Below are 72,089 nucleotides of genomic sequence, written 5' to 3'. Positions count from 1 at the left end.
GGGTATTTACTTATCAGGACTGTTAACTGGCACTTTAAGATTAATTTATTATTGTATTGTTAATTGTCTGATTTGGTCTATCCCTGTTTCGACCGTCGCATTTCCTTTATTTTGTAGTAGAATTACTGTAGTATACCATCATCTTATTTGGAGCACACAGTGCATTTCTGTCTTCTGTCAATATTTTATAATTACGTCGCTTTTATAAATTTGTTTAACAGAATTGTATCTTGTTAGATATCTTCTGATTGCAGTGGTGAAAATCCTTAACTGCCATTTCCACTGAGCAAATTATTCTTTCTGCGTAAAGAAAGTGGGTTCTTGTTATACTTCATATTCAATACTCGAACGATGCACAAACAATTCGTCAAATATACCACAAATTTGTCATATATAGTAGTTTAGACATCTCTACAAAATATCCACAGTTTAATTTACAATTTCATACTTTTGGAAAATATGACTGCAAAACTTATGTGTTTGACGTAGTTATATTTTCAAGAGATATGACAGTTAAACTCGTATTAATCTATAATGGCATTTTATAGTTGTAAATTATTCGTCTTTAAAGCGAAAAAGAAGTGCTTTTTATAAACAAACACCACCTAAAATTAAATTAAAGTATTATTTGAGCGAAATATTTGATCTCAAACTACATAAAAATATTGATCTGTTCATCAATATCACAATCCTCCATATTTAGATCAGTTTCTCAGTTTCAAGAAAGTTGATTCTTGTTCTACTTCATATTCAAATACTCGAACAATGCACAAACAATTCATAAAATATACCACAAATTTCATATATAGGAGTTTAGACTGTACAAAATATCCACAGTTTAATTTACGATTACATACTTTTGGAAAATTACTACAACAGGTATTGGTTTGACGTAGTTATATTTTCAAGAGATATGACAGTTAAACTATATTAATCTATAATGGCACTTTATAGTTGTAAATTATTCGTCTATAAAGCAAAGAAAGTGAGCGAAATATTTTATCTCAAACTACATTAAAATATTTATCTGTTAGAAAATATAGGAGTCTTCGATATTTCGATAATTTTCTCAATGTATATACGAATTTAATTATTGAATGGAAAAATACATAGCCACTTCTTTAATTTTTTAATAAAAATAAAGTTATTGTTCAATAAAACCAATACGTTATTTGTTGTATGCCTATTGCCTTTTACGTAGGACTATAAAAAAAAAATAATGTTGTGGTTTGAATTGTGTCTTTGTTAATACATGTATATATATATATATACATATATATATATATATATATATATATATATATATTCTTATAGTTTTATTATTAATTGTACACGTAATTTAATAGTACTATGCAATAAACTATGCACAGTTACACAAGTACGATCATCTTTAGTTTTAGTTATTAGAATCATAAAACTTTTTATTGGTGTTAAGGAAAAACTGGTTTTTTAAATATTTTAATTGAAATTCCATGTATATTGTTATATAATCAATAGGCAGGTAGTGTACACATTATGTTATATTCCCATCATACCCGTAAACTGCTTCAAGTGGAGACAGGAGCACATGAACCTAGACGTTGTCACTGCACAGAAGTCAATAGCACAAACACACGTCACACCAGCACAAGCGAAAGTGGAACACTTTGGGGTTTGATCCATTTCTTTTCATTTTATAAGTGGTAGTTAATTGCCGCAGGATGTAGGTTTTAGGTACATATGTATGTATAACTATCTTCTCGCCTGACGAAGAGGATAGATTTCAATCCTCGAAACGTAGTGTTACACAATTTGTAACATAGAACGACGACAAATGTTCTTAATCCTATTATCCTTCCAAACTGTCAATCGTTAATACAAATATTTAAACGTTAATTAGACTTCTATCGTTGCTTCTTTTTATAAAAAAATGTTACAAACTATGTGACTGAGGTAGGTTAATGTGTTCAATATTTATTTAAAATATTATTATTAAAATATTTCTGTTAATCTCAGTTCCATTTTTAATTTAATATCATCAAACAATCGATAAATATAATAACGATTGGTATGAAGGTATATTCCCAAATGTTCGATCGGTCTACATAGAATGATATTATTACATCGACATTATTCATTATCTTGCCCGACAGTCAGTGGTAGGGAATCAATACGAAGGAGTGCTTTCAACAGGAATTTGCTGCAAAGATAGATATCGCACTAGCTAAGTCTTGTCTTTCTCTCAATATATAACAAGGTACTGGCTGGGATATTTCTGGGATTTGGTATCCGGCTATATGACACGTAATTTAGTAATAATTTTATATTATATTTAAACTTTAATAACTGATAAAAACAAGTGAATTATTCCATTACAGTCATAATTGGGGACAATAGAGACTTTTTACATAATATTTATTCAGTTTCCGTATATTTTGTGTTTAGAGCCACGCGACTCATTACCAGTTTTTGTAATAGTTAAAAAATATTATTTACATTTTTCTACGATGCTTCTTCTTCATCTACTTAGAGTAAAATAACATTAGTATTTATATATTTTAGCTGTTTTATATATATATATTATTTATAGCTGATGCCGAAATTCTACTATCCTTTTACGTCATCCATCTCAAAACCAAGCTTCTAACAAAGCGTTATTACAATACATGCTCTGCTATACATATCCATTCGGTGTACAAATATTTTGCAAGTGTACGTTATTAGTATTAAAACATGGGTTTGATTAGCAATATATACGAGCGCCGGGTGTGGTTATGACCAAATATGAGTTCTCAAACAAAGTTCCATAAAAAAAAATATTTTTGCCGTTGAAAACTGTTTTACTTAATTGCCTTTATTTTGGAGAAACTTGTCGGTTAGCTTATTAATTTAGAATAATCTTTGGGGTTATTGAGTTTTGGTAAAATTTTACTTATTTGGTTCTGTTTGTTTTTTGGACCAAAATATCTTGTTTTACGACGCGGAATCACATAGATTAATACGTATCTTTCATGTTATTTAATAAAGTATTTTAGATTTATATATAATATAAAATACTATTGTTTGTTTATGTAAAATATTTGAAAAACGAAAATATTGGTAAGAGTTATATTGGCCTATTTAACTCTTTTTAGCTCTTAATTTAACTGCCTATAAGTACTGTACAAACTATCAGAAGTAACAAGTTCAACGTTTATATTACAGTATTACATTAAATACCATTGTTGTTCTTTAAATATTAAAATATATCAACATAGTATTAACCTGGAAACCTCAAAAGTGTAATTGCATTTTCTCGTTACGATTAGGGTTAACTTTTTGTAGTTTTTGGCGCTTTCTAAATAGCTATGTTACAAGCATATGAAGAAAATATTGAAGACATTCACAATAAGAGTCCCTTCAGGACAATATAATTTCCTTCCATTTTATAATGAGTAACTCGCTCCCCCCATTCAATATTATGTGAGGAGGATCCAGTTAAGAACATATCAAGGCAATCATATCACATTTTATTGTTGTGCTATTACATGTAATAGATAACAAGTCTTAGGTTTCACATTATTTTGTATAATCAATGTCCTTCGAGTAATATCGCAAACTAATTCATTGTCCTAAGTCCGTCAGTACTAATTTCGCAGTGGTAAACATGCAGTTACTGACTTTTTAATTAAAATATAAATGGTTTTAAAAATTATTGCTAAGCATTCCATAGTGAATATTTAATTGCAAGTTTATGGAAGCAACTGAGACACGTTAAAATGTCCAATTACATTGAAAGACATTTTTAACTTTACTTTTTTTACTGAATACAAAATGCTCTTTAATCTTTTGACTTGATAATAGATATGGATCTTCACTGCACCAAGAAGAACGTAAATTCCTACGTCCCTAGGAGCTTTCTATCAAAAGTCATCGTACAGACAGTTAGACAGACAGACAGTTTAACATATATACTTATTTCTTATTAGTATAGACTACTGGGGATGAAAAATGTAAAACTTACTGCACATACTATTATAAATAACTGATATTATTGATATTGACAGTGTTAATGCAATAATGTGGCATTTAGTGCGAAAAACATGTCGTTTAATTATTTGACACTCGTATACACATATGGTAACAGTTGCCCCTTGATGGTGGTGGGGGGTGTAGCATCTGCTACATAAGCAATTTAAAATTGATTTTTGAAATATTTATGGGAGAAACATGTATATACGAATATATTGTATAATTTAATTAGTCATGTAGGTAAGTTAAATTATTGTAATTTCTCAAGAAAGGGTCTGCGGATGTAGGATGATATAGTGAGATACAAGGTTTTTGTGGTGGTCTAGTTTCATAACTTGATTACAATATGGATAGTTTGAATATTACTTTGTTCTCTCTGACCTTGTGATTGGATAGTTGGAGGCCAATCAAAGGCTTGGTTTGTAGATTGCTGGTTTACTTGAAGGAGAGGTTTCGATAGCTACCACATGCGGTTATCAGCGTCTTTGTGGAATGTTATTTTGCGGTTAATTGAGTTGGTGGATTTCGTCTTTTTAGTACCTTTACCCATCTGCGAGGGATTTTGCGTATGTTGCTCCTTTATAGTCGAAATACGATTTTCAGACGGAGTTTTGCAGTTTACTAAACGTAGCTTTCTTTTTTTATTTGTTTCTTTTCTTTTGTAAAGCAAAGGTAATCTTCAAAAGGTACAGGAGTCCAAGTTACGTGGGCCGATGGTACCAGACCCTGGTCCACTGACTGAAGAAGAAGCTCTGAACCATAACTCAAAACATATCCAATTTAGGTACAGTAGTTATCTTATAAAATTACTTCCTAAAATCCTAAAATTACACTTTTAAGGGTTAAGTCAAATTACATCCCTGTTCAGGCTCGTAGGCTTACTCCGGTGGAAGTTTTTTAATTATTCCCGAAGGGAAATAAGAAGATATATTATATGAATACACTTTATAATTAATGCAAGTTTTTAAGAGAGTACATGTCGTTGCAAGTATAGTTCAGATGAAAGTTTTCCACGTTATTATTATTTAAAAGTTACTCGTAATAATCATTCTGGTCGTATTCAAAAAATCATAAAAACTGTTTTCCAGTTTTATATATATATATATATATAAAACAATACGAATATAATTATATATATATATATCATTAAAATCTTAAAAATATTTAAACATTATTCATAGTTTTCCTAGGATTCTATGGTAATAAAAATATTACTATGCTATAAAGTTTCTAGTACGCATATTTAACAAATATTAATTGAAATAATGTCAATAGGCAAAGAGTTTATAGAGCGGTCATCAAAGTTTTTGTGATGCTGAGGCGCTATTAGCCTATTAGCCAGCCCAGCCTAAACACATCGACCCTTTCCAGCTGGTGGGGGACACAGCAATAACAAAAACACTCATGTTTATCCACACCTGACTTCTGGATAGTTTAAACTAACAGTACCGCTCACATTTGTGCACACTATAACCAATGTTATCACTTTCATGCAAGATAACTCTGATCACCTTCTTTTGGAATTTGACTACGGATAGAACTATCCAATTTCTCGGATTAATGTAAAGTTTCAGTTTTACGAGCTGGCTGTACGTTTTTAACGTCCATGTTTACAATGATGACTCATCCTGCTTTTAATGTCATATGGAAACCAATTCCAGTAAGAACGAAAATTCCGTAGTATCTTTCTTGCATAAATGCCTTAAATAAATGTCAAATACTAAAAGCAATCACATTACTAAGTGATGCCACTGGAGGATAAAAACCGAAATATAACAATGACAAAGTTTGGAACTGGTTTCTCAAGGTTCATGAAGTTGAAATCATAGTTCTGTACTCGGTTCGTGGTCACTTTTTTAGTCAATGTGATCGAAAGTTTGGACTAGTTAGATATAAAATCTAACAAGTAGAAAGAATTGGCTCAGCTAAATCGTGGTTATAGAAAATGTAACTTGTCGAGAAAAACCTTCTCCCTTTGAGTTAGTGATGGACGAAAATGTAGTGAAGATTGGGAAACAGGTGAGGTGAGTGTACACCTCTCTTTTCAGCAAAGTCTACATAAAAATGGTAAAATGTACGATAAGGAAGTACGTTTAAATGAAATATACAACTACGGTATCTCTGTTGTGTTCTACATAATATACCTCGTATCTCATAACTATCCAAGATGGGAAATGAAAACCTAAACATAGATCCTCAGAAAATTCCCTTTGCAATCAGTGAAGCAAAGGAAAAGGACGTCAGATCTCTGCTTTAGTTTCTCTCTAGAGAAAATGTGGAGTGGGTAGAATTCATTTTCGAAGAATGTAGGCTTGTACTCTAAATGTTAATGTTAATGTAAATAGAATGAATAAAAATGTGTCTTATATTATTTTGAGTATTTATTATTTCCCATTTATATAATTTTTTCAAAAAAAGGGCATATGACAAATTTTTACTATCATTAAATATTAAATGAAAATAAAAATATTTTAAAATAAAAATATTAGATAATGAAGCGTAACTGTGAACAATAACAAATAATTTTCAGGTATTGTTTCAAAGAAACGATGAGTATGCAATAATATTGAAAATAGTTTAAGCCTTATGTTCTCAAAACTGCATTTTGGCCCTTTTTCCGTGCCCTTTTCCGTAATAGGTCTCAATTATGGAATGATAAGGAAAGCATAAATAATCGTAATTGTACTTAAGAATGTTTTAAAAAACATAAAATCAAGAAACACAATTTTTGCTTTAGTTGCAATTATTTAGTAATTAATTACATTCATTATATAATTTTAATATTTAATTAATTTATTAAAATAATAATTATAATTTTATAATAAGGATTATTGATATCAAGATTTAAACAAACTTCCAAAAATATTCTTTACATAATACATACATAGGAATAATTTCTCATTTTGTTTGACTGTTTAACAGTTTTTTGTAATTTTTACTTCACAATATTTTATGTTTAATTAAGTAAAATTAAGTAATAAACCTAGTTTAAATTTAAATATAGGGGTTAAGTGTACTACACTCTACAGGTAATGTACAACAACGTTCGCATTGCTAATAAACGGAACATTGGTGCGTCTAAATCTTTATTGTAACAATACAGTAGTTACAGTTGTTACACGTTATTTATTGATATGAGCACATGTTCAAACATTTTACAGGATTTGATATATAATATTCGCTTTATGACACCCTTCAATATTCTATTTGTGAAGTGAGGTTTAAAACAAAGCATTTAAAGAGCTTATATGAATATTGAATATTGAGTGTTAACCATTTGTTTGTCCCTTTGACCCATATTTGTCTAATATCTTTAACACGATTCTAATGGGAAATGTGATTGTGCTACAATAAACCCGTATGTAAGAGAAATTGTAATATTAATTTGTAAATATTGGCCTTGAAACTGACATATACAACTACTAATCTATTACGTAGAAAAAACAAACCAATAACGAATTGTTCGTTGCACTCAATTATTAAATAAAGGGTGTAAGTATCGAAATACTAATTTTTCTACATCAAATATAAATTTATTGTGAACGTAGATGTGTAGATAGATGTTTATGCTTTTTTATAGCATAAACAAAAAATAACTTTATTCAAATACAAAGCAAATATAGTACAATGATACAATGATTGCATACAATCAATAATACAGTAATAAATCTCCACGTTAAAACAATATATCAACATGTGTGTTCTCTCAAAAATATCTCTCTGCTTTTATCAAGTATGTATGGGGTTCCCACTGAAATACACGTCATAATCAGCTACAGGCAAGAGGCTGACGTATTCTCCAGCAGTGTTCTGTTAGGGCTTGACTGTGACTATACTACAAACAGGGTTACTGAGTTTTGTACTTTATGTACATTTATCAAAAAGTTTCTTAATTCGTTCAACCTCCAATACCAATCTAAATGTTTACACCTTGCACATTATGACTACAATGATGACGGCAGTTATCAGTTTCTACAGCTGTGCCAGGAACTACAAACAATTCTTGGACTTTTGCGACAATCTAGAAAGATTTGACCACAGTGTGCAACTGACACCATCAAGACGTTGGATGACAGTAAAGTTCACTGCACTCATTTGTGTTATAATAGTAACCCCTATAATATCTGGAGGAATGTCGCTATACCAGATTTTGAAGTTAGCAAAAGATAATGAAATAATAATTTCACTTATCATACTTGATGCTTGTTCGATGGGTACATACTGCTCTCAAACCTGTATATTGGTCCAGTTCCACGAAGTCACTCACTGTATTGCGACGAGGTTCAGACTAATTAACGCTAGGATCAGACAAGAAGTAATCATTCAGAGCTATTATAGGCAATCAGTGCTTCGGCAGTATCCTCGATGTATCAATCGCGGCCAAGTCAGGAACTCTAATAAAAAGATCAAGACATTTATGTGCGCTTACCAAATGCTACGCGTTGCTGTAGACCAAGCGAATGCCTTTTACTGTAACCTTTTAATGAGTTCACCATTCTATAAATTTATATGCATAACTTTGACACTTTACACGCTTTTCCTAAGTCTTGTGATCGAAAATCCACTATTGTTTATCGAAACAGTAATCTGGACACTATTTAACATCTGCTACCTGCTACAGATTGTCTCCTCGAGCTCTGATGTCACTCAAGCGGCGGACGAGACATCACCAATAATCTGCAAGCTGATCAACAAGGATTTGGATGCAGGGCTGAAGAAACAATTAGAACTGCTTTTTGCTAGAACTGGCTGCTCAAAATGTGGAGGTTTCTGCAGGACGGAGTTTCAATATCAGCAGACAAATGTTAACTACATTGGCTGCAACAGTGACTACCTATCTGGTGATCCTTATCCAATTTCAGACCCAAGCAACGAACGATGATTAATATTTTTCCCTGTTGAGGTGAAAAATGTTAATAAATTTAAGTCCAAATTTATGAGAATGATGTTTCAGAGACCTTTTGGAGCTAAATCATATTAAAAGATAAGTTAAACTACTTATATAATTAAATAAATGTGCTGAATATTAAAGTTTTAATTCTAAGAACTGAAAATGGTCGCGTTAATGAAAGTCTAAGAATAATTATGAATGTGCAGGGAAAGTAAAAGTATTGCCTTGGACACTTTGTAAACACCTGCGATATATTTGAAACAAATCTCATAGGTACTACAAGTTACTGAACTAACTTATACATTACTATTTTTTGTGACATAATACATTATAATTCCCGATGTGCTTTTTTTATCGTTTGATTGCCGTCTGACTCACCAAAAACACAATAGGAAGACTTAAGTGTTTGGGTGCATGTTAAGTATATCGGAGATATCTCCCATATTTCGTTAAACAAGAATGAGAGCGTGAGTGCTTGCTAGTTGATTATTCTAATTTGTCTAAGAACCAAGATGACTACCAGTACATGTGACATTTAAAATGGCGTTTGTTATAACAGTCATGGTCAGAAAATGAACGTGTTTATTGAACCACTGTGCTATTGAAATACAACATATATAAGACCACAATTTTTAATGTTTTAATCAAATATATCGATTTGTTAAACTTCCAGAGTAGAATGCATGTAAATGGTTTTTGTTCTTTAAAATACACCCACTAAATACTATAGCATATGTGTTCTAAAACAAATTGCAGGCATTGGAAAGAAATGGTTCCGCTCCGGATTAGGGTCTATACTTTAAGAAAGCACTTTGTTTGTCCAATCTATCAGAAGTTAGTCAGCTATTTGTTCAGCATTAAGTTATTGTGTTAGTTGTATTATTTAACTAAATTCAGATGAATATTCTTTTGAAATAACTTATAATGTTTATATACTATATCAGAACTCTTCCTTATTACAAACAATTATTCTTGGATATCGAAAAGAATTATATAGTAAATCTACACTATTTAACTATGTGTTATTGTTTGACAACAATAAGTCGATACTGGAAATATTTCAGAAATAATCTAAACTAAAGATTTTTTTAATGATCAAGAATTGATCTCGTTTTGTGTAGACCAGTTTATCCATGAAATGATTTCTATGAAATATAAATATTTTATATTTTGCTTACCTTACTTTAATAATGTGATTTACAAAATTCAGCATTCTAATTAAAAAAAGAATAGTGAGCATGAGTCACGAGTCAATACGACACGATCGCGTCTGTTGGAGCGGCATGCGACAGCCACACGACTAGGATCCTCTGCGGCTGCTGTTGCATTTGCGTGTACACCACGATATAAAACAATGCTTCTCTCCAGTCATGAGTCAATGCGACACAATCGCTTCTGTTGGAGCGGCATGCGACAGCCACACGACTAGGATCCTCTGCGGCTGCTGTTGCATTTGCGTGTACACCACGATATAAAACAATGCTTCTCTCCAGTCATGAGTCAATGCGACACAATCGCGTCTGTTGGAGCGGCATGCGACAGCCACACGACTAGGATCCTCTGCGGCTGCTGTTGCATTTGCGTGTACACCACGATATAAAACAATGCTTCTCTCCAGTCATGAGTCAATGCGACACAATCGCGTCTGTTGGAGCGGCATGCGACAGCCACACGACTAGGATCCTCTGCGGCTGCTGTTGCATTTGCGTGTACACCACGATATAAAACAATGCTTCTCTCCAGTCATGAGTCAATGCGACACAATCGCGTCTGTTGGAGCGGCATGCGACAGCCACACGACTAGGATCCTCTGCGGCTGCTGTTGCATTTGCGTGTACACCACGATATAAAACAATGCTTCTCTCCAGTCATGAGTCAATGCGACACAATCGCTTCTGTTGGAGCGGCATGCGACAGCCACACGACTAGGATCCTCTGCGACTGCTGTCGCACTACATTCTAAATGGAATATCAAGGAAGAACAAAGTTCTCAAACAGTATGATTTAATGTTTATTTGAAATTGTATATTTAGAAGTTATTTTATCTTATTGTATATTTATAATAAATATGTTATATTTACATCACTGTGTCTTAAAATTACATTTATCTAATTAAATACTAGTAGTTTATTTATGCCCCTATAAATAACTTTGTACACACAAGCAGACTCCCTCAGAAGAGCCAAAAGTCCTTGAAACGCGCAATTGAATCATTGCTATTTCAATAACACATGTAAAACATTATAGAGAGTGTAAGAATTTCCTGACGGCTTTGTGACTTTTTGAAAATGTAGGTGAAACCCTGATCATCAACTTAGGGGATAAATCATAACATAAAGCATGGGAAAGAAAAGGGCATAGCTTTATGTATGCTATATCCCTAAATGAACTGTATCTTTGCAACAAGAACAAATTTGAAGAATGTACAGTTTTCTCAGAAAACATTTATATTTACTAATTTTTAACCATATACTAAAAATTATATAATTGATTTACAAACATTTGTTGTATCATTATCTTAATTAGATACAGTGTTCTGACTTTTTACTATCTTCTAGGATTTATGGTTCACACCGCAGCAGAAAACATTTTGGAAATTTATCACCCGCTCCACGCGGAACGCATCCTATGGTGGAATCACCGAAAGTACAAGAAATCGGTGTTTTACATCCAATGTCAGTGATCCAGATATCCACCAATATTACAGACTATGTTTTGCCTTTATAGGAGTATGAGTACTGTGTACATCTTCCAGATATATAACGTACCAGTATTGGAGATATGGAGGTAGTCAGTTACCATGCGTTATAATTGAATTGAGAATATATTCTTAATGGTAATCAAGCAAACCTTAAATGCCCAGACAAGTCGTAAGTGTGGAAGCTGAAATTGTAAATGGATTTCATAAATGGACCTCTACCAATAAATACAAGTTTACAAACTTTCTTGTAGTTTGTCTATCGCGGTCCTAGACCTTTAAACTCAGAATTGATGGTAAAGAACTATACAGGAGCTTGTACTTTATATACAACTCTGAGTGTCTCATACATACCGTGGTGACTTACCTCATTGAATTTTTTGTAACGTTAGAAATCCTCAACAGTTGCAACGATTATAGGTTTATGAACTTTTTAATAGTGAATACCATTAATTCATTTGTATTTTGTAAAGATATAATGCCAGAATACGTGTTATACCCTCCAAATATCAGATCGTACTGATAGACATATCTGGATCTGAACGGTTAGTCGGAACAGTTTGATCAACTTAATGTTTTGATTTTTTTTGTTTGTTTTTTTTACTTCCAACAGTTGGGAGTTGGAGGTTTTCCATATTCCTGGGAATTACCGTGTGCACAGGCCTGTGCATGGAAGGTTCCGTGTAATACAATACAGGGCTCGAATCCTGGTACAGTTAATTAGGGATAGCGATACCATCGAAGAAAACAACACAAAACGGGGCAAAGTAGAGAGGTCTAGAAAATTAAATGTTTTCCAAATTTTGAAGGAACTCAATTCCGTACCATCATAAATAAATTACTATAATTAAATGTTGCTGATATTTGTAATTGCTCCTGAACCCTCTATACTGAAACGAACTTAACAGATATTGCTTTTTAATCAGTATTTTGTTCTTTTTATATAAGTTAAAATGGCAAGCTCATATTATTCCATATAATAATAATATTTTATAATTTAATCTTATTAAAGAAGGCTAAATATACGTTTAATACATTTTTATTTATTATCTATTATGTATAATAGCATTTTAAAATTCTAAGCCTAACAATTACTATGAGATACATTTTACAACCTAGATATACCAACCTATAAAATAAAAGAAGGGGATATATGCTAGTACGGTGTATATGTGATTGCGTGTAACTGCATAGAAACTCTGAATTAAAAGTATCATTGCTATGAATCATTCTGTTTTTACACGATTAAATGTAAAAGACTTAGTTGGTTTCACAAGGGAAAAATTGCACCTTGAGAAAACCTTCCGTTGTCTGAAGGTATGTAACAATAATTATTAAAGGACATTATTATTAAACAAATTTAAAGATACATCATTGAATACAATTATTTGAAGAGAAGATTTTTTTTATGTTCAAGATAGGTGCAGAATTCATCACCATGTCTAAATATATCGTTAACTGAGCAAAAATATTATCTTTTGTAAAAATAGTATTTCCTTAAATAAGGTAATAAAGTGCTGTTTTAGTAAATATATACGAAATTGTAGGGTCGATATTATCTTAGGTATTGATAGTCCATGAAGTGATATTAATTGTGTGATACAGTTTATCACATTTAAAATATGTTATATAATTCAAAACTAACGGCAATGTACGATTAATGGTGCCATAATAGATTATAAATGATAATAAATGATATAAATGATTATAAATGACAAATTTTATGGATTACATTTTTGCAGAAATTTATGATATTATTTTTATTGCATTCGACTATATAGATTTTATATATTGATGAAAATGCAATTCTGAACTCCACTCTGCGCATGTGCTGACGCATTAAGATCTACCAACTGCTAAACCTAACTGTTCTACCAGAGCTTAAGTGAGGGAGGTTACTTTCTCGTTAGGGAGGATTCGAATAAATTTGTTATGTCGACTATAATCACTTCGGTAATTATTATTTTTGCAATGGATTTTCCTTTTAATATCTTTTGAAAATTGTTACCTTAGACAAATTAAAATACCTCAAATCTAATTTTCTATTTACAGAATTATATTTTAATACGGGTCTTTTATCGTGAGTCCCCACCAAACCACCAAAACATTTGATAGGTTTGTGTACATTATAATATCTGATTGCTCTCAAAGGCACTATCTCTAGGAGTGTTGTTGCAATGAATGTAGATCAGCGTCACAGAATGAAGGCGCTGTCACACTTCGCACTGATGGCCAATGGCATTAGTAGATAAGATAAGATAAGAAAGTTACCCGACCCTCATCCTTGTAAAACAACATTGTACTTCCGCAGAATATAAACCTCATTAATAACAATTACATTGTGATGGTTCCCTAGGTAATACTTTACAAGGATTGGTGTGGGCTAACAAAATAGACCCTTTAAAGCCTTCCTTAAGCCAAACGTATAGATATATAGAAGTGAAATTTCCTTTTAAAACATTATTCCAATTACATATCTATTTTGTTTTATTGTAAGTCATACCCATTATTCATACAAGCCTGTAAAAATATTTAACAATGATTTACTAAAAGAACAATATTTGACTTCAATTATGAATTTGTGGAAATAACTTATAAGCTTATGAAACAAGCAATTAACGCATCTCTATAAAATTAACCGATATGAATTCAAAAGTTCATGTACACAACTTCAACTTCAACATTAACATTAAACTATAACTATGAATTACTCAGTACCAATGCAGATCTAAAAGTGAGTTCACACTTCAAATTCACACAGACTTACATTGCAGTACAAATATTTACTACATTAAAAGAGCATATGTAATATGTTTATAAAATTAGGTTACAAACCTAAAACACATTTGCTTGTGGAAGGGTTAAGTATAAGGTTATGGTGGATTCGAGGAATCAAAGATAATATTTTTGATATCGTTTATACCTATTTAAATAATTTAATAGATATTTGTTTGGAACCCAGTTGTATTTACAGCAAGTTTATCAACCTTCAAAACTAAAATAAGTATACTTAAACTAGTTTTATACTCAGAAGAAACTTACACAATCATGAATTTGTAAGTAAATAACGGATTCATAAATGTATCAACATTTTAAATTGTTGTATTCAAACATTGCCTTTCAAAGTAGTAAATGCTTGTTTTCCTAACATCGCAAGGCAAGTACTGATAAGAAACTGTTACTTACTTACTTTAATATATATTTGTATATTTATAGACTTTGTCACAATACTAACTTTACAAATTGTTATACAGTAGTTATTATGTTAGAAATCGGATCATACATATCGTTACAAAAAGTGTTGCTCGAAACTATGTATAATCCAGTTTCACTACCTAGGCCAACCTAAAAACTATTACACTATGTAGTTTTTTAATATAAAAAGGCATTATAATATACTTTGAGTGTTGCTTTATTACTGCTCTATCATCATAAAATCACACGAAACCCAAAACATGTTTTATACTGCAGCACTCTTTATAGGTACTTTTCATCTTGTACTGTACTAACTATCCTACTTCATCTCGTCCTCTCTTTGTATTAGACATTTATAAAAGTAGAAGAAAGTCTTGGCAGAAAGTAGAAACATCGGTACAGGAAGAAATGAGAATTTACTAAACAGTGCTTTGGCCAAAGCAGATACCATTTCAAGCCCAGCCCTATGACACTTCTGGCAACAGCGACTAAATAAAGGGTCAGAACAGTACGAAATGAATAATGAACAATTCCGATCAGAGGTATTCAGGTACATTTAAGTAGTACGATTGTTTAATGTTTCAAGGAAATCTAATACTTTTGTGCACAATAGTTAGTTTTGTTGATATCAAAATATAGTAGGTAAATGTCCTTTTATCACACTGTTAGTGATATTTGACCGAATCAGGCGGAGTCTAAGGCAGCAGTTCTCTCTAGAGTAACAAGAAACTGTCTTTCAATTATACCTACAAGTTTCTCCCAAAATACTATTTCAATAAATATAGGTATATGTTCTGAATGATATTCTGTTGTTAGTAATATTAAATACCTGACATAACCTCATTAGCTGAAAAGTATATTTCTTTGCTATCAGTGTTCTAACAATAAAATTTGGCGTAACTGTTGTCTTTAGGGCATTTAAGTAAAAATTAACCCCTTCTTTAGTTTGTAATGCAAAATTTATATTTCCAGTATGTGACCTGTGATACGGTCTTACTTACACATTATTTTAAGACAATATCGAAATATTGATTCAACTTTAGCTTAATATTATAATATATTATAACTTCAGAACGACATATATTATAATGGAGCGTTTTGGATATTGTATTATTTAGAACTTTATCCGGTTTTAAAGATAGTAGCTAAAGTCCACATAGCCCAAGAAGGGAAAAGGTTAGTTGACCAGAAAGACAAAATACTGAAAATTGCAGTAGACTTGTGCTTGGTTAGATACTCTAATGGATAGGGGGTTTCACGAAGAGGCTTTATGAACCGACTGCCTTACATCTATAAACACTAAAAATTTGTATTGTACTCTTTATGTGTGTAGAACTGACTATCTAATGTCAACCTGCGCTTTTATCTCAAACAGTTAGAATAATTTACATCTCACAAGGTTTAATATATAGCAGGCTTTCATAGACTTGTAGTGTCTAGTAGTCCTTGTTTACAACACGCCACACTTTTGCTAACTCATATAAATTCTTAAAACATTTCGGCCTCTCTGTAGAGTACCATCATCAGTAAACAAGATGTTAAATCGAAACAAACCACTATATCTAGATGACAGCATAATTTGTATTACGTGTATTCACTATTTTTACACACATCTTCATGTCTTAGCCTCTGTGATAGCTATATTCGTATATGACTAATTTCTTTCTATGTGGATACTACTTAAATGGTTTTACTTCATCAAACTTGTTACATATGTTTATGAGATTGAATGAGAAGATTGTTTGTTGTTTTTGTTGTTTGTGTACGGCAATATTTTACTCATATAAAATGTGGCTTGTAATTCACTTTTGTTTATCCACCGCAGCTGTTACTTGGTAGTGTTGAATGGTCTATATTTATTGACAAATGAAGTAATATAGCCGGTAGGTGTTGTAAAAAAGAAACACTGCGTTTCTAGACGGATAATCTATGTTCCTCACGAAACAATCGTAGTACATGGTACCATTCTTCAGATAGGTACTTATGGAACACTGAATGGAACATACTAAATCAAGCAAACAAAAATATTTGTTTGCTTTTCAACAAAAAAGTTGAATAGGTTACAATATTATCAGTGAACAAATCATAGGAATCAGTTTATGTCCTTTACTGCTAAATATTATAAATTCTAGAAACTGATACTGATTTAAATCACCATTACTATAGAGTAATCACAATAAAATGCATTTAAACAACTGTTTGTATGGAACAGCTGATTATAGGTCATATTTTTAGGTGCAATGCGGGTGTATAGTGCTGCTTATTCCAAAGATTGAGTTCTGTTACAAGTCTATAACAAATCAGTCTCAGATAATCCACGAGTAGAACTTTACACATTCATACGTAATTCATTAAAAAAAGACAAAATCGAAACTTAAGTACTAGTTTTAATTCAATAGCACCGACCTGTGGGTTACTCGTTATTTTGGAAAGTTCATATCCAAAAGGGAGTGCTCCGACCCTCTTTAATTTTTATTCAAAAAGCCCATATTTTTTGGAACATTTTTTCGAAAGTTTACCATGTATTTCAGTGAACACGAGATGATTGTATTTGTTTGTTTTAAGAAATCTAAGCCTACATTGATATTTAACCCATTGAAAGGTTTGTATCTTAGTTAAATGTTGAAGAGGCAAACTATGTATGTAATATGCTTTTTATTGCAACTACCAGTACGTTTAACATAAAAACCACCACTACCCTCAAGAAATACATGTTCCGTATCATTATTTGAAAAATAGGAGGCGATTGAAAAGACTACAGAATCTCTAGTTTTCATATCTCTGTTGTGGAAAAACATGCCCTTGCAATGTTGCAAATTGTCCTGTATCAATTTTAAAATGCTTTCAATACAGGCCATTACGTAACCATAGCTTCTATTTTCTTGACTATGCAAAATTATAGATTTATCTTTCTGACGAGATTTTTATATATTAAAAAAGTATTTATAACAATAAAATTAAGAATGTAGGTATTGCGTAATAAATATTTCTTGTGTTGTAATGGATACGTGATTCTGTAAAATCGGATTCAAGAGATAAAAATAACTCTATCCTGAGTCAAGTAAAATAAACTCAGAAAAATGTGTAAGGAGAAACACTGAAAACACGTGAAGTTTTAAATTTTTTAAATTTTCATGAAATGATGCGGAGATGCCCTGAAAGATACCTAATAAACGCAAGAAATTTCGCTTACGATATCTATATACCAAATGATGTACTGCCCGAAGAACTATACGATAACAAAATCGTAGCCACAAATAATCAATCTGCAGTATTTACTTTCAAAATTATCACGACTTCTCCAACCAGTATTTCTCTAATATCAAGGGTGTATGTATAACCGCTTGTTGATTTTGCTAGACATCCAAGTGTAGGGAACAAACTGAAAAAACTGTAAACTCGTTATTGAGTAGTCGTAATAGCTATGGGGTGAAGTTTATTTCATAGTGCAGATTGACTACGTTGTGTTATTCATGAAATTAGAGCATTTGGCAAGGATTTACTCAATCCCTTTCTCTTCGGCCAGTACTTGATCTCTCAACCCACCACAACAGCAACTATACGAGTTAAATTAAAACGAAGCCTAGTTCATAAAAGGTCATTTTGGTCCGGTTTATTCGCTAATCTTTTTATATAGACGATTAATACAGTATAAGTTAAACTGCACTAAAACTGTCCTTCTTATGTTATGAGCCTAAATTCAACACAAATTTGTTGATATTAAACAATAAGTTAGGCGATAAATAAAAATTTACAACTAAGCATTATTAAATAAATATCGTCCATGCATGCACTGTTTCACTCAATTGAGGAAACATCTGGGTGGCGAGGAGAGATGGCTGATGGTGGGTTCGTCAACGACCACCTTGGCGAGTCTACGAGCCCGACAACACATGACTGTGAGCGACAGACCCATGACGCAGAAGATGGTGGACATCAGAGCTAGCAGAGTAGCCAGCAGACCTGACCTCACACATAGCGAGTTGGCAGAGTCCCCATTGTATGTACCTGAAATGTCACATTGGTAAAATATGTTCAATATAACTATCCGAATAAGTGTAGCAAGTGATAACTGAATTTCTACTTCTTCTTTCCAACTCTTTTTCGTGATAAGATATGCATTTCCAGGAAAATGTCTGTGTTTATTTTGTTAGCCCAAACATAACTTTGCAAAGTCTTATATACACAAGAATCATTCTATAATCGTCAGTAATAAATGTTATATTTTGTGAAAGTATAATTCACCTTCTCTTACAAGAATGGAGATCGGGTAATGTTCCTATCTTACCTTATCTATTAATGCCTCTGGATAAGATAAGAATCATTACGTGAAAGTATAATTTACCTTCTTTAACAAGAATGGAGATCGGGCAATCTCCCTATTTTATCTTATCTATTAATACCTCTGGATAAGATAAGATCATTCCGAGTAAGAAGATGGTATGAATTTTTTGTTTTTTGTTATACCTTTAGGAGTAATGGTAATCAGATTGACGCCAACCTGAGACATTAGATTCTCTTTTGTTGGATTAGAAAGTCTCTGCCCCTCTCGTCCCAAGTGGTCAACATCCACCAAAACACCACCAAACACCTCTCACACCTCAAACTGTACCAAAACACACTGACCTCCAGCACGTGGAGTTTAGCCTAGATAGTAAATTTAACAAAAGTATGAACAGTCTGTACACAGTGTTCCGTAAAAGTGTACAACACTTTGGGATGTTGTTCTACACGTAAAAATGAGCAAAAAAGTTCATACGAAGGTATGTCCTAAAACGTTTAGCTATCCGTTTGTCTATCTGTCTGTATATCTTTTGAACCAGTTAAGATAAAGTTATGAAACTTGTATTAACATTTGGTAAATTGTTTTGAAAACAAAATATTAACAAAATCCTTTCACCCGTTTAAAAATGGCGGACTTTAAAATTATTCCATCTAAATAACTCAAACTTCACTGACGTCAAAACACTTTTACTGAACATCCTGTATATTACATTAATATAAGGTAGGTACTGAACTGGAAATATTTTTAAAGTCCGTGGTTTGTCTGGTTTTTGCTTGGACTTTAAAAATCCGAAGCACAACAAATACAATCTCAGTTTACAATAGTACTGCACCGTAATTATATAAGCAATAGACTCACTGTTGAGTGAGGCCGCCTGTTCCGCGCCTTCTCCCTCCTGTAACACCCGCAGGCTCTGGAAGAGATTGATGTTCTGGGACAGAGGAACTTGAGAGCTTGTGGTGGGTTGCGCATCCGGTGCAGACCGCTTCGCCACCGTCTTTGCGTTCCGCCAATGGCACGGCTGACTCTGTAATATCACATCCATCTCAGTTCTCAAATGTAATTAAAAACTTCGTGGTCTGATTACGGTCATAGTTCTAATTTTATATTACTTATATAAATCTTTCCCAAGACACTGATTCTCTCATATCGAAGTAAGGACGAACAAAAAGGTTTTTCCACGAAGGTACTCTATGCCTCTGAAATCTATATTTTCTAACTACGGAAAAGCAACAGTGTAGCACTGCGAAGCTCGCTGGATGAGAAGCAATACAAATTGTGTACTTATCGTGTTTTGCATAGTATGTTGTTGATCACACTTACCGGGCAGCGGCCATGACACATGCGTACGTCGCACTCTATGTAGAGTGCCGGGGACCCAGTGAAGCGGAAGGTCTTCATGTACGCGAATACTTGCGTCTCGAACACCCCGCTCTCACTCCAAGACCCCCGGAACCTACTGATCAGCTTGTCGTCTACCGGGCAACTGAACACAACCAGAATACAATCAATTAATGATACAATATAGCGCATACATTTTTCCTATAATGAGACAAAATTTTAAGCTCGGTTCCACCTACCAGAATTTTCAGGAAAGTTGGCTAACATCAGGGCCTAGTGGCTAACATAGTCTCTATAGGTTTGTATTAAAAATACTTCGTTCTATTTTCAAATAATTCTTCTAAACATATCAAATAAAATTACACATTATTTTATTAATTCTAGGCGTGGCACCAAAAGCGTGATTAAAATGTTGATTTTCTGCAGTAACTTAATTATGTACCTCAAAGTTGTTTATATTGATTAAATTGCTTTAAAAAATATACATACGAATAGCCAGATGTATAAATACACACACACAACACACACACACACACACACACACACACACACACACACACACACACACACACACACACACACACACACAAAGGTTGCCTTGCATATTTAATATAACGAAAAAAACAAAACATCATCTTAATGAAATGAGTCCGTCCTTTGATTTTAAGTGGCCTTGAGCAAAATAAAAATAGAACACTTACAGGGTGAATAAAAAGTCAGGACACACCTTTTTTCTAAAGTTTATATAAAGGGATATTATTTGTGTAGTTGTATATAGCAACTCAAAAATTTCAAGTGACCCATCATTTTGAAGAGCATAAACAAACTTAAAGAATAGTGAAAACCAGAGGTCGCTATCTGTTTCCCATGCAACATAATAGGTGGTCAAAAATGTAATGAAGGCTATACACTTACATTTCAAAAACACCAATAGAAAAAGATTTATGCAACAGGATTTCAGGATACTACTTCAGATTTTTCAAAAAGTGAGAGAGGAGCTCTTCCTACGTTTTTATCACTGCCAAATAACAGGAGGGCTTCAGTTTTAACATTTTCTTTGACTTGGCAACGTGGTGAGTTATGACAAATATTGTTCTGTTACACTAGGTATTATTTAGGATGGGCAAGAAATAGCGATCTCTGATTTTCACCATTATTTAAGTCTGTTTATGCTCTTCAAAATGAGGGGTCACTTGAGAGGTGTTTACATTTGAAATGTTGCCCTCAAAATCCTGCATTTTTTGGAGACACAAAAAGTTTAAAAATCATGAAGTGTAACTTCCTTTTCACATTGCACCACTACCCAGTGGATATCTTCTTATACAAAGTTTTGAAAAATTAGAGGTCAGTCCTGACTTTTTGTTCACCCTGATATGAGTAGTTGTGTGCTGTGAATTTTAAAGCAGAGATAAACCTGGGTGCTATCTGCGAATGTGTGATGCCCGCTCAAGAACTACTATTGCCACTTTGCGCAGGCAGGCGCGCCTACCTAATAGGCACTTCAAACATGCACCTTTTGTGTGCAAGTAACCTAAATTTGTGTACTCAGACGTCACAGTAGTTAAGTCTGTAACCTTTTTTTAATTAAAGTTATCAGTGTTATCAGAAAAATATAACAAAAATTGCTGGAAAAAACTAATTTAAGACCTAACAATCGAGAACTTTTGAGAGGTATGAGTCATAGTGTACTTTATGAGTAAATGAGTTATTCTGACATTGTTACTTACTGTATATGTTAAATATTTATTGTAAATCGTTAATTAGTGGTTAACATTGTTATTTTCTCTGATAATTTATTGTTACTCGTTACCTATTTATAGATTATATTGCTGGCTATTTGAATTATATCATAATGTTAATTACTGTTATTTAAAGCTTTGAGGGCACAGTTTTAGAAGCAAATAAGTTATTCTCACATTGTTACTTTCTGTATATGTTAAATATTTATTGTAAATCGTTAATTAGTTGTTAACATTGTTATTTTCTCTGATAATTTATTGTTACTCGTTACCTATTTATAGATTATATTGTTGGCTATTTGAATTATATCATAGTGTTAATCACTGATATTTAAAGCTTTGAGAGCACAGTTTTGGAAGTAAATAAATTATTCTGACATTGTTATTTATATGTTAAATATTTATTGTAAATCGTTAATTGGTGGTTTATCTGTATTTTATGCTTGGTGTTAGATTTTGTTGTGCCGTTGATACTCTAGCTTTAAAAATAAATTGATTACATGTTAGTTTTCATATTTTTATTAGTTTTTTAAGAATGTTATTTATGGTTTTCTGTTTCTCTCTCCGTTGTTAGTGGCGATGAATGGCTATAAACCTCACAGGGAGCACCACAGCACGGTGTTGCGCACACACATATTTAACCTAATTGGACAATTTAAACACACTAGCATTGACACACACTATAACTAACGCACACAAACACCGACACCGTGAACACTACAAGGGGAGCACACACACAGTACCGCGCGCCCGGAGTTCCCGTACCTCCTCAGTCATGTTAAAGCGAGTAGCGGATTGAGTACCGCACTGTCCACTCTAGAAACATATTGGAATTTGACTGAGGGCAGGTTTTATTTGCTTATTTGTTTAGAGATAAGGAGATTTGGGAATTCCGGTAGCCGGCGTTGTCAGATTTCCTGATGACAGGGTTGCCATTCGTCGTTGCTGAGGGAAGAATTAATTAGGATTTTTAGGGACTCAAATATGCGTTTGATTTTAACTATTACTATTAAGTATTATTTAAAAAAATTGTACTGTTTAGATCAAATTTACCACACATACCAAGATATCTAAGCTAGTGCCTGCCCTAAACCGCCGAATTTGAGTTTATAGTTTAGTAAATTAAAAGAAAGTTAAAAGTTGAATATTTGTATCAATGTGTTCTATTTACTTTTTCAAGTGGTCCTCACCGACAAGTTTTGTAGAACTTGGTGAGGCCAAGACTATGTAAAACAACTGTTTATAAATAAAATAAATAAATAAAAAATAACAAATCTCAGTTTTCTGTGAAAACTATAGAGACATTTTCATTAAGAGAGGAATCGACATGTTCATTTCTTTATATTGATAGCTGAAGTAATGTAATTATTAATAAAGCTGACAACTGATTTTGAGCCTGTACAGCCAAATAAAATTATGATCTGTGAAAAAAACCCTGATCTGTTGGTATTTTTAACCCCCTTAGCTACCCTTAATTTCAAACTCTACCAACCGAGTTTGATTTATTACTTAAGACAAATTCATCCATCGATTAAAAAAAATTAGATTTTGTTCTTGTGAATTGGATGTCATCTCTCGGAGTATGAAGGGTACTCTATTTACCGATCAATCAAAACATAGGCGGATGAAAGATTAATAATAGCATCAAAGAAGGCTTTCAGAGCTAAGAAACCCTTTAAAATACTGAAGCTGAATATTAGCGATTTAAAGATAACTTCTGAACCATAAAATTGGCGGGGCAGTTGGTTCACTTGTAAGGATTGCCCAGCGGTCACCCATCCGAAAATTTGTCATTTCATAAAGATCTTAGTGATCACTGATTAGGTCGGCGTGAGTACGAGTACTCACGAGTACATGTTATTCCGATGTGTATGTGTGGTTTATGTTCATATATGCATGTATACACCCCCCTGGTATTTATATTTCCGATTCTTGAAAGTCCGTAATAATGGCATGAAGCATGAAGTGCGGTAGTGGAAGCGCGTCCCCCATGAGCCGTAGAATATTCAAGAATACAATTTCTTTACTGTTGAATAAGACTATTACTCACCGAATCATGTTTTATGCTTGAATACGAATATTCTGCGAAGGAATATTTGAGCAGAGAGTAATACATTTTACATTTTTCTTTGTATACAAGATCTCATTTAGTGATCCATGTTTATATAGCTTTTATAAAGCCGGACATAAATTTAAATATTTAATTGGGGTTGAAGCCATCTTCATATTTTGAAACAGATTTCGATTTTGGAATGAAATTTTATTTTAAGCCTTTTTCGCGATCTAACAAAAATCTTATTCGAAATTCAGAGAACATAATACAATTGAATCAACTTACCCGTATTGATCAATAAGCTGAATTCTTTTGTTGGCACCATTGTGAGCATAGCAGTCGTTTACTACGATGTCGAATCCATCTGAAATAAGATTGTATTGTTGGATCAGGAAAAGTACAACTTATACCTTTAATATAATTTGATACTATTCATTCATCAGCAGTATGAAAATGTTCAGATGTGTTTAAATATTGATAAGCTTATGACTAAGAGGTAAAGCACAGATTAAAAATCCATCAGATATATCAGCAAAAATAACAAAACACCCTTAGAAATCATTTTCCATAATAATGATTGGTATGTCGATATTCTGGGGTGCAAGTTTTATACGATATGTCTTCTCTACTGCGGGAGATGACTGTTGGCGTTGGTAGGCTTCGATCCCTAAGAGTTAAAGGTTCTTGCCAGCCAAGACTTAAAGGGCGTGCCTCCTCTGCCAGCTTTGACCGGAGAGGCCCGTTCAAAGCTGGCTTCCCCTTCTTTCAAGGAAACGTGACTGAGATTAATGCCCTAAATTCGTCCTCGTGGATCTCAATAGGAGGGGGCCCTTACCCATTCAGAATATCCTGTCACTCTGGAAGCAGCGCACAGGTCCTTTTAGGGTTAGGTGCAATTTCTAACCTTCTTCTTCTAAAAGAGTTTTACACAAAAAGAGATAAGAAATGTTGCTTTATTCTTTAATTAAAATTTTATAATCTACGAGAAACAAAATATTAGTACTCATATGCTCCTTATGACTTAACTTTCATATATAAAAATACGGAGGTACACAGTAGTGTAATAGTACAATCTTAGCAACTTTCTCACATCGCTTGAAAGGCAAATACTGTGTCATTAAAAAGTAACATAACATCCACATGTTGAAATTGTACTTTTATCGCAGATTATTTTTCCAGTAACAAAACCTGAAGTGTATTATGAGACTGTCTTTATGCTCGTACGTCGCCGTAGGAACACAAACACTGCTTGAAGTTCAGCGCAGGTACCAAATTACAAATATTGTCAAGTTCACTACAACAATCATCAATTCCGATAATTTTAATCACCACCTCTCTCATTTTTCATTCTACGTTCTCGGGAAAACTCACAAAAACTCGTTAAAACAAATAGTTTTGAAACGATTCCGGTTTTGTCTAAAACAACTAGTGATTATAAACTGTATCCAATACCGTTAAACTCTGTTCTACGAAAGTAAATTTATATTAAAAGTACGATATATACGCAAGCATCTGTATTTTATATATTATGTAATCCAATAATCAGTGCTAGTAATTAAGTATTTGATAAAAATCTATAGTTGATTATATTGAGGAAACACATTGACGCGTATATGAATCACAATGAGCATAAATGAAACCGTTAATAATTTACAAAATATCAAAGCTGCGCCGTTACAGCCGGAGTTTTAACATATCAATGGCTTTAACTTTAACAGACACTAGATGAGCAAAATTGTTGTTTCCTTTTTAATATTTTACGATTAATTATTTCTCTTAAGCAGCCATTTATTGATAAAATTTCAGGGCGGTAGTTAAGGCAATTTACCGTATTTGCTTCGCATGTAAATGATGAGAGTGAGAGGGTCCCCGACTCGGACCGGACCCCCCACTCTGTTTCCGGAAGTCCCGTAGCCGTACCGGATCTCCATGTAGCACTCGGGTGGAGAGAGGGTGAACACCACAGGGTTACCTGTAGCCACTCTGGAATCATAAGTCAAAATGTTAGATGAGAGAGAAACATGTGCAATACCGGTCAAATACTTACTATTATCCATCATAACATTTTGATCAACCCTACGAACACAATTACATGGTTCAGTCCCATTTGGAAATATTAGCCTTCTAGATCTCTAGATCTGAGAAAGACACTTAGTGAACAGATTTACAAAGGTTTGTTATCTGTCCTACGAATTAAATTCTCACCAGAAAAAATATTGAGTGCCCATAGCCGAGCGGTCTAAGACGTTGGACTTTGAGTCTGAGTTAGAGATAGCGCAGGTTCGATTCCTGTCGGTGACCCTTGCACTTTTTATCAGTACCATCGACCTTGTACTGTATCGACTCTCCCCCTTATTCTGTTTGATAAGATCCTCGCACAGACCGGTGGCCCATGGGGACGGACAGAGTAAGGTTTAAAAGGGGATCGGCTTCTCCTTAAAAAAAATCTTCAGCTGACCGGAACACGTGGCGCTACGTAGTGAGGTTTGAAGTCCGAAAGTTACGGCGTCATCGGGGTAAACAAGAACCTTTCATAACGTAGCTATGGTAGGAAGGATTGATTCAATGTTAGTTTAGCTCCAGTTCACCTTCCTTTTATTGTAGCGTCTGGTGTCTGACGCTGTCTCAGACTTGACTCCTGGAATCTGGACTCACGTTCGTCTGAAGGGATCCAAAGAAAGTCGGCGACGAATAAGCTCAAAATCTGTTCGACACCAGAAACATCGTATCGCATTAAATTGTGAACCTGATGAGACAATGAGACTGTCATTTAACCTATTTGTAGGTGTCTCTGATGTCGAAACGATGTAAAGGTTCGTTTTTAGCTTCTTCGTCGCCGCCGATTTTCCTTGGACCTCTTCAGACGAACATGACTCCAGATTCCACAAACCAATTCTGAGTCAGCGTCAGACTCCAGACGCTGCAATAAAAGGAAGGTAAACTGGAGCTAAACTAAACGTCCAAAAAAGAACTTTTTAGTGCCGACTGAATTGCCTCAACCTATGATAGCATACAAATTTATTACAAGTACAGTTAAAATACTAACGGCGAATGTACTTGGTTGTGAAGGTGTGTTGCATGTTCTATATTTTGATAAGATTCTTTCAAAATAGAATGTGGATTGTGGGAACCCAAAAAGTGTTACAAGAATAAAATTCTTCTCTAGTTTAGATAATTTATGTATATACAAAGAATGCATCAAGTGCTAATGGTTTCCACAATGTGCGCTCATTTCTAACAATTTCCTAAAATGTTACAATAAAAATATATTCTTAGTTGTAGCCACCTAAACTCCCACGTTTCAAGTGCATGTGTAATTTCTAAAGGAAGAAGAACTTCATGTAATACCTCGTATACAAAGTAGTTACTTCAGACCTGTTGAAGTCCAATTTACTCTAGACCATTTTCTGCCTTAATCGCCGCATCTGACAGATCACCACCAGAAAGAAATATAAGGTAAAATATTTTAAAATGAAATTTTTATATTGACATGATGTAGCAAAAGGCGTAGTTTACCCACGCCCTTTATGGATACCCTAATTGTGCTAAGGAATTCCATACTCACCACTACACATCCAGTATTGCTAGCCAGACTTGTCAAGAAACTAGGACAACAAGGAGCTCAATGGTAAATATCCATGATGTCCCTCCAAGTCATGGAAGGTTGAACCAGCGCTAAGGCTGATCTTTACTATGATAAATTCGAAATTCTAGGTACACTGGGCATCTCCACTCAACCAGCACAAATGTTTTACCTCAGGGTTTCTTCAAATCGTTACAAAAAGTTGGAGGGTTGGTCACTGAAAAGTTGATTTTACAGCAACTTTCAGTTTTTTTGTTAACCCACACTAGAACCTCAAAAGTTTTTATAGGTGGATAACACATTCGATAGGTCGAATTTGCTATAGTCAGATAATTCCAACATTCAATTACTCTCTGGGGCATTTGTGTTCAGAAACTTTAACATTTAATTCAGTTTCGTGATAAGCAAGACCTCGTGGGTTGTTTACCCAGGCTAACAAAACAGACCCATATTCTTTCATAGCACGAAGTGTTTGTGACTATTACTAAAAGTGTGAAAACTACTCAGAATATGAGATGATTTCTAAGGATATGTTTACCGTGTAATCAGTATTTCTGTACCTCCTAAGACAGGATACATAGTACACAGTAGAAGCTGCATACTTGTCTTCAATGAAGGAATACATAGAACAAGCTGTATTTAACGAGTATAGTGCCGGAATCTCAAATACACTAAGATAAATATTTATATAGTGTCTGGCACTAGCGCAATACTGGTTTTTAAGGGGTTATATTTAAAAAAATTTTATAAAAATACTGTAACAAACGTTTTTTCACATACGAGTAGTTAATAAATATTTTTTTAATGATGGTCATTCCAACTCATATAATTATATTATCATATAAACTATACCAGATTAAAATATTTACTATTAATCTTATATGCTAACTGTTTATTTACTCACTCCACGTCGAGGAAAGGAAAAGTAACGGTTTTCCAGAAGTCATAACCGTATTCACAGGTAACCTTGAAGTGTTCATCCCATTCCTCTTCTATCAGGGGGTTGTACTGAACTGTCACCGTGTTCCACATCAGGTTCTTCTGCAATACCAATAAAATGTGGGATTAGAGCTTATATGGAAAAATTTAATTCTATCTACGATTGAGATATTACTATTCAACGTACCAATCATTATTATGAACATAATTTCAAAGCGTGTTTTGGTTCGTTTGCTAATATACCTGATGCATGTTATTTAATCTGTATTTTTTAATTAAATGTTTTATTCTTTTTAATAACGCAATTTCTTCAGTATTGATATGCTTTTAAATCCAATTTATTATTCGCACAATGTGTTATTTTTAGATACATTTCTTTAAATTGTTATTTCATTACCTTTCATATTTACTCTTACTGATGTTCACAAGGAAACTTTTTTATCATTTAAATAATTAAGTCGTAATAAGTGACCATTGCGATAATCACAAATATTTATGCTATGTTTGCTTTGATTGTACAATGCAATCGGACTAAACTTGTATCCTAATAAATAATTAATAATGTAGGGTGAACCTTATATAACATTCCTTAAACCTGAGGTGGTAAGTGGGAGTGCCGATGGCAGAGCGGTCTAAAACGTTGGACTTTGGGTCTGAGCTAGAGAGCGCAGGTTCAAATCCTGTATGAGACCATTTCACTTTTTATCAGTACCATCGACCCTGTATCGACTCTTTCTCTTATTCTGTTTGATAAGATCCTCGCACAGGCCAGTGGCCCATGGGGACGGGCAGAATGAGGTTTAAAAAAGGAATCAACCATATCCTCTTGAATAAAAAAAAAAGAAAGAGGTAACTATAACCAAACCAAAACCCTACTTCAAGCTTCTCAAAAAATTAATATTATAAGGCTTAATTATTATAAGATTGTTTTAAATAAATTTTCATTGTTTTGGATGTTATGTGTCATATGTCAAAGGCAGGTTTGTAAGTCAGTACGTTCATTCGTCCGTAATTATACCATCAGACAAATCCTTGGATTCCAATGAAATTTATTATTTCATCCGCTCCAGCACATTTATATTTTCAAAGTGTTGAAAATTTTGAAAGTGTTACTTACTTTAATGGTAATTATAGGAGTAATGTGGGAAAGTACGCTGGCAGCTCTACTCCGGCGACTGTAAAAACTCCAGAAAAGCGAGATACTGGTGCTGAACTTACTGCGGGGTTTTTCCGGGCGTCCTCTTGCCTGGAGTTTTTCCCCAGGGTTCCGCAGCGATTAAGCTGGATATAGAATTCGTAGTAGTCACGACCCGTGCCGTTGATGTAGACGCAGTCAGGATCGTAGGAGTACCCTGAAGAGTACAACAGACCGCCGAATGAACCGTTGAAGCCTATCCGAATCTTCATGTAGTCGTCCTGGCACTCAGCTTCTATGTCTGGTCAGAGCAATGGGTACATTTATTACCTTTATGTAAATACCAATTACAAACTTATCTGCAATGACAGAACACTACAATACATAGATTGCTTTTATGAATTGGCAAATTGTCTTATAGATTTTTACAATAAATATGTTTATTAAAACAGATAATCAAGAACGTGTGTCTTTGGGCCAGAATAAAACATAATTCTTGTATCTAGATTGGAGTGTGGTTTCTTGTAAAAACAGATAACAAAAATGACTGAAATCACAGTATTGGAAGGTCATTTATAATTTGGAAAAAGCAAAACATCATTTATACCAAAGATAAAAATGAGTTTTGATTTTCAAAATACCTATATGTATGTAACATTTAACAAAAACCAATAAAAAATATTATAGTGTAATCGTTGTAGGGAATAAGAAATGTTATACACACACACACACACACACACACACACACACACACACACACACACACACACACACACACACACACACACACACACACACACACACACACACACACACACACACACACACACACACATATTACAACAATAAAAAGGTCACGGAAATCTGAAAACCCTCCTGTATTGCCATTAAATAATTCACTTGGCGCATTTATCGTATTGTTTGATATTGTTGTATTGCGGGCGCTTCACCGAGGCCAAGCGAACGCTCGCCACCACAGTTGGCGATGTTTCGGCAGACATCATTGTGGACCTGATGCTCCACATGTATATATGTGTATATATATATATATATATATATATATATCTTTGATTTGGTATTATTTATCAGAATTAGGTAAAAAATATTGTTTTTTTTTCGTAACCATTTTTTAAATAAGAGCATTCGGGAGTACTGTGGACATTTGTATTTAAATAGTCCATTGATTTACTTATTTAGATATCGCCCAAAACACTAAACATTTTGATTTAGATAACTTAAGGTTCGTAAGGTTCCATTAATGTGCATGTATAGTATACACGTACCAGCTAATATTACCGCCTTTATGACCCTCCGCGTTGAAATTATTTATTATTTTAATATGTATTAAATATTCATCTTCGAATTTATTACTCTGTACCACAAGTGTATTTTCAGGTAATCCGATTTTTAGTTATTCAGTTAGTTTAGCCCATAGAACAATTATGTACCTAAAACAGTGCATATTTGTTCTTCGGTTTGTGCGTGTGCGTGTGTGTGTTTTGTGTTTATATTTGTACTGTGTTTATTGTAGTCTTTATGACACGTAGTTGTGTTGGTGAGAAGGAATAAAATAGTGTGTTATCGGAATACTGTGTCAAGACTTGACTGCTGAAACCTGGAGTCAGCGTCTGTCTGGAGAGATCCAGTAAGATCGAAACAGTGACTCAACGATATACGAGTATCGATTCTCTTCCACACACATTACAGGTGGCCGAGTTAAACATCAATTTCCGGTACAAGTGCGGTAACATCCGGCAGACATCGGCGTGTCTCTGCCACGAGCCACAGTTCCCCAGATGTATATTTTTGCATCACTGCTGGGAAGCATTTTCGGTTTCCATAGAACTGGTAAAGAAATAGAACAGCAACATTGCAGCAGGCTGAGGTCTTATGGAAACCGTAGAGGCGACAAGAGAATCGGAGCAGACACCACTTGTCTCTGCAGAACAGGTGTCGACCGAACGTAGTAGCTGCAGTGGACTGAAGGAGACGCCTTCACATGCAGGATACTGCCCGCAGTCACGGGCACAGCTGGTCAGCGGGTTGCATTTAGCAAACATCAAAGGCGCATTATGAGGCTCGTTACGCTGTTATATTCTGTACGGTGTGTTATGAGGTTACTAAATTATAGCGCTTGCTGTAGTTAAAGGGTTTCAATGATTGACTGTCTGCACGATTTCCTTTGCCTTGCTGAATTTTATAATTCGTCCCTCACGGAAATGGCAAAATGCAGTGTTTAAGTAAATCATCAGTTTAGAGGGCCATCCATTTTACTTGGATAATTCATTTACAATCAATATTTAAAGATTTGAATACTGAAATGGTTATTTTTTTAAAAACGAGGTGTGTATTTTTATGTATGTAATACAAATCTTAAGGAATTGTTAAAGACTGTTTTCTTCTTATTCCAAAAAATATTTTAACTACCTAAGAAGTTTAATAATTTATGTTTTGGATTATTTATGTGTGCAAACATTTTATCCAGTGTTATCCAGGGATTCAAGTAATGTACTTTACACCTTGCACGAATAACACAGTATTAAGGTGGTGAAACCGATTTTTGGTTTGAAAAATATTTTGCATGTTAAATTCATGCCTTCCCCGAATACCGAAAAAAATGAAAATATTTGTTATCATTCCTCGTGAAGTTATAGAAATTTCCTTGTTGGAAATTTAGCCATTTTATATTCAGCTCCAAATAAAAAATGGCAGGAGATAATTTTTTTTTAATATTTAGAGCATGTACATGAGTAAATTTCAAACAAAATGAATTTATTAATTCAAACAAACTCTCCAATAACATAAAGTTTTTTATTTTTGTGAGGCCTTTCGTACTCAATGAGTACATCTTCGGACTCACACAACTTGAATTAATATATCATTTCCAATAAGGCAAGAGCTTCAAGAATGTAAAATGAATTTAGTTTACTATTTACAAACGTTGTTATAAAGCGCACCTTAATGAACAAAACAGTGAACGATTGCACATAAAGGTTTTTCAGACCAGCCGTGTAATATTTATAGCAGCCAAACAAACCGAGATTTCTGTTCCCCATTTCTGACCCCAAAGAATAATATGGTAAAGCTTTTTTTACCCAAAACAATTGCTCTAAATGGAATTTTTTGGTGGTAGGGGTCGTTTTTGGAAACTTCACAAATAGGAACATAGATCATGCGGTATGCGGTACCTCATTTTAAAGATTGATATACCCTGACCATTTTGACCCAAAAACTCAATATCATGTTTATTCGTATTTACAGGGTGTGACAAAACGTCTTTAATGTAGGTTTTTTCAATAAATTCTGCTATCAACCTCCTTTATGATATAGGCGCACCAAAGATTTTTGCATGATGTTTATTACACACACTATCAGGAAAAAAGAGTGGAAATAACAATTTGGTTTCTTTTTAATAAAAAACTCATGACATAGTCATAAACTCATAATAAATGTAAAAAACCGGAAATCGAATTAAATTTAAACAGCAATGTATGTTTCAGAGTACATAATTAAAAAATCATATTGAAGGCAAAAATGTTTTGTATTGATCAATTTTCTATCTTGCGGTTTATTATTGCGCTTAAAAATGCATTTTAATATGTTTGTGGTGAATTTAAAACACACATTACTGTTTATAACATATGGGAAATCTTTATCATAATGTCTACCGATCTAAAGCCAATTGGGAACAGGGTAAATGTTACAGGTAATCCAGGTAGTCGCTTGCAGTACAGTGCGCATCACAGAACTAAACGGACCTAGTTTTAATCGCTCTGGATATTAGTTGTTTAATTTTCCTTGCATTGACTAGTGATTTAAAAGTCATTCTGTGCTTGATTCAAGTGTTGCATATCGGTTGTTGTTTAAATTTCTTGCATTGACTAGTGATTTAAAAGTCATTCTGTGCTTGTTTCAAGTGTTGCATATCGGTTGTTGTTGTTTAATTTTCCTTGCATTGACTAGTGATTTAAAACTCATTCTGTGCTTGTTTCAAGTGTTGCATATCGGTTGTTGTTTAATTTTCCTTGCATTGACTTGTGATTTAAAACTCATTCTGTGCTTGATTCAAGTGTTGCATATCGGTTGTTGTTTAATTTTCCTTGCATTGACTAGTGATTTAAAACTCATTCTGTGCTTGTTTCAAGTGTTGCATATCGGTTGTTGTTTAATTTTCCTTGCATTGACTAGTGATTTAAAACTCATTCTGTGCTTGTTTCAAGTGTTGCATATCGGTTGTTGTTTAATTTTCCTTGCATTGACTTGTGATTTAAAACTCATTCTGTGCTTGTTTCAAGTGTTGCATATCGGTTGTTGTTTAATTTTCCTTGCATTGACTAGTGATTTAAAACTCATTCTGTGCTTGTTTCAAGTGTTGCATATCGGTTGTTGTTTAATTTTCCTTGCATTGACTAGTGATTTAAAAGTCATTCTGTGCTTGTTTCAAGTGTTGCATATCGGTTGTTGTTTAAATTTCTTGCATTGACTAGTGATTTAAAAGTCATTCTGTGCTTGTTTCAAGTGTTGCATATCGGTTGTTGTTTAATTTTCCTTGCATTGACTAGTGATTTAAAACTCATTCTGTGCTTGTTTCAAGTGTTGCATATCGGTTGTTGTTTAATTTTCCTTGCATTGACTAGTGATTTAAAACTCATTCTGCGCTTGATTCAAGTGTTGCATATCGGTTGTTGTTTAATTTTCCTTGCACTGACTAGTGATTTAAAAGTCATTCTGTGCTTGTTTCAAGTGTTGCATATCGGTTGTTGTTTTAATTTTCCTTGCATTGACTAGTGATTTAAAACTCATTCTGTGCTTGATTCAAGTGTTGCATATCGGTTGTTGTTTAATTTTCCTTGCATTGACTAGTGATTTAAAACTCATTCTGTGCTTGTTTCAAGTGTTGCATATCGGTTGTTGTTTAATTTTCCTTGCATTGACTTGTGATTTAAAAGTCATTCTGTGCTTGATTCAAGTGTTGCATATCGGTTGTTGTTTAATTTTCCTTGCATTGACTTGTGATTTAAAAGTCATTCTGTGCTTGATTCAAGTGTTGCATATCGGTTGTTGTTTAATTTTCCTTGCATTGACTTGTGATTTAAAAGTCATTCTGTGCTTGTTTCAAGTGTTGCATATCGGTTGTTGTTTAACTTTCCTTGCATTGACTAGTGATTTAAAAGTCATTCTGTGCTTGATTCAAGTGTTGCATATCGGTTGTTGTTTAATTTTCCTTGCATTGACTTGTGATTTAAAAGTCATTCTGTGCTTGATTCAAGTGTTGCATATCGGTTGTTGTTTAATTTTCCTTGCATTGACTTGTGATTTAAAAGTCATTCTGTGCTTGTTTCAAGTGTTGCATATCGGTTGTTGTTTAATTTTCCTTGCATTGACTAGTGATTTAAAAGTCATTCTGTGCTTGATTCAAGTGTTGCATATCGGTTGTTGTTTAATTTTCCTTGCATTGACTAGTGATTTAAAACTCATTCTGTGCTTGATTCAAGTGTTGCATATCGGTTGTTGTTTAATTTTCCTTGCATTGACTAGTGATTTAAAACTCATTCTGTGCTTGATTCAAGTGTTGCATACCGGTTGTTGTTTAATTTTCCTTGCATTGACTTGTGATTTAAAAGTCATTCTGTGCTTGATTCAAGTGTTGCATACCGGTTGTTGTTTAACTTTCCTTGCATTGACTAGTGATTTAAAAGTCATTCTGTGCTTGTTTCAAGTGTTGCATATCGGTTGTTGTTTAATTTTCCTTGCATTGACTTGTGATTTAAAAGTCATTCTGTGCTTGATTCAAGTGTTGCATATCGGTTGTTGTTTAACTTTCCTTGCATTGACTAGTGATTTAAAAGTCATTCTGTGCTTGATTCAAGTGTTGCATATCGGTTGTTATTTAATTTTCCTTGCATTGACTTGTGATTTAAAAGTCATTCTGTGCTTGATTCAAGTGTTGCATATCGGTTGTTGTTTAATCTTCCTTGCATTGACTTGTGATTTAAAAGTCATTCTGCGCTTGATTCAAGTGTTGCATATAGGTTTTTGTTTAATCTTCCTTGCATTGACTAGTGATTTAAAAGTCATTCTGCGCTTGATTCCAGTGTTGCATATCGGTTGTTGTTTAACTTTCCTTGCATTGACTTGTGATTTAAAAGTCATTCTGCGCTTGATTCAAGTGTTGCATATCGGTTGTTGTTTAATCTTCCTTGCATTGACTTGTGATTTAAAAGTCATTCTGTGCTTGTTTCAAGTGTTGCATATCGGTTGTTGTTTAATTTTCCTTGCATTGACTTGTGATTTAAAAGTCATTCTGCGCTTGATTCAAGTGTTGCATATCGGTTGTTGTTTAATTTTCCTTGCATTGACTTGTGATTTAAAAGTCATTCTGCGCTTGATTCAAGTGTTGCATATAGGTTTTTGTTTAATCTTCCTTGCATTGACTTGTGATTTAAAAGTCATTCTGCGCTTGATTCAAGTGTTGCATATAGGTTTTTGTTTAATCTTCCTTGCATTGACTAGTGATTTAAAAGTCATTCTGCGCTTGATTCAAGTGTTGCATATCGGTTGTTGTTTAACTTTCCTTGCATTGACTAGTGATTTAAAAGTCATTCTGTGCTTGATTCAAGTGTTGCATATCGGTTGTTGTTTAATTTTCCTTGCATTGACTTGTGATTTAAAAGTCATTCTGCGCTTGATTCAAGTGTTGCATATAGGTTTTTGTTTAATCTTCCTTGCATTGACTTGTGATTTAAAAGTCATTCTGCGCTTGATTCAAGTGTTGCATATAGGTTTTTGTTTAATCTTCCTTGCATTGACTAGTGATTTAAAAGTCATTCTGCGCTTGATTCAAGTGTTGCATATCGGTTGTTGTTTAATTTTCCTTGCATTGACTTGTGATTTAAAAGTCATTCTGCGCTTGATTCAAGTGTTGCATATAGGTTTTTGTTTAATCTTCCTTGCATTGACTTGTGATTTAAAAGTCATTCTGCGCTTGATTCAAGTGTTGCATATAGGTTTTTGTTTAATCTTCCTTGCATTGACTAGTGATTTAAAAGTCATTCTGTGCTTGATTCAAGTGTTGCATATCGGTTGTTGTTTAATTTTCCTTGCATTGACTTGTGATTTAAAAGTCATTCTGCGCTTGATTCAAGTGTTGCATATAGGTTTTTGTTTAATCTTCCTTGCATTGACTTGTGATTTAAAAGTCATTCTGCGCTTGATTCAAGTGTTGCATATAGGTTTTTGTTTAATCTTCCTTGCATTGACTAGTGATTTAAAAGTCATTCTGCGCTTGATTCAAGTGTTGCATATCGGTTGTTGTTTAATTTTCCTTGCATTGACTAGTGATTTAAAAGTCATTCTGTGCTTGATTCAAGTGTTGCATATCGGTTGTTGTTTAACTTTCCTTGCATTGACTAGTGATTTAAAAGTCATTCTGTGCTTGATTCAAGTGTTGCATATAGGTTTTTGTTTAATCTTCCTTGCATTGACTAGTGATTTAAAAGTCATTCTGCGCTTGATTCAAGTGTTGCATATCGGTTGTTGTTTAAATTTCTTGCATTGACTAGTGATTTAAAAGTCATTCTGTGCTTGATTCAAGTGTTGCGTTATTCTTACTAAAATTACTTATTCTAACGAAGCGGGTTTTGATATGCTTATGGTGTTGGGTGAGTGTTTTCAAAACTATGTAGCTGCTTCAGAAACCTATGCACGTCGTTGTTGCCCAGAGCGAGAGCACCATTATCAAAACGTGTTCCAGCGATTGGCCAATCGTGTTCGTTTCTGGTTGTGTTCAGCCAGAACGGAACAAAGATAAGTAGACTTTCAGATCTTTAGGGGACGAAAATGTGTCCTTCTTTGAATATTAGTAATTTAACGTTGAGTAATTTAACTGTTTTTGTACTTTGCCTGTATTCAGAGAAGTTACCTTAAAGAACTATGACTTTGACCAAAAATAATATTTAAACCAAAATGTATTGGTAAAAATTGTGTTCGGAAAGTGACATCAAAGCTAGCATGAATTGAGTACTAAATTGCAACACGATTAAATTTAGTTTGTGTAATTTTGATTAATACAAGTGACAGCAACATCCTCCGGCCGCGTCAACATCCTCCGGAGCTGTTATCAGTGATGTTGTTCAGGCCAGTGCACTCGCTTTCCCCTCCAGGGCCAGTATTTATGACTTAAGTCGGCCGTCAGTTCTGTGCTGTGGTGTGCTGCACAGTCCGTCTGTCTGTGCGGCCCACAGATCTGTCTATTGTTTGTGTTACGGTTATGTCTGACGCTCACATAACAGCTATACTGATTGCAAAGTATCGATGTTGACTGATAGAAGCTCTGTTTTGTGTTTATGGGAAGTGTTTAAAACTGTATATTTTAGACTACTTTATTTATACCCACACACAATAAATCACTAGGCCTGGCCACCGCTGGAACAGTAGAAATTTCGAACTCAGTTATCGAGGTTGTATATTTGGGCCAAATTTCGGCCAACGTCCATTTAAAAAAAATAATTTTTTATTCATGGATTTTGAAAAATTTTAAGGTTTTATTCTTCTCCTAAGATATCCTCTCTCAAATTTAGGTTTTATTCTTCTCCTAAGATTTCATCTCTCAAATTTAGGTTTTATTCTTCTCCTAAGATATCCTCTCTCAAATTTAGAGAACTGTCTCCAAACACTCCCAAACTTTATTAAAATTAAAAAATACATATTATTGTATTTTTTTAACATCTAATAACGTTCGGATATCTTTGAAAACAGCACAAAAAGTTAGAGCCATATAGCTCCAAGAGGACGCATTTCAGGTCACATTTGAACATAAGAAATCATTATTATGTTATCTCCTAGGATACGCCCTGAAATTCTCGACATGGGGTTTTAAACACTCTGTACACCTTAACTTTATTTTTAAGATATGAGCTATTATCGCTTTATATGTGTTGAAATTTTAGAGCTTAGACGTAATTGTAGTTTGGCTCTGAATGGTAAATTTCTTTTAGGCCAAAGCAATTGCCTATTTTTTCTATTTATTGTTGAATCGCATGTGCAGATAATGGTCTCTCATAGTTTTGATGAACAACATCAAACCGATAACTGGTCATTCTCACTGTTGATGGAGTGGTGGCTTTTCCAATATAATCTTTCGGACAGAATTCACAGGTTAGTTGATAAATGAAGTGTTTTGTGGTGTAATCAATGTTACCTTTAAGGGTATCCTTTTTCATGTGTAATACTTTTAAAAGATTTAGAATTTATTATCATCTTACAAATGCCGCATCTTGGCTTGTTACAAGAATTGTACACGTTACATTTGATGTTATTACTTTTTGGATTGCCTTCATAGTTTAATTTCGATCTAGGGAGAAAGTTTTGTAAAGTTTGAGGTTTTTTAAAAATTACTTTAGAGGGCTTAGAAAATAAATTTGTAGTTTCAGGGGACGATTCAAAGATATGCAAAGAAACCTTGAGAATTGTGTTGATATATACATAAGAATGAGGGGGTAGTTGATTTCCAGATTATGAGTGGTGGTGCTACCATCGGGAAATATCCTTCGCCCAATTTACCATTTTTCATCATCGTTGTTAATCGGTCAAAAAACAACGAGGGTGGCTTTATTGACAATCCTCTTCTATATAATACTATATGGAGTATACACTACACCGTTAAGAAAAACTCAGATGTTCTACCACAGAGCTGCCAAACACTTACGCTGTACTCTTGTCTTGTTGTTGCCGTGCCTGCGAGCGTCCCAGCCCTCGACTGTCTGTAGCCTCCAGTCTATCAGCAGAGGATCTGAAGAGATGGGTCTGGAGCGTAGTTGTGTGCTGACAGGCACGTAGCCATCTCCTACGTAGACCACCTGAGCCCAAAAGTTATAACTTAATTAATTAAGCAACGCCATAGCAAGACTAAAACTAAGGTATTATGTGAATACATTGACAGTCTGTAGCCATCAGCAGAGGATCTGAAGAGATGGGTATGGAGCGTATTTGTGTGCTGACAGGCACGTAGCCATCTCCTACGTAGACCACCTGAGCCCAAAAGTTATAACTTAATTAATTAAGCAACGCCATAGCGACTAAAACTAAGGTATTATGTGAATACATTGACAGTCTGTAGCCATCAGCAGAGGATCTGAAGAGATGGGTCTGGAGCGTAGTTGTGTGCTGACAGGCACGTAGCCATCTCCTACGTAGACCACCTGAGCCCAAAAGTTATAACTTAATTAATTAAGCAACGCCAAAGCAAGACTAAAACTAAGGTATTATGTAAATACATTGACAGTCTGTAGCCATCAGCAGAGGATCTGAAGAGATGGGTCTGGAGCGTAGTTGTGTGCTGACAGACATATAGTTTTCTCCACTCGTAGACCACATGAGGCCTTGTCATGCACAATATGCTGATTTTTGTGTGGTCTTATTAAGGAATCTTTTTCATAATTTAAATCGTCCATATTTAAAACTATCAGTAAGTAAACCTTTGATAATGCTCTGTTCATTAACTGAATGATTATTATAGCATTATAAATCCTTATATCAAAACGTAAGGTAACATTATATAATTAAATCACAAGTTTTAGCATGCATAAATGTACCGTCAGATTCATATACAAATTTTACTTTTTTTGCAAGCTTAAAATTACGTCATTCATATTTGACACCTGAACAAGAGGGCAGATTACAGTCCCTGAAACGCTGTGTTTCTAATGCACAATATACTGTAGCCCTTAACGATGGCAAATATATTTAATCCCGTTATTCATTCAAATATCCATAGGCAATAATCATCGATTAGTTGTTCCGACTATTTGGACTAATAAGTTGATTGCATATTTCTATGGAGCTTTGAAGTTTTAGTATATTTTTACAATGTTTTCGATTTATAACAACGGCTAAAATGATTATAAAACAGTCTATAAATATCTTATCCAGTTGAATAACTACAAACACAATGCATGTGACTGACAGAACTATAACTTACAGTACATTCGGAAGTGTACCATGTTTACTCAGAGGTACCGCCTGTATCGTAAGGTTACATAACCATAATCACAGAAATATGTTATACCTTATCTTTTTCCGTGAAAAAGTCTAGTCTAATTACTTTTTACCACCTCTTCCATCCAATCTTAGGGGGCCACAGAAATAATGTGATTATAAAAAAGAAAGATGTTTTACCATTTTAAAGAATCAAGCGACACATAATAATAATATAGTATAATATGTTAAATTAATTAATTTGTTATATTGTTAGTACATTTTATAATAATAAAATCATTTATATGATAATTATAGTTTACAAATTAAAAATATTTGATTTAATGTGCATATTCAGAACATAACATCTACTTGAAATAATTTCAAAATTAATATAGGTTTATAATTTTAAGTCAGGACAGTAAAGGTTATCATTCTCAGAGAACCACTGCCACCATTTTTATATTTACGGCCTTATGCATCGGATACTCTTTCAGTGAAATTGTAACATTCAAGTTGTTATGTTAATTATATTTATTTCATTTGAAACCCCTGTTAAAATATTTTTCGATTAGTGTGCATTATTTATGCACCTTTGGTTTTAAATTTTGTTGAGAGTTCCTGCTGAGCCTCGATATAACATTCTAACGGCCAGGAAGGCAGCCAGATAGCTGCGTGTACAACAGCGGTTGCTGATACGCAAACATCTTAAAAGAGATCACCGCCCGGTCCAGGGGCATCCGCCGTGAACGCGTTCAAGGAAAACTGCGCCGTTACCTGCGTCAGCTGCGCAACGGCCCACTTGTGAGCCCAACTCGGGGCTGGGGCGACGGACGGACGGTCCGCTGAGCCCAGTGAGCCCAGGCGCGGGCCGAATCGATACCGATTCTGTCTCCAAACGTAACCGATCGACTCCACCATTACGTTGTGAACGGAGAAGATTCTCCGTGGTGGATGAAGCATGTGAGGCCCGCTTTCACTCCGGTACTGATCACATTCAGGACAACGGCAATCTCTCAGTGCGGTGAAAAAATTACTCCTCTTTTCATAGAGTCTATTGTGACTATCTGGATCATCTTTTAGAGGCCTGAATAAGCCAAAGAGTTTTCGTTCCTGCCGATATAAGTATGTTAGTCATTCAAATTTGTTCGTGTCTCCTGTCGTGTCTACACGTAAGTGACGTATAAGTTTGTTCAAGATGTCTCCATGTAATCAAACCATATAGCATAATGCTCAATATAATGAGGAAGTGAAGTAGAGGAAGAAGAAGAGTATATTGGAGTACCCAGCGTGTTTAGGGGAAAAGATAGATAAGTACAGCCATGATAGTTTTCGATATCCGATAGGAGAATCACTTCAACAATTCTGGAAGTATTCGTGCCAGTATCACGATAACCACCAAATGTGTCGAGACCAAATAAGTTTTCTGCAGAACACTGTCTGGATGTTGGATATCTATAAATTTTACGCTATCGTAAATCCTATCTATCAGTATTACTACAGTATAGTCTCTTGTTTAGTAGACCAGATCGGAACACTGTTCATTGTCTATAAAGAATTGCTCTGAACTCCAACACCTATCCAGAATGTTCATATTATCACCTTCTCAGTTACCACTTGGGTTAAAATTTAGGTCTTCTCCGACTCCGTCACGATTCTTTACTATTCTGCGCATGTGCTCCGCTAGGCACAGACAATAAGGACCGTAGAAAAACGGGAGAATCCAAATGGCTTAGAAATAAAACTGATAAATAGCTGGGTTCATTATTTTGTAAAAGCTTTTCTTGACGGGAACTTCCGACGGGTTGAATATGGAGTGCCAGTCATGACCTGTTCCCAGCGGCTGATTATGCCCATTACGTCTGTCCTGGCCTGCATTCTGCAGTGGTGGGTAGCCACGTCCCACTCGAGGTGGTCCCACTACGTGCCACAGGACCTTACGGTTCATCAGATGCTAGTTGGATACTGGCACAGAAGGGGTGTCCTAGATGATTAAAGATGCCTCAAGCTGGATACGGTCTGCAATAGAAGTTGAAATGAAAGACACCCCGTTGGCTTTTGATTGGAAAACCAATAAACCATTATTGCCAATGCGATAAGGATTGCCTTAGAACGTAGGATGCTGAAATGGGAATATTGACTGGAAAGGCGAAGGGAAGACTTTTAATTATGATAGATGCATGTCAAGAATTTCAAAATAGAAGACAAGTCAGTAGTAAAAAAGGTGTTTTGCTTGTTTGTTGGCTATGGGCAGACTACGAAATAAAGAGAGGATAAAATAGACTTAGTCAGTTTTTTAAGTGAGTGATTTAAAACATGATAAAGCAGGATGTGAAGTGAAGAATTTCAGGGTGGAGAGAATCCTGTTCAATCTAAAAAGAAATTATTTGGAAAGCCACCAGGTTGTACAGATAGTGGAATAATTGGAACTTTCGTGTGTGGCTGCTTGAATAAAACAAAACTAGGAATAAAACTCTGCAGGAGATTCTAACTTTATACAGTGAGAAAATATGACCATAACAGTTGCAAGAAGTCTACAGAATAAAACAGTTCTTGTCTACCTCTTGGATAAAACACTTCAACGATTCTCTGAAGAGCCAAAATCAACTTTTTAAAGTGAGGCAACACGACCATAACAATGTCACGAGTTCTGCCAAATCTGAAAGATCGTATGCCTTTCTCTTGAATGTCTTGCGGTATTTCTGTAAAGAAAAAGAATTGTAATGTATTAGTTCCTCCCTTACACTTATCCTAATGAAAAATTATATTTACAGAATCCCTCGTGTCTTCACAGGGGATAGAAGACCATACATTTCTGATTTCACAGTTTTAGTTTGCTATTAAAAATGTTAAAATACTGACACCCATTTTTGGATTAAGTATAGGCTAAGACGGCTAAGTGATTCTTAAGATCTGTCTACACAGATTGCAGATTTCTGCGCTTGTCCAACAACCCAAGCTCCTGCTTACTTCACTTCAAGGGCAACCCTTTGAAATCTACGCTTTCCTTTAGATTCCTTAGATTCCTAATAGAAAGAAAATATTTCTGTGTTTCTCCTAATACAAATACTAAACTTAAGAGTTTCATTTTCAATATACAATTAATACTAAGCGTATGAAGCTTGTATTGTGTATTTAACGTTAAAAAAAGTGTTTACGCTGAATGACATGATGTAAACAACCTTAATTTAAATGACAAGAAGGATAGCAATTCTTATATTGTTCATATGGGTGTTTCTCTTGGGTATATTTCCTTCCCTCGTGTATATAAGACTCATATTTCCTTCAATGCTACATTATTGTTTCAAAAGATCCCAGTTTACTACAATTGTACATTTTACAGGTGGTAATGTAGGATATTTTGTTCTCACAGGTGTCAAAGAGTAACTAACTGCACGTAGGTGTTAAAGAGTAACTAACTGCACGTAGGTGTTAAAGAGTAACTAACTGCACATAGGTGTTAAAGAGTAACTAACTGCACGTAGGTGTTAAAGAGTAACTAACTGCACGTAGGTCTCAAAGAGTAACTAACTGCACGTAGGTGTCAAAGAGTAAATAACTACACGTAGGTGTCAAAGAGTAACTAACTGCACGTAGGTGTGACATCCCCGGCTAGTAATATCGTAATATCGGGCATTGTAGTTCAATTAGAGGAATTCCTATTCTGCTGCCTCAAGACTATATTTAGCACCTTGTATTTGTCGATACATGGTTGCACTTCCCAAATGTGATAAGATAAGTTTACAATCTAGATGTACTGACCGAACTGTGCTCACTGCCGTCGTGGGAGAGCGCTTCCCTGGAATCATTGGCCAGTTCTCTAGGCGCCTGGAACAACGCATCTCTGTCAGTCACCTCCTCGGCGTCGACTCCTGTCCCCGACGCTGCAGCGCCCGTCGCAGCCATCCCAGTCCCTGTCGCCGCAGCTGTCTCTGCACCCTCCTGTGTCGTGTCCGACCCGACCGCGCTGCCTCCTCCGCTTCCTGATACCTCCACCTCCGCTGGTTCACTCTTCACCTGCAAATAAAATAATCATTGACCCGATTGACGAATATTTTCATGTACAATCCAAACCACTTCTTTTAGTAATAACAGAGCTTTAATGTGTGGTAATGATTTGTCAAGTCTGTTATGACTTCTGTGGGCATTGTGTAAAAACGTCATATTGAATCTGAAAAGGGTTATTTACTGAACACCACAGGAAATAGCCATAGATCTTGTACAAAACTCGCTTTCTCTGTTTTTCTTAACTCTTAGCTAACATTTTCAATTGGTGTATATAATTTTAAGTTCCATAAGAACTCTATCCAAAGGGGTTCCACCGACTTAAACAACAGCCATGTGCTGGAAAACGCTCAAGACATCCAAAAATTCACAGAAATCCAGAACGCACCTGTTCGACGACGATGGGGTTTGACTTAATGTTAATTGAAAGATTATTGCAACCAGTTTTTAAAATAGCTACACACAAAAAACTTTCTAACTGTAGTCCCATTTCAATCATGTTTAATTTATTTTCAGTAATACTTTTTCTACTCTCGTCAAGAATCCTTATTATACATAGAGTAGTACTCGGCTTTGGCCGGGCCCGGCATGTACCTCCAACCGCCAACTGAGGGCCCAGACCCCAAGGACGTAGCCATTGAGGAACCCCCCGAATTTTCACTTAATTTTTTAGTAAACTATTATTATTATTATTTAAATAATTCAGTATTGCTGACATTTACTGCTTAAAGATCGTTTTCTCAACACAGAAACGGGCCAAGGACTTTTTAAGAAACATAACCACTTTGAAGGGGCCTTACTCTCTGTTCACTACGGGATAATAATATCAGTTGTCTGGACCGCCCCATTTTTTCCTGGCTATGTTCTTGCCGGGCCCCGGTTATATTGTCCGAAAAACCCGATCTGAGTACGGGCCTGATTATGGATACACACCTAAGTTAAATGTAGCTTAATGAACTACAAGCATAGATAATTTAATTGCCATATTTCTGACTACATTGAAATATAAGTAAAACAACGTATAGAGACAACATTCGAAAACAATAACAGACATAGACAACGTGGTAAATAATTTCTTAACGAAATTCTACGAAGTTTCACTTATGACTCCTACAAATTATGATTATACCTATTATATTGCGTAATAACAAATTTTAAGCTGTAGTGTACATATGTAAACAAGTGAAGGAAACAGGATTTTTCCGGACATTTGCCATCGTTAAGTGAAACAAGAAAACAGTAACACTACGTTTCGAGATCTGCAATCTGATCTCTTCTTCAGGTAAAGAAACTAACCTAATACAATAATTACAAACTAGGTTAAAATAAACAAATCTTACTAAAGCGTTGTGGCACGCCTGAGTCAGGAATCACAACCTACATGTTGTATGTCAACTTCACTAACACTAAAGACATGCACTTAATAAAAAAAACTATACAAAACACCAATCATTAAACTAAACTACGGAATACAGGTCACAATATGTCTTCACTCGTCTACTAACCATTTACGACTGACCAGAGGGGGTAGCCAATGGTAATCGTGACGGCCGGCTAAAACAAGATGGCGGAAATACAAGGGAAGGGGAACAGGAAATGGGCCCTTTTCGTTATTATTGGTTCATGCGAGATGAACTTCTTAAAACCATTATTGTGACTCCGCATTGGTTTATTGCAAATATCCGATCCGTTTGATACTTTTGGTATTCTCTTTAGTTTCATTTTTTAGAATTGGCAACCAAAGCGGCCTAATCTCGACTGATGGTTGACTGATTGGTTGGTCTGCCAATTTAATGTATGTTGCCTCAATTAATTTCCTTTTGAAGAAATGTGGTTCCCGATGTATTATGTGGGCTTCATCCCAATTCATATGATGGTCTTCGGACCAACAATGGTGTGCAATTTTTTGACTTTTCTGTGAAACCCTTTCTCGTGTTTTTCTTTGTGTTTCTTTTATCCTTATGTTTAGTGGTCTTTTTGTCTCGCCTATGTATTCCCTATTGCAGCTACATTTTATACTGTAAACACAGTTTTTGGAATCCTGTGTGCCATTTTTTTGGTTTTGTTTTTACGAGACTTTTGTCTAAGAGTGTTGTGTGTTTTTAAACGCGGTTTCTAATGTTGTACTTTCTACCTACTCTTCTAATTTTCTCCGATAATCCCGGCACATAAGGGATTGACATAAACGCAAATTTTATCACAATTCTGTTTTTCTGACTCAGGAATGATTCTTCTGAGCTTGCATGATTGAGAGCTTGATTGAGTTAATGATTGAGAGCTTGCATCTTAAATTAACTAAACACATTAATCATTTAACTTTCTTGCATAAATGTAAGGTTGAAGACCTTATGCCTATAGGGTTAACTCTAAAAACTCCTTTTCATAGTAGGAAAGCCAGTAAAATTTTTGTCTTCTGCTTCTAAATCTTTACTTAAAGAAAGAATTGCATATCATCATCGTGAAAAATACCTCCTCCAAAATAGTATTGAGTGTAAAAAAACTGAATTAAAAAAAACACTGATCGGTACAGAATTCAACAACATTCTCGAAAGCATCCAAAATAGATGTATAAAAGTTTCTGAAACAGATAAGAAAAAGAAAATCTCCAAACTGGAAAAAATTAGGCCTAAAAAAATGTGATTTGCCTAAGGATGGCAACGTGAATACGGATGCAAATAATAAAAACGTAATCAATCTCTCTTCGAAAATCCTGAATGAAGCGGAAATATCAGTATTATCCAAGGGTTTAAAACTTTTCTGTGGCACAAAAATCGGTAAAGGCACTGGATTTTCGTAACTGGAATTGAGTCGGCTGTTTCACAGTTACCTGAGGAACAGGGGTGACCGCTTCCGCTGCGAGGCCAGTCTTTTTACTCAGAAAAATTCCTCCCACAAAACCCAATTTAACAATAGAGGAGAAAAAGGCCAGGTCGATCCTTGGGAAAGATGACACGGTCAAAATTTTACCTGCCGACAAAGGCAACGCTACTGTGGTACTTGACTCAGTAGCGTATAAAGAAAAGATTGCGGAAACTTTAAATACTGGCAAATATACAGTTTTAAATAAAGACCCGACTGATTCATTTGAACGCAAAGTAGCAAACACCTTAAGAAAACATAAAGAATTTTTTTCAGATAAATTTAGATCTAAATTAACTCCTCACCACTCCAAAATCCCCCATATGTATGGCCTTCCCAAAATCCACAAACCTACCATCCCTCTCCGGCCCCATCATTTAGTTCTCGTGATTCACCTTGCAGGGAATTGTCTAAAGTCCTCTTGGACATCTTAACACCATTGGTAGGAAAAACTGACTCTTTCATCAAAAATTCCAGGGATTTCGTAGAGAAGTCAAAATCCCTAAAGTTGACTGAAACTGACAAACTGGTAAGTTTTGATGTCGAAAGTCTATTTACAAATGTACCAGTTCCAGAAACTCTCGGAATTATTAAATCACGTCTCAAAGAAGACCAAACATTAAAGGATAGAACTAAAAACTTCCCGTGCCAGTAATTATGGCACTCATTTCTTCCGTATACTCTGCTTCAAATGTGACTGTGCTACCATATAGTTTTTGATCTACATACAAATTTATCTTCTTGTGTGTTTGAAGTTGATGAAGTTTAAACGAAAGCTTGATTTACTGGATCCCTACAAGGGTACTGGCCCTGATGATATTCCTCCTCTAATTCTCAAGAGATGCAGTGATATTCTTGCTCCCCAGCTAACCGTTATCTTTAATAAGTTTCTACTCGAAGGTGCTTTTCCGGATAGACTCAAGTCCAGCCTTTGTGGTTCCTATACACAAGTCCTCAAATATTGAGGATGTCCGAAACTACCGCCCAGTTGTCATACAGCCTGCACTTGGGAAGGCTGTTTGAATCACTTGTACTGGATCGCATTGGATTTTCCTTTCGCCACATTCTTACATCTGCGCAGCATGGTTTTGCAGCCGGAAGATCAACTACTACTAACCTTGCATTGTATGAAAGCTTTATCAATCGCAGCTTTTTGGAGATGGAATGCAGGTTGACACCGGTTATATTGACTTCTCCAAAGCGTTCGACACTGTGAGTCATCCGCATCTTCTCGCCAAACTTAACGCTTATGGTATCACTGGCAATCTTCTACAATGGTTTTCAATCATACCTGGCAGACCGTAGTCTTTCTGTGAAGTTTTTGGGTGCCACTTCTCGGCCTTTTTATGCTACATCGGGGGTGCCTCAGGGATCTCATTTGGGCCCATTCTTGTTTACTGTATTTCTCAATTGACTTGGTGGATGTTATCAACGTAAGATGCTTGCTTTTCGCTGATGATATTAAGGTTTTTTGTCCTATTTCATCCATTGAGGATTGCCATCTGTTACAACGTAACTTTAAGAGAATCGAAGAGTGGTGCCTACTCAACGGAATGAGACTGAATGCCGAGAAGTGTGCTATTGTAACATTTCACAGGAACTCCAAGCCTTTGATATTTGATTACTGTCTAAGCAACACTATACTTTGCCGTAAGTCTTACATTAGAGACCTTGGAATTGGGTTGTCTTCGGACCTAAGCCCTGAATTACACATAGACATAATCACCAGGAAGGCTGCTAAGATGTTGGGTTTTATCATAAGGACTTTCTAGAGGCGGTCTTAGTGTTGAGGCGATGAAGATAGCATATACAGCGCTAGTTAGATCTGTGTTGGAGTACGGCTGTGTTGTGTGGTGTCCCTACCAACTTGGACATATTCAGCGACTCCCAGAGCATACAAGATCGCTTTGTTAGGATAATTGGTACCAAGCTGGGATAACAACTACAGTGAAGTTCCCTTTGGAGTTGGTAGCGGATCAATTGGGGCTGGCTCCATTATATGCGAGAAGGAGACTGCATGACCTGGTGTTACTACAGAAGATCCTCACTGGCGATGTCGATTGCTCGGAGTTACTCCACCTCATTAATCTCAGAGTACCTGGTAGAACTCGGTCTCTGGACATCTTCTGTGTACAGCATTGCTCCACCAACTATGAATTTCACAGTGTCATCCCCAGATTACACCGGCTTGGTAACCTAATCTGCCATCACCACACGACTTTTTTTGCAATAGTGTGTCATCGCTGAAAAGGATATTTTTATTATTGGGCTACACTACGTAAGCATTATCTGATACTGGATAGTTAGAGCATTGTTATACCAGTTCGTTTTATAGCTCTTTTGTATTTTTATTGTTGAATTGTACTAGTTAATGTATTTGTTGATTATTGCCCTACTATATTTCGTAAATAGTATATTGCACCTTGCCGATATTGCAGTTATTTTCAATGTGTTTTTCTATGTAGATATTATTGTTATTTATTACTTAATATATTTATTTTTGTATATAAACTGTATATTTTAGATATTAATGGCATGTACTGGTTGCATGTTGTTGGTTGTTGTATTAATTTGTTTTATGGTATATGAATCTATACAGACTGCTCGTGTATGAACTAGTCATAATGAATCAAATGTATTGCATGTCTGTCAGTTGTTTATTTATGCCTAGTAGCTTATTGTGTTTAGCATATTGTATTTGGCATATTGTATTGTTTGCATGTAGCCTACATAATTTTCTTGGCTTCTCTCCTGTTGCATGAGTATGATTCACTTAAGATGAAGTTTTGTTTTGTTTTGATTGTATATATTGCCATCTTGTGGAACATGATCTATTATTATATTACTTGTAAAAATGGTGACAACCGTGTATAAATAATTAAATAAATAAATAAATAAATAAATAAATTATGGAACTGTTAGAACTATGCACTCAATGCAAATTATTTTGAGTTAGAGGGTAAAATTTACCGTCAAGATGAGGGGATGGCAATGGGTTTCTCCACTGTCTCCTATTTTCGCCAATATCTTTATGGAGGAATTCGAGCGAAAAGCTTTGGCTTCAGCTCAGTTCAAACCGAAGATTTGGTGGAGGTATGTGGATGATACCTTTGTTATTTTTTCTCATGGAGACATTGAATTAAATAATTTTTTGAATCACATTAATAGTATTTCTCCTTCCATCCGCCTCACAATGGAAGTGGAAGTCCAAAACAAGCTTCCCTTTTTGGATGTGTGTGTATTAAGAGATAGGGATGTCCTTAAGACAACTGTTTTTCGAAAGATAACACACACAGGAAAATATTTAAATTATCAATCCAACCATCAAAAATCTGTCAAAGAAGGAGTAGCCTACTCGTTGTTTGATAGAGCAAAGAGCTTGTGCTCAGATAAAGATGGACTAAAAGAAGAATTTAAGAAAATTGAATCGGATCTCAGAAGCAATGGATACCCTCAATTAGTAATTAATAAGTGCAAACGAACCAGAAGAATCATTCCTGAGTCAGAAAAACAGAATTGTGATAAATTTGCGTTTATGTCAATCCCTTATGTGCCGGGATTATCGGAGAAAATTAGAAGAGTAGGTAGAAAGTACAACATTAGAACCGCGTTTAAAACACACAACACTCTTAGACAAAGTCTCGTAAAAACAAAACCAAAAAATGGCACACAGGATTCCAAAAACTGTGTTTACAGTATAAAATGTAGCTGCAATAGGGAATACATAGGCGAGACAAAAAGACCACTAAACATAAGGATAAAAGAACACAAAGAAAACACGAGAAAGGGTTTCACAGAAAAGTCAAAAATTGCACACCATTGTTGGTCCGAAGACCATCATATGAATTGGGATGAAGCCCACATAATACATCGGGAACCACATTTCTTCAAAAGGAAATTAATTGAGGCAACATACATTAAATTGGCAGACCAACCAATCAGTCAACCATCAGTCGAGATTAGGCCGCTTTGGTTGCCAATTCTAAAAAATGAACTAAAGAGAATACCAAAAGTATCAAACGGATCGGATATTTGCAATAAACCAATGCGGAGTCACAATATGGTTTTAAGAAGTTCATCTCGCATGAACCAATAATAACGAAAGGACCCATTCCTGTTCCCCTTCCCTTGTATTTCCGCCATCTTGTTTTAGCCGGCCGTCACGATTACCATTGGCTACCCCCTCTGGTCAGTCGTAAATGGTTAGTAGACGAGTGAAGACATATTGTGACCTGTATTCCGTAGTTTAGTTTAATGATTGGTGTTTTGTATAGTTTTTTTATTAAGTGCATGTCTTTAGTGTTAGTGAAGTTGACATACAACATGTAGGTTGTGATTCCTGACTCAGGCGTGCCACAACGCTTTAGTAAGATTTGTTTATTTTAACCTAGTTTGTAATTATGTATTAGGTTAGTTCTTTACCTGAAGAAGAGATCAGATTGCAGATCTCGAAACGTAGTGTTACTGTTTTCTTGTTTCACTTAACGATGGCAAATGTCCGGAAAAATCCTGTTTCCTTCACAATCCTTCCATCGTCAAAAATAACCTTGTAAACAAGTGTCAATATGGCCTATTAAATTATTATTATAATAATTTAATTATTTTGTTTTTGTTCGAGCGTATGCATGCGATTTTAGTCCAAGAAATGTCTAAATAAAAATTGTAAAAGGTGAATTTTTTTACTAAGCAATCTCTCGAAAAAATGTTACAGAATCTGCTCATTGCATACGACAAACACTGAATATAGGGCATTTCTACGAACAACCGTATATCTGCTTACGGTACCCGCATATCGCTCTGAGTACCCGAAAATCGCTCACACCATCCAAATGTTTTGATTGGTGTGTGGTCAGGTACGCCACGGTTGACGGTTTGGGGATTGGTTTTTGTGTCTTCGGCGATATTCGATCAGATCCGTGAGGATGATCCTCTGGGAGGGGTCGTCGAACTGGGAAACAACGGAGGCCACAGGCATGACTGAGTCCGCCAGAGTCCACAATTGGTTTCGGGAACCCTGGATTCTCGATCCACACGCACCCGGCAGGAAGCGTACCGTATTGCTGCTGGTGTCGAGGATCTACTGCACGGCAGTCTAACTGTACCGCATTTCTACGGGCATTTCTGAACTCACCTCGGCCATCGCTTTGTACTTCTAGGTGCCTGCAAGAACACAACACAGTGGATATCACACACTCTCTTGACAACTGTTGCGGGAAATCACTGATAGGTCTTCCGCACCAAAAAGGCGTTAAATTTCAATCTATTGATAACGTCTGGTTCACATGAGGACTGCAGGAAACAGTACAAGAAAATCTTTGAAGAGTCATTGAAAGATTTGCTCTACCATGTTTTTAGTCGTAAAATATTCAGAAATTGTAAAAGAAATGCTTCACCATGAATTTGAAGGTGCTTATTATCTTGAAGTTGTACACCTAATGCAGGACAATTAGTCATAAAACACAGGGTTCTTGCTGCTAAAACAATGGAACTTAGTCAGTATTATGTACTATTAGTCAAACCTGTCATTTACTGTTTCAATTTGCACTGTTTTCTATACATACCACAAATGAACTGAGAAAGAGGATATATGGGTCACAAAACTTTTTTTAATTTTAACAATTCTAGATCCGAAAGGTGTGCAGGATATACTTCAGGAATTTCTCGTGGCAATTATAATTGTGGCAATACTTCCGAACCATAAAAGAATTTGTACTAATGTCTTTCATATGGATGTACATAATGGCAGTGGATAAATATATTTTATTCCTCACGAGGATTCACTTCTGGCTGGTTTATACCTTCCTCTTGAACGTACAATGGGTACAGCAAAACCGATTTGTTACGAGGGGCAACCCTATGGATGTCCAAGAGCGGCACATCACCAACCGCAAATGTTGAGATATTGGGATACAAAGGTAGATCGAAAGGTCTAGTCTACTGCTGGAGATGACTTTTGGAGTTGGTGGGGCTTTCTAAGGCAGCTAGCCTGAATATAGAGGCTTACTACTCCTGACTGCTTTGACTGAAGAGTGGCTGGTACAGAGCTGCTCTCCTCTTCTCCCAAGGTTACATGACAATCCTTCCTCGTGGACGTCTATAAGAGACGGTCTTTAACTTGTCACTCCGGAAGTAAGCGCCAAGGTTCCTTTAGGACTAAGTGCCATGAGAGGTTTTTTAGCTTCTACTCGACTGCCTCAGAACTTTCGGTCACATACGTTTCAATAGAAAACAAAATCAATGAAAGAGATGTTCCATAGCGGGTTTTCAGAAAATATTCAGCAATAACTCTGTTTATTTATTTATTTATTTATTTATTTATTTATTTCCAACGGACATACTCCATTTTTACATTCAAGATCCATAGTTCAAGATCAATAATTACAACTTAACCTAAACCAAAAAATTACCTCAACAAAAACATCAACAAAAACATGTGAATGACTGAAAGGAAATATTACATAATACTCTAATATACTCTAATACAAGGCATGATATATGCTAGAATAAAACCGTATTTAAATGTTTTAAAAACTATAACAATACCATAATGAAAGAACGCAACAATAAATAAACTATAACAATAGAAATAACATAATAACAGAAATAACTTAATAACAGTAACAACAGAAAAAACATAATAAACTATAAAATAATATAACAGGGATATTCGTAACAGTGTTTCAAAACAGCAGACAGTAAAAATAACAATGGTAAATAGACAAACTATGACATACAATAAACCGAGAAAATGAACAAACATAGACATTAAGTTAAAGTCTGTTAAAGTTAAGACAGTAACTAAAAGCGACAAAAAGGATGTAAACGGCGTTCATGGCCGAAGTCGTCTTCTGGAGATAAGTGTTGAGACGCAGTTCCAGGAAGAATAGCTGGTCTGCACGCTAAAATGTGATGACAGCGACAAGCGACAACGGGAGGCGGAGCAATGTCCCTCGCATATACTCACTGCCGTCTCTTGCCTGCTGAGGCGTTGTGGACTGTAATTATTATACCGCAAGTGTTTGTCTGATATTTCCAACAACGGTAGTCCTCAGCACCGTCCTTCACACTTCCGTGTCCGGAGCCACCGAGTACAGCGACCGGTACCCAGATGACACGCAAAACATTGCGGAATTCCTGGAAGAAATGCTTCTTAAATTTAGTAATCGCTAGATAAAATGTCTCCACTGTACATTAATGTCAATTGAAATGGTTTCCCAGCATCGTCACCCCTAACTGTCTTTGGCTATAACGAAGCGTGGACTCTGAGAATACTACTCGCATTATTCCCCGAAAGGTGACTTTGTTTGTTAGAATTTCAATTGCTAAATAGGGATTTTTCATAAGAGCCCCACCACTTCATGTAAATGGTGGTTTGGTCTGAAGGAAAACTTTTTTCACAACATTATAATTATATAAATACATTAGTTTATGACAATGAGTTTGAAAGATGACGTTTAAAAATAAAAACAGAGCTTGGGCGCAATTCTAAGCTTGTAAAAATCCTTCGCGTGTACACTGTCCACGACTCGAGATGGAGCTGTGGCTATCGGCACTGATGGCCGGAGGCATTACTAGATAAGATAAGATAACAACTCTACCCGACCCCATTCTTGTAACACAAGGTAAATTATACTTTTCCGCAGAATACAACACCTCATTTATAAAGGTTACAGTGTGATGGTTTCGGGTATAAGAAGTTGCAAGCCTTGGTGTGAGCAAACAAAGTAGACCCCTTAACTTTGTTTCATAAGTTATTTGATAGATAAACCGACTGCTACGCCATTTTTTAGACAATATCAATTCAAATATACATAAATTTTAACAAAAATTTTGGAACGATTTCGACTGCTCAAAGTTCAAAAAATATCATTTTATAGCTATAAAGTAATAAATAACCAATAGCAATACCTTTAACCGATCTAAGGAAAGTTTAGTGTATGTGAGATTTTCAATTTTGGAAACAGCCATATCATTTCGTCAAAGCCCTCTTTGCTTTAGTTATTAGTGGTAAGTATAAGGGATTTGAGGAAAAGAATTTCAATAGAACATTCCTTTTCACTATTTAAAATGTATGAATTATCGTATTCTATCTATTCATGTTCAGGGTGACGACGCAAATTCATAAAAGGAGGACATTAAAGCAAAAAGTAGGGCAGTATTAAATGTTCTTATAAACTTTTCGAACAAACATTTATTTATACGTAATTAGAAAAACACCCGTTATAAATTAGTACTTTATTGCTTGTAATGGAATTTTAAAAATCAAATTGCATTTGTTTTTATGTATAAATCGGAAAATAAAATGAATTCATATTATTCAAGTGTGTACTGATGGTTAAAATAATTATTTGAAGCTATTATTTTGTATGTGGCATAAAATTGAATTAATTATTATTCTATTTTTCCCCTAAAACATTATACCTGATTTGAATAAACTGTTTAAAATGACATTAAAAATAAAATTTGTGAAATAATTGGAATTAATTCATTACATTATTAGTAAGCTGTACTAACAGGCACATATAAGAAATTATCACTATAACTATCACTATATATATACTATATATATATATATATATATAACGTATTATAACAAAACTAACCTATCATTCATAATACATAAATATACAATCAAGGGGCAGTAGCGCCAGTGCAGCTGGGCGTAGAAACAACAGTGAGTCAGTGACACTATAGACAACACTCAACATACAACTGGATCTAACAGCAGTTTACATGTCATGGCATTAGGTGTGCGCTGCAATGGCTTATCTTCGGTGCTTCGAAAATTAGAAGAATTGTTTTAATGTGATGCTACTATTTTTGAACATTTTAGCGTTCGCCAAAAAGCCGGACATTTTACATACTTTTCAAAAACCGGGAGAACAGGAGGAGAAAAATTGAAAAGGAGGACATGTCCTCCTAAATCCGGATGTTTGGTCACCCTGTTCAGGTTGTGCCAGATGTAATTTTCACTTGATGATGGTATGTCGAACTTCGTGTAAATGATGGCGCGAATGGTTGTGTAGGCTGTTCGATCGACTGAGGGCTGGTGTCGGCGTGAGAACAGGCACGTTAGGTGTGAGAGAAACCCCGTACAGAGAGGTGAGCAGATATAATTGGCACAGTTACAGGTAGAGGAGTGGTGCGAGGACAATGCGGTGATAGGGTTCCTCTTCACTGGAGACTACGTGGCCGACAGGACGCCGCCGTGCCGCCACGGTCATTGTCAGGGTCCTCCACAAGCAGCGACCACAGGCACGAGCACGAGCTATCATCGATACAGACACTACTTGGATGTGTATATGCTACAAGCCATAGTGTGCGTAACAAGCAGAATTAGGACGTGAGGAAGGGTATTGGATGTGTATATGCTACAAGCCATAGTGTGCGTAGCAAGCAGAATTAGGACGTGAGGAAGGGTATTGGATGTGTAATATGCTACAAGCCATAGTGTGCGTATCAAGCAGAATTAGGACGTGAGGAAGGATATTGGATGTGTATATGCTACAAGCCATAGTGTGCGTATCAAGCAGAATTAGGACGTGAGGAAGGATATTGGATGTGTATATGCTACAAGCCATAGTGTGCGTAACAAGCAGAATTAGGACGTGAGGAAGGATATTGGATGTGTATATGCTACAAGCCATAGTGTGCGTAACAAGCAGAATTAGGACGTGAGGAAGGATATTGGATGTGTATATGCTACAAGCCATAGTGTGCGTAACAAGCAGAATTAGGACGTGAGGAAGGATATTGGATGTGTATATGCTACAAGCCATAGTGTGCGTAACAAGCAGAATTAGGACGTGAGGAAGGATATTGGATGTGTATATGCTACAAGCCATAGTGTGCGTATCAAGCAGAATTAGGACGTGAGGAAGGATATTGGATGTGTATATGCTACAAGCCATAGTGTGCGTAACAAGCAGAATTAGGACGTGAGGAAGGATATTGGATGTGTATATGCTACAAGCCATAGTGTGCGTAACAAGCAGAATTAGGACGTGAGGAAGGATATTGGATGTGTATATGCTACAAGCCATAGTGTGCGTAACAAGCAGAATTAGGACGTGAGGAAGGATATTGGATGTGTATATGCTACAAGCCATAGTGTGCGTATCAAGCAGAATTAGGACGTGAGGAAGGATATTGGATGTGTATATGCTACAAGCCATAGTGTGCGTATCAAGCAGAATTAGGACGTAGGAAGGATATTGGATGTGTATATGCTACAAGCCATAGTGTGCGTATCAAGCAGAATTAGGACGTATATTGGATGTGTATATGCTACAAGCCATAGTGTGCGTATCAAGCAGAATTAGGACGTGATATTGGATGTGTATATGCTACAAGCCATAGTGTGCGTATCAAGCAGAATTAGGACGTGAGGAAGGATATTGGATGTGTATATGCTACAAGCCATAGTGTGCGTAACAAGCAGAATTAGGACGTGAGGAAGGATATTGGATGTGTATATGCTACAAGCCATAGTGTGCGTATCAAGCAGAATTAGGACGTGAGGAAGGATATTGGATGTGTATATGCTACAAGCCATAGTGTGCGTAACAAGCAGAATTAGGACGTGAGGAAGGATATTGGATGTGTATATGCTACAAGCCATAGTGTGCGTATCAAGCAGAATTAGGACGTGAGGAAGGATATTGGATGTGTATATGCTACAAGCCATAGTGTGCGTAACAAGCAGAATTAGGACGTGAGGAAGGATATTGGATGTGTATATGCTACAAGCCATAGTGTGCGTAACAAGCAGAATTAGGACGTGAGGAAGGATATTGGATGTGTATATGCTACAAGCCATAGTGTGCGTAACAAGCAGAATTAGGACGTGAGGAAGGATATTGGATGTGTATATGCTACAAGCCATAGTGTGCGTAACAAGCAGAATTAGGACGTGAGGAAGGATATTGGATGTGTATATGCTACAAGCCATAGTGTGCGTAACAAGCAGAATTAGGACGTGAGGAAGGATATTGGATGTGTATATGCTACAAGCCATAGTGTGCGTAACAAGCAGAATTAGGACGTGAGGAAGGATATTGGATGTGTATATGCTACAAGCCATAGTGTGCGTAACAAGCAGAATTAGGACGTGAGGAAGGGTATTGGATGTGTATATGCTACAAGCCATAGTGTGCGTAACAAGCAGAATTAGGACGTGAGGAAGGATATTGGATGTGTATATGCTACAAGCCATAGTGTGCGTAACAAGCAGAATTAGGACGTGAGGAAGGATATTGGATGTGTATATGCTACAAGCCATAGTGTGCGTAACAAGCAGAATTAGGACGTGAGGAAGGATATTGGATGTGTATATGCTACAAGCCATAGTGTGCGTAACAAGCAGAATTAGGACGTGAGGAAGGATATTGGATGTGTATATGCTACAAGCCATAGTGTGCGTATCAAGTGCGAGCACAGAGATCAAGCAGAATTAGGACGGATGTGCGTGATCAAGCAGAATTAGGACGGATGTGTATATGTACAAGCCATAGTATGGATGTGTATATGCTACAAGCCATAGTGTGCGTATCAAGCAGAATTAGGACGTGAGGAAGGATATTGGATGTGTATATGCTACAAGCCATAGTGTGCGTATCAAGCAGAATTAGGACGTGAGGAAGGATATTGGATGTGTATATGCTACAAGCCATAGTGTGCGTATCAAGCAGAATTAGGACGTGAGGGAAGGATATTGGATGTGTATATGCTACAAGCCATAGTGTGCGTATCAAGCAGAATTAGGACGTGAGGAAGGATATTGGATGTGTATATGCTACAAGCCATAGTGTGCGTATCAAGCAGAATTAGGACGTGAGGAAGGATATTGGATGTGTATATGCTACAAGCCATAGTGTGCGTAACAAGCAGAATTAGGACGTGAGGAAGGATATTGGATGTGTATATGCTACAAGCCATAGTGTGCGTATCAAGCAGAATTAGGACGTGAGGAAGGATATTGGATGTGTATATGCTACAAGCCATAGTGTGCGTATCAAGCAGAATTAGGACGTGAGGAAGGATATTGGATGTGTATATGCTACAAGCCATAGTGTGCGTATCAAGCAGAATTAGGACGTGAGGAAGGATATTGGATGTGTATATGCTACAAGCCATAGTGTGCGTATCAAGCAGAATTAGGACGTGAGGAAGGATATTGGATGTGTATATGCTACAAGCCATAGTGTGCGTATCAAGCAGAATTAGGACGTGAGGAAGGATATTGGATGTGTATATGCTACAAGCCATAGTGTGCGTATCAAGCAGAATTAGGACGTGAGGAAGGATATTGGATGTGTATATGCTACAAGCCATAGTGTGCGTAACAAGCAGAATTAGGACGTGAGGAAGGATATTGGATGTGTATATGCTACAAGCCATAGTGTGCGTAACAAGCAGAATTAGGACGTGAGGAAGGATATTGGATGTGTATATGCTACAAGCCATAGTGTGCGTAACAAGCAGAATTAGGACGTGAGGAAGGATATTGGATGTGTATATGCTACAAGCCATAGTGTGCGTAACAAGCAGAATTAGGACGTGAGGAAGGATATTGGATGTGTATATGCTACAAGCCATAGTGTGCGTAACAAGCAGAATTAGGACGTGAGGAAGGATATTGGATGTGTATATGCTACAAGCCATAGTGTGCGTAACAAGCAGAATTAGGACGTGAGGAAGGATATTGGATGTGTATATGCTACAAGCCATAGTGTGCGTATCAAGCAGAATTAGGACGTGAGGAAGGATATTGGATGTGTATATGCTACAAGCCATAGTGTGCGTAACAAGCAGAATTAGGACGTGAGGAAGGATATTGGATGTGTATATGCTACAAGCCATAGTGTGCGTAACAAGCAGAATTAGGACGTGAGGAAGGATATTGGATGTGTATATGCTACAAGCCATAGTGTGCGTAACAAGCAGAATTAGGACGTGAGGAAGGATATTGGATGTGTATATGCTACAAGCCATAGTGTGCGTAACAAGCAGAATTAGGACGTGAGGAAGGATATTGGATGTGTATATGCTACAAGCCATAGTGTGCGTAACAAGCAGAATTAGGACGTGAGGAAGGATATTGGATGTGTATATGCTACAAGCCATAGTGTGCGTAACAAGCAGAATTAGGACGTGAGGAAGGATATTGGATGTGTATATGCTACAAGCCATAGTGTGCGTATCAAGCAGAATTAGGACGTGAGGAAGGATATTGGATGTGTATATGCTACAAGCCATAGTGTGCGTATCAAGCAGAATTAGGACGTGAAGGAAGGATATATGCTGTGTATAAGAGTTATATGGATGTGTATATGCTACAAGCCATAGTGTGCGTATCAAGCAGAATTAGGACGTGTGGAAGGATATTGGATGTGTATATGCTACAAGCCATAGTGTGCGTAACAAGCAGAATTAGGACGTGAGGAAGGATATTGGATGTGTATATGCTACAAGCCATAGTGTGCGTATCAAGCAGAATTAGGACGTGAGGAAGGATATTGGATGTGTATATGCTACAAGCCATAGTGTGCGTATCAAGCAGAATTAGGACGTGAGGAAGGATATTGGATGTGTATATGCTACAAGCCATAGTGTGCGTATCAAGCAGAATTAGGACGTGAGGAAGGATATTGGATGTGTATATGCTACAAGCCATAGTGTGCGTATCAAGCAGAATTAGGACGTGAGGAAGGATATTGGATGTGTATATGCTACAAGCCATAGTGTGCGTATCAAGCAGAATTAGGACGTGAGGAAGGATATTGGATGTGTATATGCTACAAGCCATAGTGTGCGTAACAAGCAGAATTAGGACGTGAGGAAGGATATTGGATGTGTATATGCTACAAGCCATAGTGTGCGTAACAAGCAGAATTAGGACGTGAGGAAGGATATTGGATGTGTATATGCTACAAGCCATAGTGTGCGTAACAAGCAGAATTAGGACGTGAGGAAGGATATTGGATGTGTATATGCTACAAGCCATAGTGTGCGTAACAAGCAGAATTAGGACGTGAGGAAGGATATTGGATGTGTATATGCTACAAGCCATAGTGTGCGTAACAAGCAGAATTAGGACGTGAGGAAGGATATTGGATGTGTATATGCTACAAGCCATAGTGTGCGTAACAAGCAGAATTAGGACGTGAGGAAGGATATTGGATGTGTATATGCTACAAGCCATAGTGTGCGTAACAAGCAGAATTAGGACGTGAGGAAGGATATTGGATGTGTATATGCTACAAGCCATAGTGTGCGTAACAAGCAGAATTAGGACGTGAGGAAGGATATTGGATGTGTATATGCTACAAGCCATAGTGTGCGTAACAAGCAGAATTAGGACGTGAGGAAGGATATTGGATGTGTATATGCTACAAGCCATAGTGTGCGTATCAAGCAGAATTAGGACGTGAGGAAGGATATTGGATGTGTATATGCTACAAGCCATAGTGTGCGTAACAAGCAGAATTAGGACGTGAGGAAGGATATTGGATGTGTATATGCTACAAGCCATAGTGTGCGTAACAAGCAGAATTAGGACGTGAGGAAGGATATTGGATGTGTATATGCTACAAGCCATAGTGTGCGTAACAAGCAGAATTAGGACGTGAGGAAGGATATTGGATGTGTATATGCTACAAGCCATAGTGTGCGTATCAAGCAGAATTAGGACGTGAGGAAGGATATTGGATGTGTATATGTTACAAGCCATAGTGTGCGTAACAAGCAGAATTAGGACGTGAGGAAGGATATTGGATGTGTATATGGTACAAGCCATAGTGTGAGGAAGGATATTGGATGTGTATATGCTACAAGCCATAGTGTGCGTAACAAGCAGAATTAGGACCTGAGGAAGGATATTGGATGTGTATATGGTACAAGCCGTAGTGTGCGTAACAAGCAGAATTAGGACGTGAGGAAGGATATTGGATGGTAGATGTATTATAAGGAGTAAAGCTAAAGTTAATACCCTTTGGATCGTGTTACACATACGACTTTTGAATGACCGCCTCTCTCAGACCGTTCACTGACTGAGTTTTGAATGACCGCCTCTCTCAGACCGTTCACTGACTGAGTTTTGAATGACCGCCTCTCTCAGACCGTTCACTGACTGAGTTTTGAATGACCGCCTCTCTCAGACCGTTCACTGACTGAGTTTTGAATGACCGCCTCTCTCAGACCGTTCACTGACTGAGTTTTGAATGACCGCCTCTCTCAGACCGTTCACTGACTGAGTTTTGAATGACCGCCTCTCTCAGACCGTTCACTGACTGAGTTTTGGTTGTGGTCTACTCGGTTTATGGACTGTTGAGATTGAAACATCCCTTTTATAATGGTTTTTCTAAACTAGTAGCTACTAAAATCAATGCCATTAGTTTAGTCAAATGAATATGAAGTATAACGTTACTGTTTCCAAATACATTCTTACACTGGATTAAAACCCTATTGGAACCCCGAATTCATCAGCCATCGCTTGACATATATATGGAATTTAAGATAAATCTAAAACAATTGATATCTTGTAAAGGTTTTTAGAGCCTTAGGAGTTTTATTGTTCGACCTTTCAACAATGTATTATGACTAATTTTCAACACTGTCCAGTCCAGCTGTTTGGTGTACCTAATTCTTTTTCTTTGCCAAGATTGACTGCTTTCTCTTCTTCCAGAGTATTATTGACTAATACAATCAAAACGCACTACAGAATTGACGTTTTTTATTTACTACAGATAATAAAATACAGCCTCTCCCGCAATTTCGTACCGATTATCAGGGTACAGAATATAATATACAAAATTGCGTATTTTTATATTCCTATTCCTTAACCAAACAAAAATGCGTATAAATGGAACTGTGAGTCATGTAAATGCTGTACAAATTTCACACTCACATCTTCAGCCGTTTTATTTCGGCCTGGTTACACATTGCATACATTTCCTACTTAAAATACCCGTAAATTCACGTGTAGGTGTTTTGTACATTTACTGTGTTCAGGGATGTTATTTTAAAGGTGAATTTAACATAAATAAGTATTTTACAAACCAAAAATAGATTGCTCCACCTTAAGCCACAAAGTTACTCAACTAAAAATTGTTATGAATTGTTTATTGTTACGGCATACATATCCATATTGTCTGACTAAAGAAGGGCCATTGGAGAGTGTTACGGCAGTAACGTTATAAGTTCTGGTGAAACCGGACTTTGTTATAGGCCTTAGCTATGTTTCCGTGCACGCGCCGAAATATTGTTACGTTTAGAAACAAATATGATTCATTTTGTAATTTTTTTTACATAACAACGTTATAATTATTGCTGTATATACTATTAGCTTGCTTTCCGTTATGAACTGATTACATTTTAAGCTTAGGAACACCAAAGCTAACGCTTGTTGTAGGCCTGTACGTACGAGCTTTTTCTATTTACAAGCTCGTATATGCTTGATGCCGCTACTCAGTTAAGAAAACATATATATCAACCGAACAATCTAAGGTTAGGAACACCAAAGATGAGACACTTGGTGTAGGCTTCTACGTGTGTGCGGGATAACGCTGCTTAGTTATGAATACATATATGTCAACCGGACAATCTAAGCTTAGAAACACTAAAGCTGAGACACTATTGTAGGCATGTATGCGTGTGGGATACCGTTGCTCAATTAGGAATGCATATATATCAACTGGACAATCTAAGCTTAGAAACGCCAAAGCTGAGACACTTGTTGTAGGCATGTACGTGCGTGCGGGATACCGTTGCTCAATTAGGAGTGCATATATATCAACTGGACAATCTAAGCTTAGAAACACCAAAGCTGAGACACTTGTTGTAGGCATGTACGTGCGTGCGGGATACCGTTGCTCAATTAGGAATGCATATATATCAATTGGACAATCTAAGCTTACAAAAACCTAAAGCTGAGACACAATTGTTGTAGGCATGTGCGTGCGTGCGGGATACCGTTGCTCAATTAGGAATGCATACAACTGGACAATCTAAGCTTAGAAACACCAAAGCTGAGACACTTGTTGTAGGCATGTACGTGCGTGCGGGATACCGTTGTTCAGTTAGAAATACATATATATCAACTTGGCAATCTAAGCTTAGAAACACACCTGTAGGCTTGTACGTGTGTGCGGGATAACGCTGCTTAGTTAGGAATTTATATATATATATATATATATATATATATATATATATATATATATATATATATATATATATATATATATATCAACCGGAAAATCTAAGCTTAGAAACACTAAAGCTGAGACATTGTAGACATGCACGTGCGTGCGGGATACCATTGCTCAATTATGAACACACACACACACACACACACATAATCTATTCCAAGTCATGTTTGCTTATCATATATACCAACTACAAGTCCCTGTAATATTTTTGATTTAAATGTCTCATAATTAGTTATATGTCCTGTGTCATTTGGACATGTATAGTGTACAGCATTTCCTTGATTATTTATTAATGTTAGGGATTGGGTATGTGTGCTATAATTCTTATGCTATCGTTCTTAAAATCTTGAATTCATATACAAAAAGTCCTTAGTTATTAATATTCTTTTTAATATTCTTCGTATAATATTCACTATACCAAATGAATATTACTGGTTTTTATCATTTAAATTAGTAATATTTGTAGAACCACGATGTGCTTTTTCGTGTGTACGAGCAAATTAAAGTATATTTACATACATGTTATATATCGTCAGCAATTGGATCTGGGCGTCTAAAACGCATAGTTTCTTCCTGACGTCACATCTATTTATGGGATTCACAGTTAGAGTTCTCTGAAGCCTCCGCGAGAACTTCAGCTGGTTAAATGAGATACCACCAGAGCTGCAGGTGCTGCATGAAGAAGATAAGTTATGTCCACCTATTCCTAGTTTGGGTATCGGTTGAATTGAACTTAGGTAGGAAACCGTGCTCTGGTGCTTAATTCCAGGCTTAAACCTTTTACTTTTGTTAACAAGCTTTGTACATGAGCTACAGCGCTACCACACAAATACTAACTGTAATTATTGTATTAGACTTATTTGTTTTTTTAAATAAAAGTTTAATTAAATTTAATGATTAATACAAAAAGTACTGAAACTCAGAACATTCAAATATCGTTAGTATGTATTTATGACATCTGACAATGTTAATACATATAGTTTCCCGGTGCCAAGAGGGACTCTTGTCCACTACATACCCACCAGTCCAAGTAATAACCCCTCTGGGGGCCCTTCCAAATCACTTACTACTATAACTGTTTAATCGAAAGTGGAAAAGGTGGTTGAATTGTTTTTTAATGATTTGCGGTTTTTTCTACATGCGCAGATACAGGATTAATTCCTGCAAATCCGAGATCATTTTTGAAGAATCAACTTTTCTAATATTGTATAATGCCAATCTAGAATTTTATTTCTCTTTTTCCACCTTCGGGAAACTAATATGGGATGATTGAGTTATCTTAAGAAAACGGCAAGTTACACATTTTACGCTTGAATATTGATTACGTTGGTGAGGACCGTGGTGTATGTTTATCCTCCCCAACGTATCTCACATCGGACCTCTCATCCGCTTCCGTCATCGTTGATTTCTATCCACTCCGGATGAAAGTCAGAGTTTGGAAGCAATGTTAAGATTTTACAAAAACGTCAAGAAGTAGAAGAGCGTTATTTTTTTTAGCAAACAGTTTCGCTAAGCTTCCATCTTTAATTCTTAATCGAAAACCAATGAATCACAGGAAGGTGATATGAAGTTGGAATGTTGAGAACATTACGAATCAATTCATGGCACCGGTATTGTCTTTAACGTTTAAGAGGCTTGCGTACCCCACTAGCATGTTAAATTAGCCTTTTTTGATGTTCCGTTTCTAAGAAACTGTTACACACACACAATCGTGTACTCATACTTTAATTTTAACTCTAATTCTCATGTACCCACTGAGTGTTTTCAACTTCTAACAAAAAAATGTTTTCTATTTTAAAATATCATTATTCCGAAACACCATAAATGAATTCTTATTTTATTACATTTTTATTTCTTAAATACTAAAACCTTACGAAAAAATAATTAAATAAATAAAAACACTAAATAGCTTGCCAATGCTTTTTTTACATACTGAACACAATGTATTAAAAAAGTAAAGTTTATGAAAAATAAGGATTTTGTAAGAAAATTATCTGTTTTAGCAGTCCTGCTCTGTAGGAAGGTCCAGCCTCGCTGTCATTGGCTTCTAATGCTTCCTCAAGCTTCCTTTTAGCAGTAATCGTCTTTTGGTTGGCTTTTTTAAACACCTGCTGAGCTTCACGGTCACCTTTTTTTGGATACGGTATATATCTAATGCTACATTGCTTTTGCGCAAAATTTTCCTGGACGGATCCCAATAGCCTTTAGTAAATTGCATAGTACACTACTGCCATCATTGAGGGTTGCTAAAGTCTCATGGACATCTAAGCTTAGAGTGTCAAACTGTACAAAAGTATCTTTGTGTATTCGGTTCCGTATAATATTATTCACCGACTCGTTTTGATTTACAAAACAACCTTATAAATAATTAAACATAACTTATCTGGTGAACAAACAGCAAGACCAGCTGTTTCTAACCAACAATTTTTGCAACTGGTAGTGTTGCCGACTACAAGATATATAAACAAAATATTCCAATAACTATGTAAATGTGTTACTATATATAAAAGCTGTAAAAACGACAGCGGAGTTACAAAAATCAACAAAATCCGTCACTGCAGTGGATATTCCAAAACGAATGTATGAGATGGTTTCTTTACTGAAATATCATTAAAAAACACCTGTTCTTTTATTATATATCACATTAACCGGAAAGAAACGTAGGTTAATGTAAAGTCAAAAAACAAAAATCTATTTTTTATGATTTTTGGGGTAAACAACCTCCTTAAATGGATTTGAATAGGAAATGTGAAAATAAAATTAAAACCGAGTCGGACCTAATGGTGTCAAATAAAGGGTACACCAATAACGATTTCGTGTTAGAAATGGCGACGACCGGCACGCTAAATAAAAGACTTCTTCTTCGCTGCTTCTTCGAGGGAACCTGATGTTCACGAGCGGATTTTCTAAGTGCAATTGCTTGTGAAAGGAGGAAGAAAATATGGCTTTTTCTATATTGGTGATGGAGAATGCGATGGTGTAGAACCGGAACGACAATAGAGAAATGGCTTCATGGCCCATTACGGGGATGGTCCTATTCATCATTCGATAGCAACAAGAACAAACTATCAATAGTGTGCCAAGCACAGAAGTGATTTCACAGCACAAGTTCATAAAAAGTGTCAGATATGGAAACAGAATATATTGAGTCGAATAAACATATGTTGGGCCTACTGATTGCTCAAATTTTGGGTTTTAACTTCTACTAATGATGCATCTTGTTCGTGTCTTGACGTTTCTTTATTTATCCTACTTCCAAAGCAACGGACAACGGCAATCCAGTCCACAACAATACTAGAATAATTAAATATACAGAGTGTCCGGAAACCCTCTACCAATATTTTCAGGTATTATTCCTTTGCCAAAGAAAACTCAAAATAGCATATTAAAACTTTTTGAAAACTCAATACTTACCCTAATAGCCGAAATCTTTCTCGCTTATTCCTATTTAATGTGAGAATGGCTTGTTGTAATAAGTTCAAATGTTGTATATAGCGTTATAACCTAAAGACCTAAGTGTTTTGTACAGAAAAAAGATTTATAAGCTTTATTTTTAAAAATGGCGGATACCTAGAATATTTAAACATAAACATCTTAAAAATGGCATATGATAAAAAGTGCCTCGTTTATTACATTTTAGTTAGCCAGTTTAATTACAAATCAAATGATACCAAGTTTAAGAAAATCGGTTTATAAAATAATAAGGGAAATACTAAACAATATCCAATCTGATTATGTAACAGCACAGTTTGTGAACCACAACAATCAGCTGTTTTAATTTTAGCTCTCTAATCAGCTGCTTATAACATTACATTGTTGAACTGTGGTCATAATATCCTTACTAATATGATATTTTGGTTTGTCTTTGGTCCAGGAATAATGCCCGAAAATATTTGTAGACCGTTCTGGGCCACCCTGTATAATCTTCAAATAACATACTTTTCTCAATGATCTAAAATTAATAAAAAAATCTCATAAAAACCCTTTTATAATAAAATATCTTAATTTTAATTTTTAATAAAATCTCAAATTAGAGTTTTATCTATATACTCTGTGTAAAACTCTCGATTTCTTCCATTCATTTCTTAAAATGCCTAACGTCTATCGCTTCCTTAGATTCAAACATTATATATTTGTGCTTTTCAATTTTTGATTATATCGTATGGGATTTTTGCAGGGTTTCACCACTCAGTCGAACATTTCGAGCGTACTTTACATGGTAAGATAGTAGTAAAGAGTACTTTAAGACATATGAAGTCTTGACATGACATTTCTATTGATTGCCACAAGTTACATTTTTTTTATTTTAAATTTAAATTTATATAAAACTTTTCATCACGCATGTTAGACCATATATAAAAGCTGTATTGTTCCAGGAAATCTTTTAATTTACTGCTTCATAGATTCTCTGATTTACCTTGGTTCTTTTATTCAGTAATTTCCCTCCAAATATCAAAACTTCATAGAGGCCACTGATTTTCAAGACTTTTTAAAAGGCCCTCTACAGCGAATATGTAGTATATTCGCAGTTTAAGCATTTTCAGTTCTGAATAATCTGTAAAAAGAAAATAAAGGAAATCTCTCAACGAAGATATTGTAGTAATATTTATAGTTACAATCTTGGGGAAATTTTGTAAACAGACTTAAATAGAAACTGAAACAAATTTCTTTTGGACAGATACGGAGGTTATTAATGTATAGGCTGAAAACACACATGAGTATTTTATGGTATTCGTGTGTTAATTAGTGATTGTTTTGTTTTTGACTGAAGGAAATGACGTGTTTATATCAAATATGGTTTAAGACTTCACACTGTTGATACATACTGATGATACATACTGAGGAAAAATTAAATTTGTTATACACATAAATAAGTATAAAAGATAAGTAAGTAGATTTTATATAGATTACAGTGTGCGTTCAATCTTGCACACACATACTGGGGAAAAATTACATCTTTGTCTCCAACCGTGTTTTCCGTGGAGTTAAAGATGTCCAAATTATTACTTTTAATGAATGCAACTCGTTGGTTTCAATTTTTCTTTTCTTCAGAAAGGCGTTTTAAATTTGTTTTTTTCATAACTGTATTTATTTTCAAAATTGATAAAATCATTGAAATGTCCATAGCTTTGTTAACAAACTGTACGCAACCGAACGAAATTACTTGTGACGACAATGGGCAGAGGGACCATAGCCTGAGATTTGTGTTAACCTCCCACGCAAGCGGAACCGAGTATGGAGGTCTCAGCAAAGTGGTGTCTACCTGTCTGTCTGCCTGTCCACCCGTGAGACACTGTCCGTTAGACGTGCGCACTCCAAACAGCGTCATACGGAGATGAGCGGCCTTGTCGGCGGAACTAACCATTCGCTTCCTTCACTTCGCTTTATGACCGTTCGAAAAACAATTGCCAATATTGCAGGTTACAACAATCTGATGTCTTCATCTCCGAGAGCGACCCGTACTAGTAGGTTAATGGCGTAGCGGGAAAAGTAGACTAGCGGGCAAAAATAGGGCTACACGGCGGTTCCACTCCCCTGCCGCGTCACTGTCTAAAGGTAATGATCGGACAGAAAGATACGACAGGCTGAGTATTGTAGAATCTGTTACTCTGTAAAATAACCGTTCCCTAACTGCATCGTGGATCCTGGCTTTTTCTCTTTGTTTCCTTAGTTGCACGTTATTGTATTCTGTGGTTTCTGCAGTGCTCACTCGTTCAGTAGGATTTTCTGCACCCAAAAGAGGGCATTAAGGGTTGCCTGGGCAAGGGCATTAACTCTCAACCTGGAAAGTCTCCTATTTTATCACACAGTAGTTATTTGTATTTAAAATATTAAAAATTGCTTCTCATTCCCTAGTCATAATTATAATACTAGACACAAGGTAAGGCTCTTGGTTGATCGATTCCGTCATTCTTAATCTCAAAGCTCGGTTTTAATAGTCTTTCAACCCTCTCAAAAATGTTAATTAGTTAAAAGCACTTGATTGGGAGGGCCTTCTGGAGGCACTTGAGGGACAAATGATCAGCAGGTCCCTTGCCTCTTGTGAATTTTTATTTGCAATTTCATATATTATTTAAACTATATTTATGTATATTTGTAATGTAATATACATATATATATATGAAGCTGTAAAGTTCCTACTGTGTAAATAAAGAAGTTTGAAGTTGAAACGAGTAACAACGGTTGCCCTCGCCAAGAGTAAGGAATATTTGAGAGTATATTATTACACAGATTAAGGTGATGCAATCTTTATTTAAATCCATTGCAATTTTGTAATATCAGCCATTTAAGATTAACAACTCTCCTTAACAGGATTTTGGACATTTCTCAATCATTAAACGTTATTGAATAGAATAGATAAACTTCGAGGATTGGAATATATCCTGTTCTTTAGGTGTCAAAAAACTATATTATGGCTAAATTTATAATGTTCTTGTTATGGAGAATACATAGGTAAGATAAAACGATTATTAAATATGAGTTAAAGAACATATATACAATACGAAAAAAGGGTTTATGCAAAGTCTAAAGTTGCTCAATAAAATCATATGAAGTGGGGTGAACCAAAATAAATACAGTGTGAACAGAAATTTTTCAAACGGGAAGCATCTGCACCTCTCTCCCCACTGGACATAGCCATCCAGACCTTTGTTGCTGATGTATCGCTAACGGAAATTGTTGAACTGATGTTCCCCTGAGTCTCTTAGCCCCTGTGGTTGGTATATAGCTAAAAGTTAAGAAACTTCTTATTTTACCAGACGAAGTTTGGGCTAAGAAGCCCTCTCTAACACTTAACCTGGGGACCAACGGCTTAAATGTGACTTCCGAACCACCACCAATGGCCGGACAGGCGGGCTGGTTGCAAGGACAGGATCACTCAGCGGTCACCCATCCAAGCAGCAGCCACGCTCGACGTTACTTGATCTTGCGATAACTACTGTACCCGCTACACTGTACCGTTGGCATAGCATGTTTTGTGTATATGTGATTGTTCTTCACAAACCTATGAACGTCAGGTGCATACTTGTATTTTTCTACATTTAACTAGTTCAGTTATCAAAATGTTGACTGTGTCGTGTGAATCACCATATATCGTTTTGTGTTTATTTCCCTAAGTATTCAGTTTTTTGACACCTGAAAAAGAGTATAAATTGTAATCCTCGAAACGTAGTGTTTTAGTGTTGTAGCATTTAAC

At 35.6% G+C, this 72,089-nt stretch overlaps 1 protein-coding gene across 1 annotated transcript; it reads right to left on the bottom strand.

The window, feature by feature from the left end:
• Positions 1 to 16,262: 16,262 nt before the first annotated feature.
• Positions 16,263 to 70,259, bottom strand: LOC124369368. The gene is made up of 13 exons (XM_046827359.1): positions 70,059 to 70,259; positions 54,652 to 54,821; positions 52,493 to 52,847; positions 44,586 to 44,840; positions 41,601 to 41,936; positions 39,556 to 39,706; positions 29,933 to 30,150; positions 28,680 to 28,816; positions 26,021 to 26,175; positions 24,478 to 24,556; positions 20,383 to 20,545; positions 19,918 to 20,086; positions 16,263 to 18,782 (listed from the first exon to the last, which is right to left on the bottom strand). The coding sequence occupies exons 1-13, from the start codon at positions 70,257 to 70,259 to the stop codon at positions 18,577 to 18,579; spliced, it is 2,595 nt and encodes an 864-aa protein (XP_046683315.1). The 3' UTR covers positions 16,263 to 18,576.
• Positions 70,260 to 72,089: the final 1,830 nt, after the last annotated feature.

This window comes from Homalodisca vitripennis, chromosome X, assembly GCF_021130785.1.
Source record: "Homalodisca vitripennis isolate AUS2020 chromosome X, UT_GWSS_2.1, whole genome shotgun sequence".
NCBI lineage: Eukaryota > Metazoa > Arthropoda > Insecta > Hemiptera > Cicadellidae > Homalodisca > Homalodisca vitripennis.
This window is presented reverse-complemented; position numbering and strand designations above follow the sequence as displayed.

What these genes read in the sequence shown, in the direction of transcription:
- LOC124369368 (XM_046827359.1), bottom strand. Translation starts at nt 70,259, where the DNA reads ATGGTTAGTTCCGCCGACAAGGCCGCTCATCTCCGTATGACGCTGTTT. An exon ending in TCAGCAGGCAAGAGACGGCA is followed by an intron (nt 52,848 to 54,651) that starts GTGAGTATATGC and finishes GTGTTCTTGCAG; the next exon opens with GCACCTAGAAGTACAAAGCG. An exon ending in CAGCTTATTGATCAATACGG is followed by an intron (nt 20,546 to 24,477) that starts GTAAGTTGATTC and finishes GGTTGTGTTCAG; the next exon opens with TTGCCCGGTAGACGACAAGC.